We start from the raw sequence: 72,089 nt of genomic DNA, 5'->3' as shown, positions 1-72,089 counted from the left end.
CAATATACATATACAGGGCCTGTCAGTTATATCGATATACATTCACAGGGCCTGTCATTGTTATCAATATACATATACAGGGTCTGTCAGTTATATTGATATACATACATAGGGCCTGTCAGTTATATCAATATACATACACAGGGCCTAGCAGTGATATAAATATATACATAGGGCCTGTCAGTTATATCAATATACATACACGGGGCCTAGCAGTGATATAAATATATACACAGGGCCTTTCAGTTATATCGATATACATACACAGGGCCTGTCAGTTATATTGATATACATACATAGGGCCTGTCAGTGATATCAATATACATGCACGGAGCCTAGCAGTGATATAAATATATACACAGGGCCTGTCAGTGATATCCATATACATACACAGGGCCTGTCAGTGATATCAATATACATATACAGGGCCTAACAGTGATACAATACAATTATAAGTGAACAGGGGCTCAAATAGAAAAATAACATTTTAATGGTGCAGTCATGGTATATATACTCAAGTATATTACAAGGTACGTATAGTAAAACATGTTTAGTACAAACACGCTTAGTGCGATTTGATGGATATTGCGAACTGATTCCGATTCCCCAGCTATTCTACCTCTTACTTCTATTTAATTCTATAATTATATCGCGAATTTCACATAGTGAAATATTGTCTATAATGAACCAATTTTAACTCTTAGTACGAACCCATCTTCCAAACGTCGGAAAGTCATGCACTGGTGATCACGACCGTGTCACCGAGAGGCAACCAAGGGCACATTTCAGGGTATATATGTGTATGGCTATTGAATTGGTGAGTTGTGTTTTCATTGAATACTGAATAAAGTGAGTTATTTGATCGATGTTGATGTTGAGTTGTTAATCCATTCTTAGATGTCTCAGAGTGTACACAGTACATGTATGTTTCCAATGGCTTTATCATCAAGCGACCGAGAGCTAGTGAAACCGAGGCTGCCAGGGTCAAGGTCACCGTGACTGATTTCATCAGTAATATTACGGAGATGACTGTTGCAGATGTTGTAAAAGACGTTCTGAATGTTTCAGGCAGTGAAGATGAGGAAACAGAGACAGAGGAGGAACCTTCCATAATCAGTGGTGTTACGGCGAGTGATTTACACGAGATAAGCTGTTTTCTGGAGTCTCAAAATGTACACATTTGCCTCACGCGAATAATTTTGTCAGAAATACAAGTTATAACTGACTTAAATGAACACCAGTCCACTGTGATTATTGTGAATTGTGCAAACATGTGAAGCGGAAATAAAATATTTGCATCGCTTTTAATTTGTATTTGTTTATGTTTTATTTTAATATTTTCATACAACGAAGTTTTTTAGAAAAAACCAACACATTTCGTAATACATGTAATACGAACTATCAATATAATGAACTGATTCAGTTGGTTTCCTGGGATTCGTTGTAACTGTGTTTTACTGTATACACATTCCGTATTTTTGTCATTTTACCATTTGGATCACCCAATTTTACTAAACTGTAAAGTTGTGTGATACAATTGCACATCACATTTGTCTCAATGTCTGTACATTTATGCGCTCCACAATGTTTTTGATGTGTTGTGCATCAATCCAACAAATGTATGGGGTAAACATGACATCTGAAGAATGTCTAAGCTTTCACCAATACCGAAGTGTATGGGGTAAACATGACATCTGAAGAATGTCTAAGCTTTCACCAATACCGAAGTGCTGAAATACCACAAACTTACCTTCAAATGAGACTCTCTGTTTTTGAGAACCTTTAATCTGGCCTGGTTCAGGAGGTTGGAATTCTGACTATAAAATAGTGAAATAATTATATAATTTGTTAGGTAGGGAAAATCTGTAATAAGATGCTAGTTTTTTCAGCAACTAACAAAATGTTTCTAATTACACAACACAAGCATTTTCTGATTCTAATAGTATTATTGCAGACACCAAAACTGATATTCCATGGGCCAGACACGTACAAAACTCTAACAGATTCAGTATTTACAGGCACCAAAACCAATACCCATTGGTCAGACCCATATATCTCTGGTCCAAACTAAAACTGCTTTTTATTGATGAAAACTTAAAAATCATTAAGAATCAATTGATTTTGTGCATAAATCCAAGTTTATCATCATATATATATATAAATATATCTATAGTCTTACATTTTTTTCTGGAGTTCTACCTGTTTCTCCTTCTTCTCGTAGTATTCCATGATCTTGACTCGCTGTTGCTGGACCAGACGGCCCTTCTCTATATTGAATTCTTCCTCAGCCTTTAATAAAGAAACGTAGCAGTGTGCCTTGTACTAAGAATTTTCTTTAAAATCCATATACATTAACAGGTTTGTACCTTTTGTCACAGAAAAATAATAAATTAATATTTGAGAAAGTTATTCTAGGAGAAACTGAAATTAGATCTTGGAACTTCCTATAAAGATTATGTTAGAATGATATTTTATGTTTATAACCATTTGTTATTAATTAAAATACATTGCTTTTGAAACTGAGGCAGCATTACATGTGTCCAGTATAATATTCTATATCTAATATCATTATGTTTCAACATTTAATTGGAACATGATCATGATAACACTATATTTTTTAGCATAAAAAAGTTTTAAATTACAAAAGCAAAAAATTCTCTATATTAGTTTTCATGCATTTCATGTATTATGTACAAGTACTTTGAGTTAACTAAATCACACATATTTTTATCATTTTACCTTTGCATCTATTTCTTCTGCCTTTTCATTAGCCTCCTGCTCAATGAAGGCCATCATATGCTTAATCTGAAATGAAACAATTATCATGAATTCTTTAAAATTGTTTACTAGGGTGTTTTTTTTCCTGCTTGGCCATATATAAATGCCATTGTCAAACAGTCTTAGTTCAAAGACTGATTTTGGGGAGTCAAAAACATACTCTCGAGGGTCTACTAGCTAGGGTCGGTCTTCCTGTTAGATATTGGTGAGGTGTCAGGGAGTCCCACAGAAAGCAGGAATACATATACATTGTAATGTGTACAAGACAAATATCACGGACCAATAATAACAATTGGCCTAACTGATACTAGCCTGATGAAATAGTCTTTTTTATTGCATGCAGGCCAACAGTGAAATGGTTAAGCAGTCCTATGAGATGAGCAGTACAGTGTTAAGTCTGGCAAAAATTTTAAAAAATTAAATTTATTACCTGTTTTTGAAATCTGTCTGCTGGTTACTTTACTATAGGTTACTAGTTTTAACATGTACACTGCTTCCAAGATCTCTTTTTATATGATCTGGTTGTCAATGGTTACTTAGGCAATATTTTTAAAGTTACTTTGTTTCTATGACTTTCCTCTGGATTTTATATACTGTATAATACATGTATTGTGGTCTTATATGTTTTTGGTACTAATTGTGACCATCAGGGGGCAGTATTCAATATCAAAACCATATTTTTGTTGGCTTTGAGCATTTGTAAGACCGAGACTGAATTTTTTTGACTGTGGGGGCGCCCTTAAGGTTATTTAATATTTATTAATTATTAATACCCAAGGTTGTGGAAACTGTAAAATATTCGGTTCTAAAAATGTTCCAAATGAAGATACCTATTCAAGATCATTTATTTAATTTAGCTATCAGTGGAATATTCTTATGAAATTGCATTTAGACAATGTGGCAAAAACTTCTGTCCAGTGATTAATTTTGCTAAAGAAAAAGTAGCAAAACTTTTTCATATAGACTTGCTTTTAATATAACACCATTTAGACACTCAGTCAAAGTTTGTTTTTCTTTGAAAAAAGGTATATACACAATGTATATATATGGACGCCCTGATTAGAGCAGGCACCCTAAGGTCATATACAATATGTTTTGGACATTGAGAATGTTAAAATAAAATTGTAACTACAAAATATGACAATATGATAATATAAAATTTGGTAATTTTTATGAGGATGTATATAGTATCCCAAGGATCTTGAATGTTGTTGGATTTTAACTTGGGTTGTTTATAAGATACACATGCCTGTGGTATATTTGATTGATCTGTTTCTGTTGACTTAGTGTCCTCATTCATCATGGTGAATATTGTGACACTGGCCATGGTATAAAAGTGTGCAGAAATGAACAGGAAGATTAATTATTAATCAAATGAATATCTACACAATGTGTTTAAATGAAGAAATATAGACACGAAATAAATATAAAAAGGTGATAATTGCACTAATATAAAATCAGTGAAAATCAATATGGAGTTTCTGTATATTTTAGTCCTTCAACAGCTGTTCAATTTCTATGGAACTATTTACTTATATACTTGCTTGGAACATAACCATAGCTCTGGGCATATCTGTATATCACATCAAATACCAATCACTCCAAGGACATATGTCGCTCTCATGCTGCATGTATTAGATCATGAACTCGGAGAATAAACCGTAATTTCTTCTAGTAATATTAATTGAACAGGAAAAATAAACATCTTTATTTTCCAACAAGACAACTGGAAATGTACCATATTTATGTAAATAGTTAGAATAAGGTATGGGTCAAACTGACCGTGTAATGGTCAGTATATCTATAGGCCTAGTGTAGCTAGAGCAGCAGTGCTGTCAATGTCACGAGATAACCGATGACAAATTCCTGTGTTGCTAAAGACGTATTAACCACATTTATGCCATTTCAAAACCACTTCAGAACAACAGCATGTTAAAATTACCTGTTTCTGGACATCTGCATCGCTGAGTGCCATTTTGAAGGCTAGAATTAAGTAAACTAGATAAAATTAGTCGCAGCTGATTTCGTCCGGCTCTTTTCCCGATATCACTTCCGACCTGCAACGTGACGGACACAAATTGATGACGTAGTACACATAGGAAGTGCTCGTCCGGTGAGCTGCATTGAAGCAATCGGAACCCCTCGTCATTTTCTCCGAAACTAGACTCGGACCAAAGTAGTAACCATTTTGGACTACTTTCGATCACATGACACAAAAAATGGCGGCGCCCATGTTTCATTAAACGGCGAGATTCAGCGATCATCATAAATCGACATGATGTGAAAACGGTAGTTAATGGGATGTCAAAAGTTTTCCTCATCACGATTGTAGTATGTCGTTATATTTCTCATATTTCGATCATTAGGAAGTCGCTGATTTACCTCCAAGTAAATATTTGTCTAACAGTCTCAAATGGTAATGTTTTGTTTTGTCAGCGAGTGTTCGAGTGTCAAGTAGGGTATTTCTGTTACTCAATACATATTAGTTCTCTAATTTTCTTAAATGATTTCGACAGATCTCACCCTGGATTCTTTTATCTTTTAAGATATATATCTATATATTTGTCATGACAGGTCTGATATAATATATATGTACATCAATATACAATACAATGTATACATTTGTATATGCCAAGATATCTATAAACATCATCATTCCTGCCATCTCATTATGACAGCCACATTTTTATCAATTGCAAGATTTGCAGAACATCATGATTACCTTCAAATATGATATTTTTGTAGATACCTATATGTAAAAACACTGAAATTTAAGACTCATAATTTGGAGGAATTAGCATACCTGAATGTTATGATTATGATATTTCAAGTACAATTGTATTTCTTATTGATATACATCCAAATTATCACTAGCATAAAAAGACTTCTACAATATCTTAATTACATGTATGCAGGAATGTTTATGTTATAAATGCATATAAATTATAATATGAAATCTAGACAAAAGTAAAATACAGAAAACTTGTAAACACGGCCGAGATAAGTTTTCATGAAAGATGTGTTCTCCTTTCTCTAACTTGAAAATCATAAAAATAGAAGTGACAGCAGATATAGGTCTAGTCTGATTCATATTACACCAAACCCAGAATATCTGTACTGTTCCTCCAAAGCTGGATTATAGTCTGATTTATATTATACCAGACCCAGAATATCTGTACTGTTCTCCCACAGCTGGATTATAGTCTGATTTATATTACACCAGACCCAGAATATCTGTACTGTTCTCCCACAGCTGGATTATGCACTCATACATTATATACAGGGTATAATGATCATACCTGCACTTTGATAAAATCTATTTTTTTTCAATATTAACAAATCTTTGCAAATATTATATATATATATGTATATACTATTATATTATTTTCATCAGCATTATACAGAACACAACCATGTGTCATCCACAAAGGCAATTGAACCAGGATGTTTTCTTTAGGAAAGTGGTTAACATGGATTTTTTTTTTTTCCAAAAAGCAAATAAAATTCCTATTAGAACATTATTTCAAATAATACAAAACCCGTTAAAGAATGGTGAAATAAAATATGTTTATGTTTATGAGGTATAAAAATACATAGTTAACCCTGAAGCATATCAATTTGGTATGATTCTATTAATATATTATGATAGAGGATAAAGTTTACTAATGGTAAAATCATTATCCGGTTCTCCAACTTTTCTTCTATCATGCATGTCTCCACATATATGTCTCCAGAAATGTGTTTTTTCTTATCTTGTTGTGTTTCTTTTGTTTAAAGTTCACGGATTTGATTTTTCTATATGATTACATCCATATACACTGTACATACCTGAAAAAATATTGATGTGATGGAAAATTGCCTCCTAGGCCGGTGAAGGAAAGCTTGGAATAGCCCTTTATGAAAACCGGAACATTGACAAGTCAACTTTTGTTGCTTCATGCTACAGCTAAAACAAAATGTGTACCAGTGTAAAAAAAACACCAGCTAAAAGTGACTTGACATTTTAACAGTGACATTGACTGTTGACACAGTGATAATTATCTCTGGTCAGCTGAACCAAGACTGAATTTTGTTAAAAAAATAAACTTAAATAATTCATTAAAACCTGGAGTAGAAGGTCATTAACTGTTGTTGACAGATATCATATGTAATTAAATCACTGATGATATCACAGTTTAATCACCTTTTTATTTCACTCCACAATCCAAGCGAAATATATTCTGAAGAAGTTGAATTCTAGTCTTATTTACTTTTTAATTAAAATTAAATTGAATTAGAAGATTGTTCCAAACTACACTTACTGTACTTAAAGATTTCTGTTAATTATTCACCTATAAATAGGATTGATAATGAAATTATCATTATTATTGAGCAGTATCTATACCAAATGAGGTGTTTTCACAACTCAATACCTATAAACTCTTTAATCAACACAAAAAAGGACATTTATTATAAAGTTCAACAATCTATTGCTTCTGGTAGGAGTGACTGTTAAGGAAAAGTTTGAAGTACAATGGAGTAAATGGTAAAAAAAGTTACAGTAGTTAATTCATAAGTTGGGTATTTGGTTTGAATTGCCAAGTATGAATAAACTATTACTATTACAACTATTATTGATATCATTTTTACACTTCACAAGAAGCACCCTTTGTACTTACTCCCAGCCCTTGACAAAGCCAAACATACTAGTATTTTTTTTGTCTTTTTTTCCACTATCTTTCCTAACTTCTTCTCTCTTTCACACTTTCCTGTCCATCTTGACAATAAAGTGAAATATTTATCATAATTAATAAATTAGGAATACCATTTTGATATAAAATAGGCAATTCATTAATTCTTTGGTATTATTGACACTTAATTAATAACTGTATTAATTTAAACATTGATGGCTTTTGCCAGTAGTACTTTTCAGAAAGAATATACCATTACATGATAAAACACCACTGAAATTATACACAAGTGCATGGGTTTGGGAAAATTTCTGTAATATTATTTTTAAAACATCCACTTCACTTAAAGGTATTTTTTTTATAAAGTTACATATGTATATAGGTTTCAGAATCAAGGTTGCTACCTGTGAATTAATGTAAAATTTAAAATCATATATAAAATGCATTTCAAATACGGTATTTGATGACTCAATGATGTAATGTCTAATGTTTAAGATTTTATTTTATTCTTATGATAATCATACTCATGACACTTATTTTTTTGACTCAAGCATCTACCCGAATTAAATCAGTCTAGCTATTATTAATGTGTATTCTGGGTGAGTTAACTAACATTTATGACATTTGGCAGACAATAGGACTTTTTTGGGATAATTTTGTTGATATAAGCACAGGTACTTGGGGTAAGAAATTACATTTGTATATATATACTATATAGCCTCGTATTACTATATAAAATACTTGGGGTAAGAAATTACATTTGTATATATATACTATATAGCCTCGTATTACTATATAAAATACTTGGGGTAAGAAATTACATTTGTATATATATACTATATAGCCTCGTATTACTATATAAATAGAGCTCTATTTTATATAGTAATACGAGGCTATATAGTATATATATACAAATGTAATTTCTTACCCCAAGTACCTGTGGATATAAGGAATGCATCGCTGTCGATAAAAAAATAATGGATCTAATAAAAACAATAACCTGGCTGTAGATGTTACATGTACCGGTACACACACAGTAGTTCTGTAATCTTTACAAATACGGTTGGATCATAAATATAACACAAAACTAAAATGAAAAACATGTCAATAACATATAACGCTTACTCTTCACATATACAGTGGAATACTTAAAAACCGCATGGAATAGACTGGGTGCAGCCATGTTGTTTACCCTATCGACAGCTATAGTTCGCGGTAATTTGGTCATCGTCCGGCGAATCACCTGGACCCATCATTTTCATGTGTATTCATACACTTATCTCCGAGCCTACGTTCGCAGACGGAGGCGAGGTGTTCCGATTGGCATTGAAGATGAAACAGCGAGTGTAAACAAAAAGTAGGCAGTTATCTTTTCAGACCGTTGTTTGTCACTGACCACTATGGTCAGCACTTAGAAAAAATTAATTTTGATATTATTGTATTTGCTTGATGCCTATTGAAACAATAAGGACTTATATGTACAGTATATAATATAGGCCCGACTCCTGACTATAACCTATCTACTATATATATACTATGGTTACGAGTAGACATGTAGAGTTACGATGCACCGTTACAGTAGCTATATAGCTTACTCTCAATTTATACTTGCTTGCAGGTCTTACAATGTTATGCATTCATTTCATTTGGCGTTTTATTTCGCGCTGCAATTTCATAGCATTTAGTATGAAATTATACGTATTATGATTAAGGGGAGGTAATCATTTTCTTTCAATACTGTGTCATCTTTGAGGCTTAATTAGACTTATTCTGAGTTGTCACCTTAAAGTCTTATAGAATTAAAATAGTACTAGTATTGGACAAAACCCTCCTGAACCTCGCTACACAACTCTGAACATCCTCTCACATAAAACATAAAAAAGGCATATAAGTCTTGAATATGATAATATTCTCGAGTAATAATATCGTATATGTATACTATAGAGCAACCGTAACACAACCAGAAAATGAGCTTTAAATGATATGAACTGTAAAAAAAATATGAGTTCCATGTAGAGGAACATGATGTGTTCCTGTACTGGAAATAAACTACATGTATACTACTACTAATATGGAAGCCCAGTTTTGGACAAAAAATTAAGGTACAGAAAAAAATAGAGATGGAGCAGCGCAATTAAGGCTGCCCGGTATGTTAACAACAGATATCACAACACCTCAAGCATTGGTAACATGTTAGACCACTTCAAATGGTACAGCCTTGCCGATCGCAGAAAAGATGCATGACTGTATAAAATTATGCCATATAGCTTAGTTGCCATCATGATCACCCCTATATATAAACATCTGGTTCCCACCCTAAGATAATCATTGACATTGTCATCAAAATTCTTTCCTAAAGAATCATTCTTTCCCCGGAATTTCACTGATTGGAACTCATTACCACCTGTAATTTCATCAGCCGACACAATATCCTCCTTCAAAACTGCAGTCTCATCTATCAACTATTAATTCTGCTCTCTCCATTTCTTGCCACAACCATTCCATGCATGGCATAACCTTGGTCATTATTTGGTTGGAGTAGGAAAAAATAAACACTTTGATTTGCTACCACAGTATCTTAGCAAAAGTAGACTAAATAAAATGTTTAAATACAGGACATGATAGGTTGAATCAGAAAAAGTAATCAATCACAATATGGTGGGATTATTGACATTTTATCATATTTCTATTTCACTCTTTTAGGGCGAGTGGCTTTTTCAGGACAACCTTGAATTTGATTTGATGTTTATGGTCTTTTAATTATGTGTCTGTTGTCTTCAGAATCTCCTGTCTGAAAAATGATGTCCCAGTTAGACCATGGGCCTGCTTCCTCTGGTCGCCCTTTCGAGACACCAGACAGTTCTGTAGGGACGCCAGATAGTTTCAACTATGAGACCAAATTCATAGTCCTTAACTTCATGAGCCGGAATCCTCATAAAACTATAATTAGTCCTAGGAGTGTTAGCAGTCGTGCTCATCATACAAGTACTTCAGATTCAGATCATCATGGCAGGAAGAGTGCATCAAAATCCATGCCACCATCTCCACCAAAAAGACACAAGCCAAAGCTAACTGACTTTAGACAGGCATATCAGAGGGTATCGGAAGACAACATTCACTACAAATATATGAGACACAGATTCAACACAGCTAGTAATGGAAGTAATTACCAGATGAGACAGAGAGTTTCAGAGGACAACATCAATCATAAGTATAATAAATTGCACGACTCATTAGAGGAAGATGCTAGTCTGGAATTTTCTTCCTCATCAAATAAACATGCAAAGCAACATCAACAGGTCTCAGTCTCTGCAAATAATGTGAATCATGATGACAAGTCCGTTCAAGACAGTCCTAGCATAAATACAAGTTTTACTCATGGGCTTGCTAATGGTTTAGATAGGGAGACACCACTAAACCGAAGCGTGATGTCTCCGACACAATACAGGCAATACACAATGTCAAAGATGGGAAGTGAGGTTAGTGGGGAGTACAGTGACAATAGTGATGCCGATGACGAGCGCGAGGATACCTCAGGTGGGTCGAGTCTGTGGGGGAGCACAGGAGGACTGAGTGGCCTACGAGGCAGTGTTGATCTGCACCAAGTTGTATCAAGACTACCCACAGTGCAGAGTGAATCCGATATGGAAAATGAAACGGTCATTGACGCTAGCACAATATCTTATACTCAGGATGGTGTCAGCAATGTATTTGAAACAGAGATGTTGTCAAATGATAACTCTAAGCTAGATATTGGATCTAGGTCCATCTGTAATCTTAGTGATATTGACCTGGATGTAGACTATGGCGATTTAGACAACACATATGAAGATGATCCAGCAGTTTCCACCAGTATTTCTTTAGAGGCCAGCAGTAGCAACACCAGTGGGATAAAATCATTGGATCGCTCTAAACTAAGGCTGGACATACAGGGATCACAATCCTGGCCCAACTCGAAGGCTGCACGCTATCAGGCTGTCGCAGCGTCCCTCAGGTCTGAGATTGAGGATGAAATGACATCACTGGAATCAGAAGTTGAAGAAGGTAACTTCAGGGTATTATTCGTATATACACATATGTTGTAATGATTCCTATCATGTACCACTAATGAAAAACATATTTTCTTGGTAATATCTGTGGGATAAATATTTATGTAATTTATGAAGTGGTTGTATTGCAACTGTTCATGTGATTTGTTACATTGCTGACTTGAATATTTTTTACTGTAATCAGAAGTACACAGTATATACATGTGAGATAAAAGCTTAGAAATACAGATAACTAACATGGATACATGTACATATGTCAAATTAGGCTTTAAAGATAATCATTTTATGTAATATTTGCTTCAGTTTGTCTCTTCATGCCATTTACATTGCAGTGGACCATCATAAATTGGACTATTATATAATTTGGCTGACTTGTATAGAGTTTCAGATCAGAGAGAGTGCCTTTATATTATTAATGAATATATATGATAAAAATGAAATAGCTGGTACAATATATCATAGTTGTTGAATTAGTACCATTATTTTTATGATGATACAGCGGGTAATCAACAGTTTTGATTTAGAACATTCACTTGAAAAAGTATCTGATAACTTGCTTTCATCTTATAGTAATCTAGTCATCTGTCATCTTTTTCCATTCAGTAATTATCCACTAGTTGAGAGGCTGCAAGGCCATTACCAGACACTAAACCCGTTAATAATAATTCAGTCAAGTGAGGTAGATAAAGGTCATTTACAGGTGTTTACCTGACCATGTCTCTCTCGATATATTGACAATGCATTGTCAATAGAAAATTTTCCTGTTTTAATATAAACTGTTAGGATTGTATGGGTTCACAAAGTCACCACTTCATAATAGTCCACAATAGAACCAATGCGTAGTACATTAACTGGTGTAAAGAAGCAATAGGACCTTGACAAATGGCCAGATTACAGAGTAGATAAAGTCCAGATTAGACAGAGTCCACTGTAGTTTTCAGATCATTCGTCAACTTCTTCTCAGTAATCAAAAGAATCAAGATAGATGGCTGTGGTTTCTAAGATGAAGCCAGGCAAAGTTTGTGAAATTAAATAACCTTGACCCATATTCAAGGTCACAGGGGTAAAATTTATTTAACACTTAATTATCAACAGCTTCTTAATAATTGAAGTTCCTATAATCAAGATAATTAACTGATAGGCTCCTGCTGGGATGAACCCTGACAAAGTGTGGTAAAAAGAAATGATCTTTACCAATATTCAAGGTCACAGGGTCAAATTTTTTGAAACACTTAACAACTTCTTCTCAATAACCAAAAGACAAAGAATCAAGATAATTGGCTAGCCGTTTCCTGGGATGAAGCTCTACAAAGTTTGGGAAAAATTTGATTTTGACTCATATTCAAGGTTACAAGGGTCAGATTTGTTGAATCACTAGCACAAATTCTGAGTAAAAATCCTTTACCTGGTAATTGAAATATTTACATGGTATATATGAAGCCAACCAAATTTTGATTCTTCTGTTATAATGAAAGGCCTTGAATTATGACGTTCCTTGGGTAAAGTTGAGCATAGCTAGTGAAAAGAAATAACATTGACCCATTCTCAATGTTACAGGAGTAAAAGCACTAAAACACTAGTAACAAACTTCTTTGATTTACTGAAAGGCTTTGAATATCTAAAGTAGTGAATAACATGCGGGCAATGTGCGCCAATTTGGCCTCTTGTTTCGTAATGTCACGTTTACTTATATTATTTTTTAGCTATCAAGCGCCACATAATTCCATCAAGCCATTCACCTTTTCTGACCCCCATGACACCTCAGACCCAGGCGGCAAAGGTCCTGGCACGGATCGGAGATGAAGTGATGGACCAGTATGAAGAGCAGTTGGATAAATCTGTGGCAGTTTTGATGCAATACAGTCAAAATCCTCACCTATGACACCTTTTGTGATGTTGCTAAAGGCGTTCTTGACCGTGATCTTCCAGAAATGAAGCAGGTGATTTTAAACTCGTCCACAGCAAGTATGCTATCAACAGGAGCTTTTTATCCAAAAATTACCCCATATTTTATGATTGAAAGTTTGAACTTTTTCCTTTAAATAAAAAAGAGCAAAAGCAATGATTAAAGACTAATGAGTGCAAGAGTTTCATATTTGAGAATGTACCATTTATATCTGAATTGAAACTTATAGTTTATTGTGCCCTCATGTACTAGGTAGCGCTGCTGATGGTGTATGGCCAGAAAGCAGCATGGCGACTAGTAGAGAGTGGACACCAGGGGATTGGAAACTTGGTGGATTATACCTCCCGACTGGTAGCTGACCGTGCGGCAGAGTTTATCATTAAGCAGGGGGGATGGGTAAGGCCGAGTGTGTGAGAGCATGTTTAAGGCTAAAGCATACGAATTATACAGTAACCATCTGTGTTCCTTTATGTTGCAGAGAGAGGTACCTCTATTTTATCATCATATCATACACACTGAAATAAGTAAATTATCAGTGTTCTAGAAATATAATTCCCAAATTTCTCCTTATATGGACATGAGAGAGCTTAGAATGTCAATATATATGTATGTCAAAAATTATTAACAAGTTTCATAATATCTTCATACTTAGTAAAAAATATTTTGATATTAGTTGAGCACACACTGTAACTTAAACTGAAATATGTGCTGAAATATTAACATATTATGTTGTATTTCAGGGAGCAGCAGTGAGTACCGTCTGATTCCAGTCTGTCATCAGACTCACTAGACGATGTGTCGCCACTTCCTACATTTCAGGATACACCTGTAGAATCACCTTTTGCCAATTGTATTGATCACATGAACTCTGTACCCTGTGATATCTCAGACCTACAGGACATGTCAGTAAATAACAACTCTTACACAGAGAATCAGCGGCTAACAACAGCAGAACTACCACAGATACCAGCATCAATTGTTGATGATCCTAGTTCTTCTAGTGATGAGGAGGACGATCAACATCCCATTGCACCGTGGTACCACTGGTTTGTCACACCAGAGCATGTAGCATTGTTGTCCTGTACAGTAGCTGCTATAGGTCTGGGCCTACTGATATCTAATGCTAGGTAGACTACATCTTCTATGACTTTTCCTATTTATTGTTTGCAAAGCATCATATTTTCATCATTAAGCTAAGTAAGCTATTAGTGATGTTTACAGGGACTTGGGGTTGGGAATCATCAAGCTAAGTAAGCTATTAGTGATATTTACAGAGACTTGGGGTGGGAATCATTAAGCTAAGTAAGCTATTAGTGATGTTTACAGAGACTTGGGGTTGGTAATCATCAAGCTAAGTAAATTATTAGTGATGTTTACAGAGACTTGGGGTTGGTAATCATCAAGCTAAGTAAATTATTAGTGATGTTTACAGGGACTTGGGGTTGGTAATCATCAAGCTAAGTAAATTATTAGTGATGTTTACAGAGACTTGGGGTTGGGAATCATCAAGCTAAGTAAGCTATTATTGATGTTTACAGAGACTTGGAGTTGGGAATCATCAAGCTAAGTAAGCTATTAGTGATGTTTACAGGGACTTGGGGTGGGAATCATCAAGCTAAGTAAGTATTAGTGATGTTTACAGGGGGGGTTGGTAATCATCAAGCTAAGTAAGTATTAGTGATGTTTACAGGGGGGGTTGGTAATCATCAAGCTAAGTAAGCTATTAGTGATGTTTACAGGGACTTGGGGTTGGTAATTGGGAGTCCCTGTTGTGAGGTTATGTTGTATTGAAATAATTCTATCGGTAACTTGAATCTGTTACAATTGTTGTAAGATACCGGTATTTAAGAAGAAATGTTTGTTTCAACATATTTAAAAATGTATTGTTTGAGGAAACAGCAATAAGCAATAGGATAGTCAAATATTGGATTCTTGTGAAAACCTGTTTAACAGACATCAATCAGAGCAGTAATCATGTACACCATTTGTCTTCAATTGTATTTACAATGTTTTGGTGAAATGACATTTAAGTTGCAATTGTTTGTTATATTGATTGTCAACCTGACACCATTGTATTGTTGCTGTGATATCATTCAATTGTTGTAAATAAGATGGCACCTACTTGAATATTCAGCTTACATGATTATCTGTAAGGCCATACAACCTTACTCTTAAGACTTATTCTCCTGCATCGTATTTATATTACTCTTATGGTGTTTTAATAGTGCTATACTTATGTTATGGTTGGACCAAGTCTATATATACTTGATAGTGCTATACTTGTAATGTTATGGTTGGACCAAGTCTATACTTGATAGTGCTATACTTGTAATGTTATGGTCAGACCAAGTCTTGTAATGTTATGGTCAGACTAAGTCTATACTTGATAGTGCTATACTTGTAATGTTATGGTTGGACCAAGTCTTGTAATGTTATGGTCAGAACAAGTCTATACTTGAAAGTGCTATACTTGTAATGTTATGGTCAGATCAAGTTTTGTAATGTGATGGTCAAACCAAGTTTACAGAGAGACACTGACTAGTCAGTGAGACAATACCTAGCAATAGCTGGAGTCATGTAGGTGATAATCCACCAGGACCAGGTCTGTATAGATAATGTAAATGTTGTGTGTCTCACTATTAACAGTAGGGGTGCTATTGGAATAATCTTATTACCCCGTTGGCTAAAGTCGTTACTATATGTAATTAGATAGATTGCTTTCATGCTACCATTACATTAGATTTGGAACAACCTTAGTTATATAACTCACCATCGGCCAAGGTTTCAGTAACAACCTGAGTTATATAACCTTCCATCCGCCAAGGTTTCGGGAACAACCTTAGTTATATAACCTCCCATCGGTCAAGGTTTCAGGAACAACCTTAGTTATATAACCTCCCGTCGGCCAAGGTTTCAGTAACAACCTTAGTTATATAACCACCCATTGGCCAAGGTTTTGCGAACAACCTTAGTTATATAACCTTCCATCCGTCAAGGTTTCAGGAACAACCTTAGTTATATAACCTCCCATCCGTCAAGGTTTCAGGAACAACCTTAGTTATATAACCTCCCATTCGTCAAGGTTTCAGGAACAACCTTAGTTATATAACCTCCCATCGGCCAAGGTTTCAGGAACAACCTTAGTTATATAACCTTCCATCGGCCAAGGTTTCAGTAACAACCTTAGTTATATAACCTTCCATCGGCCAAGGTTTCAGGAACAACCTTAGTTATATAACTCCCATCGGCCAAGGTTTCAGGAACAACCTTAGTTATATAACCTCCCATCGGCCAAAGTTTCAGGAACAACCTTAGTTATATAACCTCCCATCGGTCAAGGTTTCAGGAACAACCTTAGTTATATACCGTAACTTCCAATCAGAGTTTTCTAACAAACATTACCTACACAGGTATTTTATTGAAAAGCCTGTAATTCAGGTAAAAATTGAGCCTGTGTTTGAAAGTTGCTTTTGTATGTTTGTACATTTGTAATTGATTCAGTCTTGCATAAATCCTCTCATGATCAGTGGTTTAGTTTAAGAGTGGATTGTCTTAAAGCCAGCATAATACAATCTTAATGTTGATGTCTTGGCAATATTTTTTTATTCAAATTTACGTTTTGTCAAATGATAACTCATGATTTATCTTAATACTGGGATGAAGTGTTTATATTCCATCAGTAGTATTTTTAGCCCACCATCATCAGATGGTGGGCTGTTCAAATCGCCCTGCGTCCGTGGTCCGTCGTCCGTCCGTCCCTCCGTCCGTCCGTCCGTCCGTCCCTCCGTCCGTAAACAATTTTTGTTATCGCTATTTCTCAGAAAGTACTGAAGGGATCTTTCTCAAATTTCATATGTAGGTTCCCCTTGGTGCCTAGTTATGCATATTGCGTTTTGAGACCAATCGGAAAACAAAATGGCCGACAGGCAGCCATCTTGGATTTTGACAATTGAAGTTTGTTATCGCTATTTCTGAGAAAGTACTGAAGGGATCTTTCTCAAATTTCATATGAAGGTTCCCCTTGGTGCCTAGTTATGCATATTGCGTTTTGAGACCAATCGGATAACAACATGGCCGACAGGCAGCCATCTTGGATTTTGACAATTGAAGTTTGTTATCGCTATTTCTGAGAAAGTACTGAAGGGATCTTTCTCAAATTTCATATGAAGGTTCCCCTTGGTGCTTAGTTATGCATATTGCGTTTTGAGACCAATCGGATAACAACATGGCCGACAGGCAGCCATCTTGGATTTTGACAATTGAAGTTTGTTATCGCTATTTCTGAGAAAGTACTGAAGGGATCTTTCTCAAATTTCATATGAAGGTTCCCCTTGGTGCCTAGTTATGTATATTGCGTTTTGAGACCAATCGGAAAACAACATGGCCGACAGGCAGCCATCTTGGATTTTGACAATTGAAGTTTGTTATCGCTATTTCTGAGAAAGTACTGAAGGGATCTTTCTCAAATTTCATATGAAGGTTCCCCTTGGTGCTTAGTTATGCATATTGCGTTTTGAGACCAACCGGATAACAACATGGCCGACAGGCAGCCATCTTGGATTTTGACAATTGAAGTTTGTTATCGCTATTTCTGAGAAAGGACTGAATGGATCTTTCTCAAATTTCATATGAAGGTTCCCCTTGGTGCCTAGTTATGCATGTTGCGTTTTGAGACCAATCGGATAACAACATGGCCGACAGGCAGCCATCTTGGATTTTGACAATTGAAGTTTGTTATCGCTATTTCTGAGAAAGTACTGAATGGATCTTTCTCAAATTTCATATGAAGGTTCCCCTTGGTGCCTAGTTATGCATATTGCGTTTTGAGACCAATCCGAAAACAACATGGCCGACAGGCAGCCATCTTGGATTTTGACAATTGAAGTTTGTTATCGCTATTTCTGAGAATGTACTGAATGGATCTTTCTCAAATTGCATATGTAAGTTTCCCTTGGTGCCTAGTTATGCATGTTGTGTTTTGAGACCAACATGAAAACAACATGGCCGACAGGCAGCCATCTTGGATTTTGACAATTTAAGTTTGTTATCACTATTTCTCTGAAAGTACTGAATGGATCTTTCTGAAATTTCATATGTAGGTTCCCCTTGGTGCCTAGTTATGCATATTGCGTTTTGAGACCAATCAGAAAACAACATGGCCGACAGGCAGCCATCTTGGATTTTGACAATTGAAGTTTGTTATCGCTATTTCTGAGAAAGTACTGAATGGATCTTTCTCAAATTTCATATGGAGGTTCCCCTTGGTGCCTCGTTATGCTAATTGCATTTTGAGATCAATTGGAAAACAATATGGTCGACAGGCAGCCATCTTTGATTTTGACAATTGAAGTTTCTTATCTCTATTCTCAAAGTACTGAATGGATCTTTCTCAAATTTCATAAGTAGGTTCCCCTTGGTCCCTTATATTGCATTTTTGGACCAGTCTGTCCTGAAAACAACCTGGCAAACAAGCAGCCATTATCGTTAAATCTCAAATTTCTTATATAGCTAGGATTCCCTTGTTTGAAAAGTACTGGAGGGATGTCTCAATTTGCACTGATTAGTAAAATGAAGGGAAAAGTAGAGAAAAGATCAATCTGACATGGAACCTATGAAGATCATTCAATGGTGGGCGCCAAGATCCCTCTGGGATCTCTTGTGTCTAGTCCTTTGAGTTCCCATGTTTTGGTCACCTTCCTCTCAGGTTCTGTACTTTTCTCCTGTTATGTACTTAATCTTAGTATTATGAACAAAACTCAATAAGTATCCTTACGTGTGTATATCTTGAAAGTCACACATTCCATAGACATGTAAATGTATATCGTTTTATTTCACCCATATTTGTGCTTGTGAATGTCCTATCACAGCGTCTGTCATTAGTTCAGTGTCCGTCCATAGTTAGTTCAGTTGAAATGCTCGTTCAAGTTCAATGGTAAATAGTCACAGCAGTCAAATAATACAGCTCTCGACAAAATACACTAACATTTGTCAAATTCGTAATTACAACAACCTTGAGCCACGTTGACATTTGGCTTGTTAGGGTAAAGGGTTATCAAGTTTCATCAGTAACTAATTAGGGTCTGATCCCTTCATACAAAGAATGAAGACACATACAATCATACGACTGTTAGGTGTCAAGTTTCAAATGCAGTTTATCCCTAAATGTGGGTCTAGGCATTTTATTGAGTTAATAGCCCTTCATATTTTCAAGCTACATACAATTAGTAAGTGGCCCTCAATATTTTTGAAACTGACCAAGATGGCTAATTTTTATTTAAAGATCTGGCTAATTTTTATTTTAATTGTTATTTGTATTGATGTCCATGAACCTCCAGGTGACCAGTTAAATCAAAATGTTATGTTGAATAATGATTTTGTTACTCTGTAACGAGATGCTATATTTCATATTTTCATTTGTATCTTTGTTTTTGTAAAAAAGTTTATGAAGTATTTATTTTATATATTTGTTTTTGTATTATATTTATTGAGCAAAACCAAAATATTTCAACTTTGAATTTACATACTGTGTAGTGATCCTGCTGTAACTGTTACTTCTAATTACATGTATATTTAGTCAGTCATTTGTATGTAACCACTTCACCCTACCCCTATATCTACCGTCTAACAACAATCAAACAAGTCTGTGTTATATAGATGAATCAGTACCCTTGTATATCATAGAGCTATGTTTCCCTTGTATAAATCTAAACTGTCTGGTTTATAAAGATTATAAAGGTTGTTTATTGTAGAAAACGTGCTTCCCTTGTAGCAACGATAAAGATTAATTAGTATGCAATAGAAGTACACTTCCCTTGTAGCATCCAAACTGTGTCAAAATGAAGCACAACAATAGTCCTGTAGGCAACAATCATTTCGGCTGTATCGTGTCCAGTAGTTTATGGTAACACAGATCAGATGTGTTAGACTAGAACACTTAGTTTGTCTGTATAGGGTCCAGTAGTTTATGGTAACACAGATCAGATGTGTTAGACTAGAACACTTAGTTTGTCTGTATCGGTCCAACAGTTTATGGTAACACAGATCAGATGTGTTAGACTAGAACACTTAGTTTGTCTGTATCGGGTCCAGTAGTTTATGGTAACACAGATCAGATGTGTTAGACTAGAACACTTAGTTTGTCTGTATCGGTCCAGTAGTTTATGGTAACACAGATCAGATGTGTTAGACTAGAACACTTAGTTTGTCTGTATCGGTCCAGTAGTTTATGGTAACACAGATCAGATGTGTTAGACTAGAACACTTAGTTTGTCTGTATCGGGTCCAGTAGTTTATGGTAACACAGATCAGATGTGTTAGACTAGAACACTTAGTTTGTCTGTATCGGGTCCAGTAGTTTATGGTAACACAGATCAGATGTGTTAGACTAGAACACTTAGTTTGTCTGTATCGGGTCCAACAGTTTATGGTAACACAGATCAGATGTGTTAGACTAGAACACTTAGTTTGTCTGTATCGGGTCCAGTAGTTTATGGTAACACAGATCAGATGTGTTAGACTAGAACACTTAGTTTGTCTGTATCGGTCCAGTAGTTTATGGTAACACAGATCAGATGTGTTAGACTAGAACACTTAGTTTGTCTGTATCGGGTCCAGTAGTTTATGGTAACACAGATCAGATGTGTTAGACTAGAACACTTAGTTTGTCTGTATCGGTCCAGTAGTTTATGGTAACACAGATCAGATGTGTTAGACTAGAACACTTAGTTTGTCTGTATCGGGTCCAGTAGTTTATGGTAACACAGATCAGATGTGTTAGACTAGAACACTTAGTTTGTCTGTATCGGGTCCAGTAGTTTATGGTAACACAGATCAGATGTGTTAGACTAGAACACTTAGTTTGTCTGTATCGGGTCCAGTAGTTTATGGTAACACAGATCAGATGTGTTAGACTAGAACACTTAGTTTGTCTGTATCGGGTCCAGTAGTTTATGGTAACACAGATCAGATGTGTTAGACTAGAACACTTAGTTTGTCTGTATCGGGTCCAGTAGTTTATGGTAACACAGATCAGATGTGTTAGACTAGAACACTTAGTTTGTCTGTATCGGGTCCAGTAGTTTATGGTAACACAGATCAGATGTGTTAGACTAGAACACTTAGTTTGTCTGTATCGGGTCCAGTAGTTTATGGTAACACAGATCAGATGTGTTAGACTAGAACACTTAGTTTGTCTGTATCGGTCCAGTAGTTTATGGTAACACAGATCAGATGTGTTAGACTAGAACACTTAGTTTGTCTGTATCGGTCCAGTAGTTTATGGTAACACAGATCAGATGTGTTAGACTAGAACACTTAGTTTGTCTGTATCGGGTCCAGTAGTTTATGGTAACACAGATCAGATGTGTTAGACTAGAACACTTAGTTTGTCTGTATCGGGTCCAGTAGTTTATGGTAACACAGATCAGATGTGTTAGACTAGAACACTTAGTTTGTCTGTATTGGGTCCAGTAGTTTATGGTAACACAGATCAGATGTGTTAGACTAGAACACTTAGTTTGTCTGTATCGGGTCCAGTAGTTTATGGTAACACAGATCAGATGTGTTAGACTAGAACACTTAGTTTGTCTGTATCGGTCCAGTAGTTTATGGTAACACAGATCAGATGTGTTAGACTAGAACACTTAGTTTGTCTGTATCGGTCCAGTAGTTTATGGTAACACAGATCAGATGTGTTAGACTAGAACACTTAGTTTGTCTGTATCGGGTCCAGTAGTTTATGGTAACACAGATCAGATGTGTTAGACTAGAACACTTAGTTTGTCTGTACCGGGTCCAGTAGTTTATGGTAACACAGATCAGATGTGTTAGACTAGAACACTTAGTTTGTCTGTATCGGGTCCAGTAGTTTATGGTAACACAGATCAGATGTGTTAGACTAGAACACTTTGTTTGTCTGTATCAGGTCCAGTAGTTTATGGTAACACAGATCAGATGTGTTAGACTAGAACACTTAGTTTGTCTGTATCGGTCCAACAGTTTATGGTAACACAGATCAGATGTGTTAGACTAGCTAGAACACTTAGTTTGTCTGTATCGGGTCCAACAGTTTATGGTAACACAGATCAGATGTGTTAGACTAGAACACTTAGTTTGTCTGTATCGGGTCCAGTAGTTTATGGTAACACAGATCAGATGTGTTAGACTAGGATAAGTTTATATTATCTTACGAACAGTGTGAATCAAGTTAAGGATACACACTGTTTGTTACGTCCTTTTTTTTGGTATTCTGTAATAATTCTAGATTTCCCTAGTGATATTTGATTGTTGTGTGCCTTTTCAGAGTTTACTCTAAATTACCATTTATACTGAATATTTCAGATATTTATCTGGAAACTCTCCTGAAAAAGTAGAGGATGACTTATTAATTCTAAAAAATGCTTAGATACTGTTATTGAACGAAGATGTTTGTTTACTGATAAAACTTTGCAGCTTCGCTCACTGATGTCTGTGTAAAGTTATCAACTTGTTTACTGCATATCAATGTTACATTCCAATGTTAAGTTTGCTTTTATTGTTCTAGTAAAGAAATCTTCCACTGTTGTAATGGAAAATTGAGTCATGAGTTCTCTTTATTTACGGAGGTAGATAACAGACTGAGGACACCTATAGGGAAACGTGTTTTAAGTCTGGGGTAGATAACAGACTGGGGACACCTATAGGGAAACGTGTTTTAAGTCTGGGGTAGATAAGACTGAGGACACCTATAGAGAAACGTGTTTTAAGTCCGGGGTAGATAACAGACTGGGGACACCTATAGGGAAACGTGTTTTAAGTCTGGGGTAGATAACAGACTGGGGACACCTATAGGGAAACGTGTTTTAAGTCTGGGGTAGATAACAGACTGGGGACACCTATAGGGAAACGTGTTTTAAGTCTGGGGTAGATAACAGACTGGGGACACCTATAGGGAAACGTGTTTTAAGTCTGGGGTAGATAACAGACTGGGGACACCTATAGGGAAACGTGTTTTAAGTCTGGGGTAGATAACAGACTGGGGACACCTATAGGGAAACGTGTTTTAAGTCTGGGGTAGATAACAGACTGGGGACACCTATAGGGAAACGTGTTTTAAGTCCGGGGTAGATAACAGACTGGGGACACCTATAGGGAAACGTGTTTTAAGTCCGGGGTAGATAACAGACTGGGGACACCTATAGGGAAACGTGTTTTAAGTCCGGGGTAGATAACAGACTGGGGACACCTATAGGGAAACGTGTTTTAAGTCTGGGGTAGATAAGACTGAGGACACCTATAGGGAAACGTGTTTTAAGTCTGGGGTAGATAACCCGACTGGGGACACCTATAGGGAAACGTGTTTTTTAAATCTGGGGTAGATAACAGACTGGGGACATCTATAGGGAAACGTGTTTTAAGTCTGGGGTAGATAACACAGTCAGATGTGTTAGACTAAAAACCTTTTTCGTAGGTCCAGTAGTTATGGTAACACAGATCAGATGTGTTAGACTAGAACATTTAGTTGTCGCGTCCAGTATTTTATGGAACACAGATCAGTTTGGGGTTGACTAGAACACTTGTTTGTCGTATCGTCCGTATTTATGGTACACGATCAATGTGTTGACTAGAACACTAGTTTATCTGTAGGCCAGTATTTATGGTACCAGATCGATTGTTAACTAAATTAGTTTGCTGTTTTGGGTCAGTAGTTATGGTAACACAGTCGATGTGTTAGAGACTAGAACACTAGTTTGTCGTACGGTCCATAGTTATGAAAAGATCAATTGTAGGCTAGAACACTTGTTTGTCTGATCGGTCCAACGTTTATGGTAACACAGATCAGATGTGTTAGACTAGAACACTTAGTTTGTCTGTATTGGTCCAGTAGTTTATGGTAACACAGATCAGATGTGTTAGAGACTAGAACACTTAGTTTGTCTGTATCGGTCCAGTAGTTTATAGTAACACAGATCAGATGTGTTAGAGACTAGAACACTTAGTTTGTCTGTATCGGTCCAACAGTTTATGGTAACACAGATCAGATGTGTTAGACTAGAACACTTAGTTTGTCTGTATCGGTCCAGTAGTTTATGGTAACACAGATCAGATGTGTTAGACTAGAACACTTAGTTTGTCTGGATTCGGTTCCAGTAGTTTATGGTAACACAGATCAGATGTGTTAGACTAGAACACTTAGTTTGTCTGTATCGGGTCCAGTAGTTTATGGTAACACAGATCAGATGTGTTCGACTAGAACAATTAGTTTGTCTGTATCGGGTCCAGTAGTTTATGGTAACACAGATCAGATGTGTTAGACTAGAACACTTAGTTTGTCTGTATCGGGTCCAGTAGTTTATGGTAACACAGATCAGATGTGTTAGACTAGAACACTTAGTTTGTCTGTATCGGGTCCAACAGTTTATGGTAACACAGATCAGATGTGTTAGACTAGAACACTTAGTTTGTCTGTATCGGTCCAACAGTTTATGGTAACACAGATCAGATGTGTTAGACTAGAACACTTAGTTTGTCTGTATCGGTCCAGTAGTTTATGGTAACACAGATCAGATGTGTTAGACTAGAATACTTAGTTTGTCTGTATCGGGTCCAGTAGTTTATGGTAACACAGATCAGATGTGTTAGACTAGGATAAGTTTATATTATCTTACGAACAGTATGAATCAAGTTAAGGATACACACTGTTTGTTACATCCCTTTTTTGGTATTCTGTAATAATTCTAGATTTCCCTAGTGATATTTGATTGTTGTGTGCCTTTTCAGAGTTTACTCTAAATTACCATTTATACTGAATATTTCAGATATTTATCTGGAAACTCTCCTGAAAAAGTAGAGGATGACTTATTAATTCTAAAAAATGCTTAGATACTGTTGTTGAACGAAGATGTTTGTTTACTGATAAAACTATGCAGCTTCGGTCACTGATGTCTGTGTAAAGTTATCAACTTGTTTACTGCATATCAATGTTACATTCCAATGTTAAGTTTGCTTTTATTGTTCTAGTAAAGAAATCTTCCACTGTTGTAATGGAAAATTGAGTCATGAGTTCTCTTTACTTACGGCAGTCAGTTTGAGGTAGATAACAGACTGGGGACACCTATAGGGAAACATGTTTCAAGTCTGGGGTAGATAACAGACTGGGGACACCTATAGGGAAACGTGTTTTAAGTCTGGGGTAGATAACAGACTGGGGACACCTATAGGGAAACGTGTTTTAAGTCTGGGGTAGATAACAGACTGGGGACACCTATAGGGAAACGTGTTTTAAGTCTGGGGTAGATAACAGACTGGGGACACCTATAGGGAAACGTGTTTTAAGTCTGGGGTAGATAACAGACTGGGGACACCTATAGGGAAACGTGTTTTAAGTCCGGGGTAGATAACAGACTGGGGACACCTATAGGGAAACGTGTTTTAAGTCTGGGGTAGATAACAGACTGGGGACACCTATAGGGAAACGTGTTTTAAGTCTGGGGTAGATAACAGACTGGGGACACCTATAGGGAAACGTGTTTTAAGTCCGGGGTAGATAACAGACTGGGGACACCTATAGGGAAACGTGTTTTAAGTCGGGGTAGATAACAGACTGGGGACACCTATAGGGAAACGTGTTTTAAGTCCGGGGTAGATAACAGACTGGGGACACCTATAGGGAAACGTGTTTTAAGTCCGGGGTAGATAACAGACTGGGGACACCTATAGGGAAACGTGTTTTAAGTCTGGGGTAGATAACAGACTGGGGACACCTATAGGGAAACGTGTTTTAAGTCTGGGGTAGATAACAGACTGGGGACACCTATAGGGAAACGTGTTTTAAGTCTGGGGTAGATAACAGACTGGGGACACCTATAGGGAAACGTGTTTTAAGTCTGGGGTAGATAACAGACTGGGGACACCTATAGGGAAACGTGTTTTAAGTCTGGGGTAGATAACAGACTGGGGACACCTATAGGGAAACGTGTTTTAAGTCTGGGGTAGATAACAGACTGGGGACACCTATAGGGAAACGTGTTTTAAGTCTGGGGTAGATAACAGACTGGGGACACCTATAGGGAATGATAGTTACACTTTAAAACACTTTACATGCAGGCTCATAATGAGATGATCTGTTTAGTAATTTTGAAGGTCATAAGGTTAATTGAAGAGCAGCCAATATATTGGATTGAGAGGAGGGGAGATATTGCATTGAGAAGAGGGGAGATATTGGATTGAGAGGAGGGAAGATATTGGATTGAGAGGAGGGGAGATATTGGATTGAGAGGAGGGGAGATATTGTATTGAGAGGAGGGGAGATATTGGATTGAGAGGAGGGGAGATATTGTATTGAGAGGAGGGGAGATATTGGATTGAGATGAGAACAATATTAGATTGAGAGGAGGGGAGATACTGAATTGAGAAGAGGGAAGATATTGGATTGAGAGGAGGGAGATACTGAATTCAGAAGAGGGAAGATATTGGATTGAGAAGAGGGGAGATATTGGATTGAGAGGAGGGAGATACTGAATTGAGAAGAGGGAAGATATTGGATTGAGAGGAGGGGAGATATTGAATTGAGAGGAGGGGAGATATTTGATTGAGAGGAGGGAAGATATTGGATTGAGATGAGAACAATATTAGATTGAGAGGAAGGAGATATTGATTTGAGAGGAGGGGAGATACTGAATTGAGAGGAGGGAAGATATTGGATTGACAGGAGGGAGATACTGAATTCAGAAGAGGGAAGATATTGGATTGAGAGGAGGGGAGATATTGATTTGAGAAGAGGGGAGATATTGGATTGAGAGGAGGGAGATACTGAATTGAGAAGAGGGAAGATATTGGATTGAGAGGAGGGGAGATATTGAATCGAGATGAGGGAGATATTGGATTGAGATGAGAACAATATTAGATTGAGAGGAGGGAGATATTGGATTGAGAGGAGGGAAGATATTGGATTGAGAGGAGGGAAGATATTGGATTGAGAGGAGGGGAGATATTGGATTGAGATGAGAACAATATTAGATTGAGAGGAAGGAGATATTGATTTGAGAGGAGGGCAGATACTGAATTGAGAAGAGGGAAGATATTGGATTGAGAGGAGGGAAAATATTGGATTGAAAGGAGGGGAGATATTGGATTGAGATGAGAACAATATTAGATTGAGAGGAGGGGAGATATTGATTGAGAAGAGGGGAGATATTGGATTGAGAGGAGGGAGATACTGAATTGAGAAGAGGGAAGATATTGGATTGAGAGGAGGGGAGATATTGAATCGAGAGGAGGGCAGATATTGGATTGAGAGGAGGGAAGATATTGGATTGAGAAGAGGGAAGATATTGGATTGAGAGGAGGGAGATACTGAATTCAGAAGAGGGAAGATATTGGATTGAGAGGAGGGGAGATATTGAATTGAGAGGAGGGGAGATATTTGATTGAGAGGAGGGAAGATATTGGATTGAGATGAGAACAATATTAGATTGAGAGGAAGGAGATATTGATTTGAGGAGGGGAGATACTGAATTGAGAGGAGGGAAGATATTGGATTGACAGGAGGGAGATACTGAATTCAGAAGAGGGAAGATATTGGATTGAGAGGAGGGGAGATATTGATTTGAGAAGAGGGGAGATATTGGATTGAGAGGAGGGAGATACTGAATTGAGAAGAGGGAAGATATTGGATTGAGAGGAGGGGAGATATTGAATTGAGAGGAGGGGAGATATTGGATTGAGAGGAGGGAATATATTGGATTGAGAAGAGGGAAGATATTGGATTGAGAGGAGGGGAGATATTGAATCGAGATGAGGGAGATATTGGATTGAGATGAGAACAATATTAGATTGAGAGGAGGGAGATATTGGATTGAGAGGAGGGAAGATATTGGATTGAGAGGAGGGGAGATATTGGATTGAGATGAGAACAATATTAGATTGAGAGGAAGGAGATATTGATTTGAGAGGAGGGCAGATACTGAATTGAGAAGAGGGAAGATATTGGATTGAGAGGAGGGAAAATATTGGATTGAGAGGAGGGGAGATATTGGATTGAGATGAGAACAATATTAGATTGAGAGGAGGGGAGATATTGATTTGAGAAGAGGGGAGATATTGGATTGAGAGGAGGGAGATACTGAATTGAGAAGAGGGAAGATATTGGATTGAGAGGAGGGGAGATATTGAATTGAGAGGAGGGCAGATATTGGATTGAGAGGAGGGAAGATATTGGATTGAGAAGAGGGAAGATATTGGATTGAGAGGAGGGAGATATTGAATCGAGATGAGGGAGATATTGGATTGAGATGAGAACAATATTAGATTGAGAGGAGGGAGATACTGAATTGTGAGGAGGGAAGATATTGGATTGAGAGGAGGGGAGATATTGAATCGAGATGAGGGAGATATTGGATTGAGATGAGAACAATATTAGATTGAGAGGAGGGAAATACTGAATTGAGAAGAGGGAAGATATTGGATTGAGAGGAGGGGAGATATTGAATCGAGATGAGGGAGATATTGGATTGAGATGAGAACAATATTTGATTGAGAGGAGGGAGATACTGAATTGTGAGGAGGGAGATATTGGATTGAGAGGAGGGGAGATATTGAATGGAGAGGAGGGGAGATATTGGATTGAGAGGAGGGGAGATATTGAATGGAGAGGAGGGGAGATATTGGATTGAGAGGAGGGAAGATATTGCATTGAGAGTAGGGGAGATATTGAAGTATTGAAGTAAGCTGGAGATATATTGAAGCGAGATGGAGAGACATTCAAATGAGATCTAGTGGTGACATGGAGGAGATTTTATCTAGGATTGGCAATGTATGAAATTAATAAACTACAAAGAGATTCAACAACGTACAAATTTAATTATTCAATGAAAAAATCTGACAACAATTTATCACCAGTCATAAATAAACACAGAAAAACAGGAAGGCATTTTGTGAAGACATTATATACAAGTGATGTCATAAGTTAGAAACTATTTACAGCACACAAAACACCAAAAACATTGTAATAATATCTTCTTAATCCTAACACAATACAACCAGTCTGTCTGGTTCTACAATGATCAACTCAGCTCTTTTGCTATTATGCTGATGTGGTCTTTGGTCGGGGTGTTAGTGCCCCAGTATGATGTTAACATCAGACTCTCCAAAATGGAACAAAAGTGGAACACTTTGGTTGGTTAACATCACTCTCTCCAAAATGGAAATCTATTCCCTTTGATAATGGAACATTTTATATTGCTATTGCAGTACATACAAATAACTTATGTAAATCAAAACAAACAGCAACTGGTCAATTCCATATTGCACATTAACTCGATCACAAAATGTGAAAATAATTTCAGGTAAATAAAGCTGTTGCTTTAATTACCAGGGCCCAGTTGTTCAAAATGTGATTAGCTTAATCACTTAATTAGTGAAAATCTCATTTCTCCTTTACCTCAAATCATATGTGTGTATATTTTTCAAAATCAGCAGGTATGAAGAGACTGGTAGGTGTTATAGTTTCAGAAAATTTTGTCAAATAAATTACACCAGAAATTATTTTATCAGGATTTTAATATTGTTGTTACATTTGTAAACTGTGATTAACCTTATCACCTTTTGAACAACTGGGCCCAGGAATTACCTAAGATACTTTTCACACATTCAAACAACACTGATGATGGATTGACAAATCAGTGAATATTGGTAGTTTTCCTTGAAATGTGTTCCATTTTAATTAGGTACCCTATATTACAATGTGATTTCTTAGTTTATGGATACCAACCAGATTAACTTACAGTCTTCATACTAACCACAGAACCATGATATCTATATTCCTCCACGTCCCCTGGACCAGCTGACAACACTCCGTAAGTTAAACAGGATTTATTGCATTAGATAAAAACCTGAGATAAGTACCAGGTAAGGTTCATGTTTGACAATAATTAAAGCTTGTTTTTTTATAAATGTCAGTCTCAAGTATGACATTCAGAAATCTTGTTTTGGGCTATGTATTGCTTCCACAACTTCTATATAAGGAATTTTCGGATAAATCATTGCTTTCTGTGGAATACTTGAGAGGTAACCACCAAATATATATAAATATTCATCAAATTTGGCATGTTAAGTAATCAAAAGTTACTTTTGATGATGCGATATAAATCGACAAAATTTTGGGCGAGCAGAGTACTAATCTGTATTCATCTTTACATCTCTGTACTTTTCTCATCTCTTACATTCTGAATCTGTTACACTTCTACCCCTATGTACCTTTCTCCTCTACATCCCTGTACCTTTCTACCTCTAATTCTGTTAACTCTCTTCTTACTCTCTGACCTCTCCTACTAATCTGTACCTTCTCCTCCCTATACCTCTACAGCACATATTCTTGTCATTACACTCTGTACTTTACCTCACATTCTGTATCTCTCCTCTACCCTCTGTACCTTTCCTCTAATCCTACTTCCTTAATCTGTCTCTTCCTTACCCTCTCTTTTTTATACATGTACTTCTCCTCTACATCTCTGTACCTCTCTCCTCTACCCCTCTGTACCTTTCTCCTCTACATCTTCTGTACATTCTCCTCTAACTCTACTTCTCCTTACTTGTAACCTCTCTCCTCTATCTCTTACTCTCTGCTACTCTCTACTCCTTCTTACTCTCTGTACCTCTCTCCTCTACATCTCTGTACCTCTCTCTGTATCTCTCTCCTCTACCTCTCTGTATTTCTCTCCTCTACCTCTCTGTACCTCTCTCCTCTACATTTCTGTACCTCTCTCCTCTACCTCTTTGTACCTCTCTCCTCTACATCTCTGTATCTCTCTCCTCTATATCTCTGTATCTCTCTCCTCTACCTCTGTATCTCTCTCCTCTACCTCTCTGTATCTCTCATCTACCTCTCTGTACCTCTCTCCTCTACATCTCTGTACCTCTTCCTTTTACCTCTCAACTACATCTCTGTATCTCTCTCCTCTACATCTCTGTATTACACTTTCTCCTCTATCTCTCTACATCTCTCCTCTACCTCTCTGTATTACACTCTCTCCTCAACATCTCTGTATCTCTCTCCTCTACCTCTCTGTATCTCTCATCTACCTGTCTGTATCTCTCTCCTCTACCTCTCTGTATCTCTCTCCTCTACATCTCTGTATCTCTCTCCTCTACATCTCTGTATCTCTCTCCTCTACCTCTCTGTATCTCTCTCCTCTACATCTCTGTATTACACTTTCTCCTCTATCTCTCTACATCTCTCCTCTACCTCTCTGTATTACACTCTCTCCTCAATATCTCTGTATCTCTCTCCTCTACATCTCTGTATCTCTCTCCTCTATCTCTTTGTATTTCTCTCCTCTACCTCTCTGTATCTCTCTCCTCTATCTTTCTGTATCTCTCTCCTCTTCATCTCTGTATCTTTCTCCTCTACATCTCTGTATCTTTCTCCTTTACATCTCTGTATCTCTCTCCTCTACATCTCTGTACCTCTCTCCTTTACCTCTCTGTATCTCTCTTCCCTCTACCTCTCTGTATCTCTCATCTACCTCTCTGTATCTCTCTCCTCTACCTCTCTGTATCTCTCTCCTCTACATCTCTGTATCTCTCTCCTCTACATCTCTGTACCTCTCTCCTCTACATCTCTGTACCTCTCTCCTCTACATCTCTGTATCTCTCTCCCCTACATATCTGTATCTCTCTCCTCTACATCTCTGTATCTCTCATGTACCTCTCTGTATCTCTCTCCTCTACCTCTCTGTATCTCTCTCCTCTACCTCTTTGTATCTCTCTCCTCTACATCTCTGTATCTCTCTCCTCTACATCTCTGTGTCTACATTTCATGTTCCATGTCTCTCCTCTACCTCTTTGTACTCTTCATAATTTCTTCACAAAATTTAACATACATCTTTTACCTACTTTACACTCGTTCTTAAGCTATGTTTATCCTCTACCTGAACAAAACTATTCATTGGAATGCATTGTATTATTGTTAAAATTTACTAGAATGTCACAAGAATTTCATCAAATGAACAGATAGTAGCTAATTAGTCTCCTGAGATCCAAACATGAAACACACAAACAGGTTATAACCACAAACCACTATACAAAACGGGTACTCTGTAAATCTGGATAATTTCACTCAAAAAAAGGTTTATTGGCAGTCACAGAAAATTACAAATACACCATTGTATGGCCGTGTCTCCACAAACCATTACAGATGTATCTCGTCATCACAAATACACCATTGTATGGCCGTGTCTCCACAAACCATTACAGATGTATCTCGTCATCACAAATACACCATTGTATGGCCGTGTCTCCACAAACCATTACAGATGTATCTCGTCATCACAAATCAACCATCGTATGGCCGAGTCTCCACAAACCATTACAGATGTATCTCGTCATCACAAATACACCATTGTATGGCTGTGTCTCCACAAACCATTACAGATGTATCTCGTCATCACAAATCAACCATTGTATGGCCGTGTCTCCGAAAACCATTACAGATGTATCTCGTCATCACAAATACACCATTGTATGGCCGTGTCTCCACAAACCATTACAGATGTATCTCGTCATCACAAATCAACCATTGTATGGCCGTGTCTCCACAAACCATTACAGATGTATCTCGTCATCACAAATACACTATTGTATGGCCGTGTCTCCGCAAACCATTACAGATGTATCTCGTCATCACAAATACCCCATTGTATGGCCGTGTCTCCACAAACCATTACAGATGTATCTCGTCATCACAAATCAACCATTGTATGGCCGTGTCTCCACAAACCATCACAGATGTATCGCGTCATCACAAATACACCATTGTATGGCTATCTCCAAAAAGCCCACTACAGATGTATCTCTCCCAACTGCTATGAACAGTTATATAAAAAAGTCTGTTGATTTACATGTACTACATGTATATCATTATAACAATTTAAAAAAATTGTTAACAATGTAAAATAATAGTATTATGGCGGTGCTGGATAAACAGGGATATAATTAATATATTAGAAAAAAAGTACAGATTTATTTGGGTTTGAGCCAACACCTTACTTTTTGTACTTCAAGCAGTAACCCAAGTCTATATGGCAATGTACCCAGATTTACAGAGAATGTCATTGTAAGATGATTCATTGCACAAATGTTATGGATAATCTGTCAAGAGTTATCTGCCCTTCTTAAAATAATATCACCCGTTGTTAAAATCAATCTCCCTGTTGCACATGCATAAAAATGTACATAGAATATCAATTTTGAATAAGTTTAAAAGACATGTTCAGTTAAAAAAGAATGTTTTATTTGGCACATAAAACAATATCAAACAATTTTTGTTAAAAAAACACACAAACAAAATAATATGGAAAAAATGTTGCACACAACCATGGAATGTGAGTGATCTGCCATTATTATACCCACTGATATGTAATAGAGTTATCTCCCTTGCTTATAAAGTCCTGAATCTACCCTTTTTAAAGTGTGCAATAAATTAATTTGGAAGAACATAACTATTCTTAAAGTCTCTGATGAAAATTCCTATGCACATTAAATATTTGCTGAAAAATACACAGTGTTAAGTGTAAAATACATCAAATTTACTGACAACTACACACTGAACTACGGTTAAAATAATTGATAAATCTTGCTATTTCACACACTAATAAAGACTTATAAAACATTGGAATTAAAAAATCAATTTCATAAAATCATGCTTAAAATTCAATGAAAATTACGATTTTGGTACATTAATTTCCTCATTTACAGAGACCTGCATGCATACTATTTAGCCGTATATGTAATTGCAGATCTTTATTGAATCATAAAATCTTAAAACTAATGATTGCTGATCATTGTGTCAAGTCTACTCCCTCAAACCAAACCTCTCTTGTTAACAGAGAACTCAAACCAATCTGGTTAAAATTTTAGGTAATTCTATCAGTACAGACAAGGTACAATTTGTAAAGCCTTGGTACACTACAGTCAGAACCAAAGATGTCTCAAGGAGTTGTCTCCCTTTGTTCATGAGACAAAGTAATATTTATGTTAAATACTGTACTCATGATAAAAAAGTGTACAAGATTAAAATTCTCTTAAAAATATGGTAATTTACACATTATGTTTTTTAAAAATTCGCCATTTTCGATTAAAATTGTCAATTAACATTATATAATCTAATAACATAATATTTCATAGATAACACTACCAGTAATCTACAAGTAGGACTTTGTATTTTATAGCATGAATCCTTCTATAGAACTCACATATTTGTCCTTTGTTAAGTTTATTAAAATCTAATTCATATGAAAAAAAAATTGCTAGTATGACACAAAATTGGTTGTCAGTTTTCTGTAAATAATCCTGATGACCTTGACATTGTTACATGAAATATAAAACCACCAGAAATATATTTTCATTTGTGTAAATTTTGATAAAAAGATGTCAGCTTGATGACACAGACACAAGGACAGCCAGCAGGGCAGGGCAGCAGAACATTTACCATAACCCTGCCTGATAAAATATAGAGTGGGGCACACATGTATTATTGTGTACTTATAAAATCTAAACACTTGCTGTAACAATAGACCCATTGGCTCTGTATCTCTCACCTGGATATTTCTTTTATTTGGACAAAGTCTGAAGTTATATTACAAATACTTTTCCCATTTTGGGACATGCCTTTTCCTAACGAGATAACTAAATTTAGTTCAATGATATGTTTAAAATGTTAAACTGGCTACCTTTTTCTAAATGTGTTTTGTATAACCAGTCATGCAGTTTTGATGTACAAGGTTTACTTTACAAGGCTTGACCTGCTGTTTATATATACAAAAATCGGTTCCCCTTCACCCAAGAATGCTTCAGACAAAATCGTTTATACAAAATTGGTTCCCCTTCACACAAGAATGCTTCAGACAAAATCCTTTATACAAAATTGGTTCCCCTTTGCCCAAGGATGCTCCTGATCAAGTTTGGAAAAAAAGGTATTCATGACTAGGAGCAATTTTTAGAAACAGTTGACAGACGGACGCCACACAGGCCATGGCATAAACTCACTGGCCCTTTGGGTTTTTAGTCTAATTAGATTGGTTCTGGCAGAACAATACCAAGTGCCCTGCTGTTAAGTAGCCACATCCAATCCTGTCCTTCCTGAACTATAACTTAACACAGGTTATAATTAATGGGACTAGTTACATACTTACAGGTACATACAGTACTGAAATTTCTATGATTTTCGGAGATCAAACAAACAAATCATTTGAGAATAAAACAATGCTGTAACTTCTATCACAGAAGACCCGTTTCTCTCAGCCGTTTATGTAGTACTTGGAGTATGACAGGTGCTAGGAAGAGCAGGACCATAGCTATCTGTCTTTTGGTCTTATAGACTAGTTCCTCCCCTACACAGGTGTGTACAGTGTTTCCATCCCCAACAGGAGTGGGGAGGTCTGGCGAAAGTTTCGATCACATTGATTAATCTCCAAGGCTTAAATTCATTCATTGACTTCCACACATTGACAGAAACATTTTTTGGTAAGTACTTTTCGGTCTTTGATATTGTACAATTTAACTGCCTTCAATATGTGACCGCCTTGTTGCCCTGAGGCTGCCTGGGTATCAAACATCTGCCCTCAATATGTGACCGCCTTGTTGCCTGGAGGCTGTTTCTTATCTAGGCTGCCTGGGTATCAAACATCTGCCCTCAATATGTGACCGCCTTGTTGCCCGGAGGCTGTTTCTTATCTAGGCTGCCTGGGTATCAAACATCTGCCCTCAATATGTGACCGCCTTGTTGCCCGGAGGCTGTTTCTTATCTAGGCTGCCTGGGTATCAAATGTCTGCCCTCAATATGTGACCGCCTTGTTGCCCGGAGGCTATCTCTTATCTAGGCTGCCTGGGTATCAAACATCTGCCCTACTGATACCTACACCTGTATACATCTGTTAATCCAAAGTCTGTTGCCTCTGGTGAGGACTTAAGATGCCATGGAAACGTACTGGAATGTAATGTGAAGGGCCCTGGTTGGCCAATATCATGGTTGGCTGGTGTTAAGAGCTTGTGGAGCCTGTTTTCTGGGTATTACTCTGAGACTTCACCAAAAGATTCATCAACAACAGGACCTGGTCCATCTTTTTGTCAAGGTGATTCACCTGTATAAAATGGAAAGTTAACTTAGTACTAAATAAAACATCAACTTTACACAATAATGATAGTACATTTATAAGAGGACAAATCCAGTTGGAGTATCCCTGTGCACATTGGCAGTGGCCCTAATTTACTTTTAACTATACTATGCTCATCATTAGAAGCTGACATACACTGAGGAAACATCTGGTAACCTCCATAACTATGGTAAACCAACTTTGTGACCTAGCTTTACTCAGACTCACCCGCCTTTCTATTAAGTCAACTCTATTGCACCCTCATTGTGACTTTGACCTTTACTCAGACTCACCCGCCTTTCTATTAAGTCTACTCTAGTACACCCTCATTGTGACTTTGACCTTTACTCAGACTCGCCTGGCTTTCTATTAAGTCAACTCTATTGCACCCTCATTGTGACTTTGACCTTTACTCAGACTCACCCGGCTTTCTATTGAGTCAACTCTAGTATACACCCTCATTGTGACTTTGACCTTTACTCAGACTCGCCCGGCTTTCTATTGAGTCAACTCTAGTATACACCCTCATTGTGACTTTGACCTTTACTCAGACTCGCCCGGCTTTCTATTGAGTCAACTCTAGTATACACCCTCATTGTGACTTTGCTCAGACTCATTTGGCTTTCTATTGAGTCAACTCTAGTATACACCCTCATTGTGACTTTGCTCAGACTCATTTGGCTTTCTATTGAGTCTACTCTAGTTCACCCTCATTGTGACTTTACTCAGACTCATTTGGCTTTCTATTGAGTCTACTCTAGTTCACCCTCATTGTGACTTTGCTCAGACTCATTTGGCTTTCTATTGAGTCTACTCTAGAATATACCCTCATTGTGACTTTGACCTTTACTCAGACTCGCCCGGCTTTCTATTGAGTCAACTCTAGTTCACCCTCATTGTGACTTTGACCTTTACTCAGACTCGCCCGGCTTTCTATTGAGTCTACTCTAGTATACACCCTCATTGTGACTTTGACCTTTACTCAGACTCGCCCGGCTTTCTATTGAGTCTACTCTAGTACACCCTCATTGTGAGTTTGACCTTTACTCAGACTCGCCCGGCTTTCCATTGAGTCTATACTCTAGTATACACCCTCATTGTGACTTTGACCTTTACTCAGACTCGCCCGGCTTTCCATTGAGTCTATACTCTAGTATACACCCTCATTGTGACTTTGACCTTTACTCAGACTCGCCCGGCTTTCTATTGAGTCAACTCTAGTATACACCCTCATTGTGACTTTGACCTTTACTCAGACTCGCCCGGCTTTCCATTGAGTCTACTCTAGTATACACCCTCATTGTGACTTTACCATTTTTATATGGATGCTATCCTATAGTGTACAATCCTTCTATATACCCACCTGGTTTTCTATAGATGCCACCCTAGAACACACTGTAGCCTTTTCTTTGTTTTCCTTAGACCCAGTGTAGAGGGGTTTACCTAAAGTCTGGTCCAGTCTGAAAGATGATTAACAACGATATGGTAAAAAATAATATCATAAGCTACATCAGAATGTATCAGGTCAACAGTTCAATATATTTATTTAAGAAGATGACTGATTCTTTAATAGGCTAATTATATGAACTGTGTGAGCAGATCAGGATTGGTATACCTCCTTTGAAGCTCCTTTATACGGACCATCATGTTGAGGTGTCCCTGAGAATACTGTTCTATCACATCACGTACATCATATGGCTTTCTTGCTTGCTGAAGGGAAATGTATACTTTATTAATCACCACAAAACACAATGAAAGATTTGAAGGAGTAAACCAACCTGATAATTATAAATATTGAAAATATGTATTATACACACACTTATGTACTTTGACCTCCCCATGTAACAAAAAGTACCAATGCTAACAATTTCTGTCATCATTTCCACATTGTATATATTACACCTTAAATGTAGAAAAATGAAAATTAAAGTTGAATAATGATACCAATAACAATTAAGTTTGATACTGTGACCTAACAGGAAAAAACAATACAATTGTACAACAAAAGGTCATCATGACTATTTGGGTCGACATATTGTCACGTCATAACAGTAATGGGCAACATATTGTCACAGAATAACAGTAATGGCCGGCATATTGTCACAGTATCACAGTAATGGCCGACATATTGTCACATCATAACAGTAATGGCCGACATATTGTAACATCATAACAGTAATGGCCGACATATTGTCACAACATAACAGTAATGGCCGACATATTGTCACATCATAACAGTAATGGCCGGCATATTGTCACATCATAACAGTAATGGCCGACATATTGTCACATCATAACAGTAATGGCCGACATATTGTCACATCATAACAGTAATGGCCGACATATTGTCACAACATAACAGTAATGGCCGACATATTGTCACATCATAACAGTAATGGCCGACATATTGTCACATCATAACAGTAATGGCCGACATATTGTCACGTCATAACAGTAATGGGCAACATATTGTCACAGTATAACAGTAATGGCCGGCATATTGTCACAGTATCACAGTAATGGCCGACATATTGTCACATCATAACAGTAATGGCCGACATATTGTCACATCATAACAGTAATGGCTGACATATTGTCACATCATAACAGTAATGGCCGACATATTGTCACATCATAACAGTAATGGCCGACATATTGCCACATCATAACAGTAATGGCCGACATATTGTCACATCATAACAGTAATGGCCGACATATTGTCACGTCATAACAGTAATGGCCGACATATTGCACATCATAACAGTAATGGCCGACATATTGTCACATCATAACAGTATAATGGCTGACATATTGTCACAACATAACAGTAATGGCCGACATATTGTCACATCATAACAGTAATGGCTGACATATTGTCACATCATAACAGTTATGGCCGACATATTGTCACATCATAACAGTAATGGCCGACATATTGTCACATCATAACAGTAATGGCCGACATATTGTCACATCATAACAGTAATGGGCAACATATTGTCATATCATAACAGTATAATGGCCGACATATTGTCACATCATAACAGTAATGGCCGACATATTGTCACATCATAACAGTAATGGGCAACATATTGTCACATCATAAAAGTATAATGGCTGACATATTGTCACAACATAACAGTAATGGCCGACATATTGTCACATCATAACAGTAATGGCTGACATATTGTCACATCATAACAGTTATGGCCGACATATTGTCACATCATAACAGTAATGGGCAACATATTGTCACATCATAACAGTATAATGGCCGACATATTGTCACATCATAACAGTAATGGCAGACATATTGTCACATCATAACAGTAATGGGCAACATATTGTCACATCATAACAGTATAATGGCTGACATATTGTCACAACATAACAGTAATGGCCGACATATTGTCACATCATAACAGTAATGGCTGACATATTGTCACATCATAACAGTTATGGCCGACATATTGTCACATCATAACAGTAATGGCCGACATATTGTCACATCATAACAGTAATGGCCGACATATTGTCAGTATAACAGTAATGGCTGACATATTGTCACATCATAGCAACAATAGCTGACATATTGTCATGTCATTATAGTAATGGCCGACATATTGTCACATTATAACAGTAATGGCCGACATATTGTCACATCATAACAGTAATGGCTGACATATTGTCACAGTATAACAGTAATGGCTGACATATTGTCACATCATAACAACAATAGCTGACATTGTCATGTCATTATAGTAATGGCCGACATATTGCCACAAACATAACAGTAATGGCCGACATATTGTCACATCATAACAGTAATGGCCGACATATTGCCACATCATAACAGTAATGGCCGACATATTGTCACATTATAACAGTAATGGCCGACATATTGTCACATCATAACAGTAATGGCCGACATATTGTCATAGTATAACAGTAATGGCTGACATATTGTCACAGTATAACAGTAATGGCTGACATATTGTCACATCATAACAGTAATGGCTGACATATTGTCACAGTATAACAGTAATGGCCGACATATTGTCACAGTATAACAGTAATGGCTGACGTATTGTCCCAGTATAACAGTAATGGCTGACATATTGTCACATCATAACAGTCATGGCTGACATATTGTCACAGTATAACAGTAATGGCCGACATATAGTCCCAGTATAACAGTAATGGCTGACATATTGTCCCAGTATAACAGTAATGGCCCACATATTGTCACACCATAACAGTAATGGCCGACATATTGTCACATCATAACAGTGATTGCCGACATATTGTCACAGTATAACAGTAATGGCCGACATATTGTCATGTCATAACAGTAATGGCCGACATATTGTCACATCATAACAGTAATGGCCGACATATTGTCACAGTATAACAGTAATGGCTGACATATTGTCACAGTATAACAGTAATGGCCGACATATTGTCACAGTATAACAGTAATGGCTGACGTATTGTCCCAGTATAACAGTAATGGCTGACATATTGTCACATCATTACAGTCATGGCTGACATATTGTCACAGTATAACAGTAATGGCCGACATATTGTCACAACATAACAGTAATGGCCGACATATTGTCACATCATAACAGTAATGGGCAACATATTGTCACATCATAACAGTATAATGGCCGACATATTGTCACATCATAACAGTAATGGCCGACATATTGTCACATCATAACAGTAATGGGCAACATATTGTCACATCATAACAGTATAATGGCTGACATATTGTCACAACATAACAGTAATGGCCGACATATTGTCACATCATAACAGTAATGGCTGACATATTGTCACATCATAACAGTTATGGCCGACATATTGTCACATCATAACAGTAATGGCCGACATATTGTCACAGTATAACAGTAATGGCTGACATATTGTCACATCATAACAACAATAGCTGACATATTGTCATGTCATTATAGTAATGGCCGACATATTGCCACAACATAACAGTAATGGCTGACATATTGTCACATCATAACAGTTATGGCCGACATATTGTCACATCATAACAGTAATGGCCGACATATTGTCACATCATAACAGTAATGGCCGACATATTGTCACATAATAACAGTAATGGCCGACATATTGTCACATCATAACAGTAATGGCCGACATATTGTCACAGTATAACAGTAATGGCTGACATATTGTCACATCATAACAACAATAGCTGACATATTGTCATGTCATTATAGTAATGGCCGACATATTGCCACAACATAACAGTAATGGCTGACATATTGTCACATCATAACAGTAATGGCGACATATTGTCACAACATAACAGTAATAGCCGACATATTGTCACAACATAACAGTAATGGCCGACATATTGTCACATCATAACAGTAATGACCGACATATTGTCACATCATAACAGTAATGGCCGACATATTGTCACATCATAACAGTTATGGCCGACATATTGTCACAGTATAACAGTAATGGCTGACATATTGTCACATCATAACAGTAATGGCTGACATATTGTCACAGTATAACAGTAATGGCCGACATATTGTCACATCATAACAACAATAGCTGACATATTGTCATGTCATTATAGTAATGGCCGACATATTGCCACAACATAACAGTAATGGCCGACATATTGTCACATCATAACAGTAATGGCCGACATATTGTCACATCATAACAGTAATGGCCGACATATTGTCACATCATAACAGTAATGGCCGACATATTGTCAGTATAACAGTAATGGCTGACATATTGTCACATCATAACAACAATAGCTGACATATTGTCATGTCATTATAGTAATGACCGACATATTGTCACATTATAACAGTAATGGCTGACATATTGTCACATCATAACAACAATAGCTGACATATTGTCATGTCATTATAGTAATGGCCGACATATTGCCACAAACATAACAGTAATGGCCGACATATTGTCACATCATAACAGTAATGGCCGACATATTGTCACATCATAACAGTAATGGCCGACATATTGTCACATCATAACAGTAATGGCCGACATATTGTCATATTATAACAGTAATGGCAGACATATTGTCACATCATAACAGTAATGGCCGACATATTGTCATAGTATAACAGTAATGGCTGACATATTGTCACAGTATAACAGTAATGGCTGACATATTGTCAAATCATAACAGTAATGGCTAACATATTGTCACAGTATAACAGTAATGGCCGACATATTGTCACATCATAACAACAATAGCTGACATATTGTCATGTCATTATAGTAATGGCCGACATATTGCCACAACATAACAGTAATGGCCGACATATTGTCACATCATAACAGTAATGGCCGACATATTGTCACATCATAACAGTAATGGCCGACATATTGTCACATCATAACAGTAATGGCCGACATATTGTCAGTATAACAGTAATGGCTGACATATTGTCACATCATAACAACAATAGCTGACATATTGTCATGTCATTATAGTAATGACCGACATATTGTCACATTATAACAGTAATGGCCGACATATTGTCACATCATAACAGTAATGGCTGACATATTGTCACAGTATAACAGTAATGGCTGACATATTGTCACATCATAACAACAATAGCTGACATATTGTCATGTCATTATAGTAATGGCCGACATATTGCCACAAACATAACAGTAATGGCCGACATATTGTCACATCATAACAGTAATGGCCGACATATTGTCACATCATAACAGTAATGGCCGACATATTGTCACATTATAACAGTAATGGCCAACATATTGTCACATCATAACAGTAATGGCCGACATATTGTCATAGTATAACAGTAATGGCTGACATATTGTCACAGTATAACAGTAATGGCTGACATATTGTCACATCATAACAACAATAGCTGACATATTGTCATGTCATTATAGTAATGGCCGACATTTTGCCACAACATAACAGTAATGGCTGACATATTGTCACATCATAACAGTAATGGCGACATATTGTCACAACATAACAGTAATAGCCGACATATTGTCACAACATAACAGTAATGGCCGACATATTGTCACAGTATAACAGTAATGGCCGACATATTGTCACATCATAACAGTAATGGCCGACATATTGTCACAGTATAACAGTAATGGCCGACATATTGTCACAGTATAACAGTAATGGCCAATATATTGTCACAGTATAACAGTAATGGCCGACATATTGTCCCAGTATAACAGTAATGGCCGCCACATTTATAATAACTGAAGTATATTCACGAGAGGCTAATATATGCTCCTATCAGTGATCATACTTTTTGAAGAACTGTTGTTAACATAGTGCTGTGTATCAAGGTTGAGTTCAGTATTGTATATTAACTACTGGTACTTTATTTTTCAAAATGAAATTTCTCAGAAAATCTCACCTGAAATTTTCTTCTGGCAACAAAAAATTTAATCTTTCGTATTACTCGAATCATAGTTTTATGAGCTTCTGTGAGTCTGGAAAAAAAAAGGAAATTGTGTTAGATATGTTAAACTATTATAATATACACATAGTAAAACCAATTACAATGTGTGTATCTAATTATGTGGTTGTGTGTACCAGTATATTAGATCCTTTGAATTCTGCTGTATGCCCAGTGTTATGATCGACATATGATAATGTCAAATATCCGACATTGTTTCAGGGATACGCTACATCAAGGATATATTGACAGACACACACACTGAACAATAGGGAACATATGATATTACTCTGGAAAAACATTTTACACCAATCAATTATTCAATCAATTTTCTCCTAAAGAAATTTTACACTTAAACAATGATAATATATTGATAAGGTTATGTCTCGACATTGGAGTTCTCAATATCGTGTTTATCGGTGACACCAGCCCTACTATAGAATGCCCACAGAGAGAAAATATAACATTTATAATAATTCCTGGTGATATTTGTCTCCTGTATGACATCTCTCCATTACATTGATCCACTCCCTCCTTAATAATGCATGTCTGCCCTAGCTCTGCGTACCCGGCACCGTCATCAATCCTAGCGGTGTCAGGTGAAGCACAGCTAGAGCCTCCTCCATCTTTATAGATGTGTGGTAAGTCCCTTAGGTAACAAGACGGCCTCCCGATGTTCAGGGACCATACACAATATAGTGTTCAATAAATAAGCAGTCAATTGTTGTATAAGGGTAGAGTGTCCTGTTTATGGTGTGAGGATACAGGTCCATGTAGTTCTGACATTATAACCCAGATCTACGAATGGTCAGCCGGAGTAGATCAACTTAGGTACATTCTTTATAAGAACATTGTCAAATCTATCTTTTGCTTTGACGTGGTGGAATGATATATGGTATTGACATGTGGTAATGACATGTGGTACTGAAATGAGGTATTGACATGTGGTATTAACTTGTGGTATTGACATGTGGTATAAACTTGTGGTATTGACATGTGGTATTAACTTGTGGTATTGACATGTGGTATTAACTTGTGGTATTGACATGTGGTACTGAAATGAGGTATTGACATGTGGTATTAACTTGTGGTATTGACATGTGGTATTGACATGTGGTATTGACATATGGTATTGACATATGGTATTGACATATGGTATTGACATGTGGTATTGACATGGTGTATTGACATTTGATATTGACATGTAGTATTGACATGATTTATTAATATGTGGTATTGACATGTGGTATTGACATGAGGCATTGCCATGAGGCATTGACATATGGTGTTGACATGGTGTTGACATATGGTATTGACATGATGCATTGACATATGGTGTTGACATAGTGTTGACATGCGGTATTGATATGTTGTATTGACAATTTGTAATGACATGTTTTTTTGACATATTGCATTTACACAACATCATATCTCCTTTTCCAAATAATGCACCTGACTGAATGTCAAAATTCATCAAATTGTTCAGGAGTAGTAGCGATTTAAATGAATAGCTTCTCTGAAGTTTGATAAAAAATTTGCTTAAAGTGAAGTATTTAGAGCACTGACAAAAGGTGAACATACATATGTACATACAAACAGAAGGCTATATATCCCATCTCCGACTTCGTCTTGAGGGATAATAACATACAAACAGAAGGCTATATATCCCATCTTCAACTTCGTCTTGAGGGATAATAACATACAAACAGAAGGCTATATATCCCATCTTCGACTTCGTCTTGAGGGATAATAATATAGGAGGCCCAACATGGGGCCTGCATATTTCAGTTATTTTGGCAAAGCACTCAAGTAAAATTAGAAATACTTTTACTATTTCGGATACTCCGTCTTAGTATCACCCAATTAAAATTACAAATACTTTTACTATTTTGGATACTCCGTCTTAGTATCACCTAATTAAAATTACAAATACTTTTACTATTTCGGATACTCTGTCTTAGTATCACCTAATTAAAATTACAAATACTTTTCCTATTTTGGATACTCCGTCTTAGTATCACCCAATTAAAATTACAAATACTTTTCCTATTTCGGATACTCCGTCTTAGTATCACCCAATTGAGTTAACATTCTCCTTTAACTAACAAACTAAATAGCAACTCAAATTGGAGGGAGGGAGGGAGAGAGGGGGAGAGAGAGAGAGAGATGCACTGTTGATGCAAAATTGATTCCCCTTCCCCCGTGAATGCTTCAGACCAAAGTTGGAGACAATTTTTTTCATTGATATGGAATAAGAACAAATTTTAAGAATTTCCTATCTGTCACATATTGGGCCCAAACGCTCAGGCTCCTTTGGGGCTTCACACCAAATTTGGATCATATCCTTACATTCCTAGAGAAGAAGAAGTATATTAAATGATTGTGATATTTCCTTTTTGGGCACCTCCACTCCAACACCGGGGGGTCAGATTCACCATTCAAAAATACAATACAACCATACAAAATTCTTCCCCTTCCCCTGAGGGTGCTCCTGACCAAATTTGGTCAAAATTCATTCAGTCCTTTATGACTAGAAGTGATTTAAAGGAAAAGTTGACAGATGACGGACACCATACCTTGTACTAAGGACTGGTGAGCTAAAAATCCATAGCGAAATGGCAATAACAATTTTCAACTGTCAAAATCCAAGATGGATGTCTGTTGGCCATTTTTCGCTATACTCACTCAGTAATGATTGATCACACACATTTAAGGTTCTGGGGCATTAGTTGAAATTTTATTCTTAAAAGTACATCCTGACAAATATTGATATTAAACTGGTAAAATCCACAAGGCAGCCTATCAACCCTTTTGTTTTTCAGACCAGTATCAAAATTTTACACTCACAACAAAAGACACATGTGAAACTACACATGAAATTTGAGGAAGATCTATGCTGTACTTACTGAGAAACAAGAGGCCCATGGGCCTTAACGGTCACCTGAATTTTGGTATATGTTGGCAAATTTGATTCCTGTGACCTTGAATTTGAGGTCAAAGAGCTCACCAAAGCATGCTACAGACCAAATATCAGGTTTCTTAGTATGTTGTTCTTGCAGAAAAACGTTTAAAAGATTGTAGCATACATGTATTAGAGCCTTTTGGCCATTACTGAAGGTCAAGGTCATGTTCATTCATTTGAACAATTGATATAGCCCTTTACCCCAGAATACTATAGACCCAATAGTGTTTAAAGATTCTAGCATATTTGACCTCGGTGAACTTGAATGAAGGTCAAGGTCATTCATTTCAACTATCTTGATAGCTTTTCACCCCAGCCTGCTAAAGCATATTTGACCTCGGTGACCTTCATTGAAAGTCAAGGTCATTCATTTGACCAATGTTGATAGCTTTTCATCCAAACATACTATATGCCCAAAATCAGGTCTCTGAGCCTTTTGGTCTGGTTGTCTCTTTAATATTTGTTTGCATAATTGACCATGTTACTTTCAATAAAGTTCAAGGTCATTCATTTAAAATATCTTAATAGCTCTTCAAACTGGCATGCTAATGGTCAAATATCAGGTCTTAAGGCCTCTTGCTTAGTGAAAAGCTTTAACATGTTTGACCCAAGTGACCTTGAATTAAGGTCAATGTCATTCATTTAAAAATTCTTGATAGCCTGTCCCCCCAGCATGCTATAGGCCTAATATCAGGTCTCTAGGCCCCTTAGTTAATGAGAAGTACTTGTTTACAGGTTTTAGCCTATTTGACTCCTGTGACTTTGAATGAAGATCAAGGCCATTCATTTGAACAATCTTTATAGCCCTTCTCCCCAGCATGCTATAGGCCCAATATAAGGTCTCTGGGCCTCTTGGTTAATGAAAAGAATTCATTTAAAATTTTAGCGTAATTGACCGATGTGAACTGGAATGAAGGTCAAGGTCATTCATTTCAACTCTCTTGATAGCTCTTTATCCAAACATGCTATATGACGATAAAACAGGAAACAAACAAAAAACATTACATACATTACAGTCACATGAAGACACACAGAGAGACAAAAGTTAAGAACAGACACACAGACAAAAACACTCACTGTTCTGGCTTTGATATCACTTCATTTTCATCTCCCTCATCGGCGAAGAATTCTAAAACATCCTGAGATGGCAGCCCGATGGAGCCTATAGGGGATTTATTGGGAGTACCTGTAAGTACAAAAGTGTATATAGATTTATTGGGAGTACCTGTAAGTACCAAGGAGTATAGATTTATTGGGAGTACCTGTAAGTACAAAGGAGTATATAGATTTATTGGGAGTACCTGTAAGTACAAAGGTGTATATAGATTTATTGGGAGTACCTGTAAGTACCAAGGAGTATAGGTTTATTGGAAGTACCTGTAAGTACAAAGGTGTATATAGATTTATTGGGAGTACCTGTAAGTACCAAGTTATATAGATTTATTGGAAGTACCTGTAAGTACAAAGGAGTATATAGATTTATTGGAAGTACCTGTAAGTACAAAGGTGTATATAGATTTATTGAGAGTACCTGTAAGTACCAAGGAGTATAGATTTATTGGGAGTACCTGTAAGTACAAATGAGTATATAGATTTATTGGGAGTACCTGTAAGTACAAATGTGTATATAGATTTATTGGGAGTACCTGTAAGAACAAAGGCATATATAAATTTATTGGAAGTACCTGTAAGTACAAAGGCGTATATAGATTTATTGGAAGTACCTGTAAGTACCAAGGAGTATATAGATTTATTGGGAGTACCTGTAAGTACCAAGGAGTATATAGATTTATTGGGAGTACCTGTAAGTACCAAGGAGTATAGATTTATTGGGAGTACCTGTAAGTACCAAGGAGTATAGATTTATTGGAAGTACCTGTAAGTACCAAGGAGTATACAGATTTATTGGGAGTACCTGTAAGTACAAAGGTGTATACAGATTTATTGGGAGTACCTGTAAGTACAAAGGCGTATACAGATTTATTGGGAGTACCTGTAAGTACCAAGGTGTATACAGATATATTGGGAGTACCTGTAAGTACAAAGGAGTATATAGATTTATTGGGAGTACCTGTAAGTACAAAGGCGTATATATATAGATTGATTGGGAGTACCTGTAAGTACCAAGGAGTATAGATTTACTTCTAAGGTACTAAAATCTGGTCTCATGCAAGTATATGACATGTGTATGGAAAACTAAAGTATGTTACAGAAGATATAGATATATAAGTTATAATGTAAGTGACCGTGATTTTTAAGTACCTTAGGATTAAACTTTTGCAACTTTGTCGTCCTGATGAAGCTCAAAGTTTTGGATGAAACTATTTAACAGTAATAAAAGAAAATCGACTTATCTCAACCTTGATGCAATTGACTATTCTGCCTAGATTGTCCCTATTCCTGGATTGCCCTGTCTACCAGATGGTATCCAAACATATCAGGAACCTACCAAACCACTACTAACAGAATGGCTCTATATGCAAATGAGTATACAGAAATACTGAGATTTACTGTGATTACCTGTAAGTAAAAGTATACAGCATACCTGGTTTATTGGGCTCCAGGTACCCTGATATAGAACTGACACTTTCATGTCTGTCGAATACTCTATTGCCTGTAGACCGTGAGCAGCGGCGTTTCTTCAGAAAGCTCGTGCGACGGGCCATGCGAGCAAAAGGAGATGCTGAGGAATTATTGGCATAGTATGCCTTATAGTGCTTGTCAAGGTGCATTGTCCAGGTGGCATTCGAGTTAAAACCAGGCTCTGCAGCATAACACCTCCACAAGCTCTGAAACACATACATTCTACTATAAAACAAGGAAGAGCAAATATGGAGTCCAAACCAACAGAAAGAGTATACTAATGTGTCCATGATTCTAGCTGTAAAGGAAGATAAGATCACGGCAAATGTAAGATCTATATTATGGCAACAGAGACGTTTACCTGTATTAGGGCAGCAGTGACGTACCTGTATTAGGGCAGCAGTGATGTACCTATATTAGGGCAGCAGTGACGTACCTGTATTACAACAGCAGTGACTACCTGTTTTATGACAGCAGTGACGTACCAGTATTATGACAGCAGTGACGTACCTGTATTATGACAGCAGTGACGTACCTTATTATGACAGCAATGACATACCTGTATTATAACAGCAGTGACGTACCTGTATTAGGGCAGCAGTGACGTACCAGTATTATGACAGCAGTGACTACCTGTATTATGACAGCACTGACATACCTGTATTCGGACAGCAGTGACATACCTGTATTATAACAGCAGTGGCGTACCTGTATTAGGGCAGCAGTGACGTACCTGTATTATGACAGCAGTGACGTACCTGTATTATGACAGCAGTGACGTACCTGTATTCGGACAGCAGTGACGTACCTGTATTATGACAACAGTGATGTACCTGTATTCGGACAGCAGTGATGTACCTGTATTATGACAGCAGTGACGTACCTGTATTATGACAGCAGTGATGTACCTGTATTATGACAGCAGTGACGTACCTGTATTATGACAGCAGTGACGTACCTGTATTATGACAACAGTGACGTACCTGTATTATGACAACAGTGACGTACCTGTATTATGACAGCAGTGACGTACCTGTATTATGACAACAGTGACGTACCTGTATTAGTGCAGCAGCTGTAGGAATTTGTCTGTTAAAGTGTTTCTGTCTCTGTTTCTGTTGAACTTTCAAAGCAAACCCTGATCCCAAAATACCCTAAAACAAAGCAGTATAGTGTGTATAAGTAATACTTGTGTATACTATATATGGACATGTCTAGGAGCTACTATCTACTGTAAAACATTGGTAGAATGTTAATGTTAAGACACATTCTTTATCAAATGCAAAATTTAGTTTCAAAACAAAATAGGTGTGAACTCACTCAATTGTAAAATATTCAGTTTTAAGTTATATACTTACAGCTGGGAGAGCAAAGAATGAGATGGCAAAGACAGAGAAGCATGAAGCCACAATTCTCCCCATCCAGGTCATAGGTACAGTGTCACCATACCCAATGGTTGTCACAGTAATCTAAAATATAATATGTATTACAAGGTATTATTAACAGTATGATGTTCTAATGTTGTAAACAACCAATAAATGTTCCAGGGACAGACCCCCACTAACTATTACACTGTAATAAATTATAATGGTGGCCCCCTACTGGCCCCCACTATCTATTACACTGTAACAAATTATAATGGTGGTCCCCTACAGGCCCCCACTAGCTATTACACTGTAACAAATTATAATGGTGGTCCCCTACAGACCCCCACTAACTATTACACTGTAATAAATTATAATGGTGGTCCCCTGCAGACCCCCACTAACTATTACACTGTAATAAATTATAATGGTGGTCGCCTACTGGCCCCACTAACTATTACACTGTAATTAATTATAATGGTGGTCCCCTACAGACCCCCACTAGTTATTACACTGTAACAAATTATAATGGTGGTCCCCTACAGGCCCCACTATCTATTACACTGTAATAAATTATAATGTTGGTCCCCTACAAACCCCCACTAACTATTACACTGTAATAAATTATAATGGTGGTCCCCTACTGGCCCCCACTAGTTATTACACTGTAATAAATTATAATGGTGGTCCCCTACAGACCCCCACTAACTATTACACTGTAACAAATTATAATGGTGGTCCCCTACTGGCCCCCACTATCTATTACACTGTAACAAATTATAATGGTGGTCCCCTACAGACCCCCACTAGTTATTACACTGTAATAAATTATAATGGTGGTCCCCTACAGACCCCCACTAACTATTACACTGTAACAAATTATAATGGTGGTCCCCTACAGACCCCCACTAACTATTACACTGTAATAAATTATAATGGTGGTCCCCTACTGGCCCCCACTAACTATTACACTGTAACAAATTATAATGGTGGTCCCCTACAGGCCCCCACTAACTATTACACTGTAATAAATTATAATGGTGGTCCCCTACAGGCCTCCACTAACTATTACACTGTAACAAATTATAATGGTGGTCCCCTACAGACCCCCACTAACTATTACACTGTAACAAATTATAATGGTGGTCCCCTACAGGCCTCCACTAGTTATTACACTGTAATAAATTATAATGGTGGTCCCCTACAGGTCCCCACTAACTATTACACTGTAATGAATTATAATGGTGGTCCCCTACAGGCCTCCACTAACTATTACACTGTAATAAATTATAATGGTGGTCCCCTACAGGCCTCCACTAACTATTACACTGTAATAAATTATAATGGTGGTCCCCTACAGACCCCCACTAACTATTACACTGTAACAAATTATAATGGTGGTCCCCTACAGGTCCCCACTAACTATTACACTGTAATAAATTATAATGGTGGTCCCCTACAGACCCCCACTAACTATTACACTGTAACAAATTATAATGGTGGTCCCCTACAGGCCTCCACTAACTATTACACTGTAATAAATTATAATGGTGGTCCCCTACAGGCCTCCACTAACTATTACACTGTAATAAATTATAATGGTGGTCCCCTTCTGGCCCCCACTAACTATTACACTGTAATAAATTATAATGGTGGTCCCCTACAGGCCCCCACTAACTATTACACTGTAACAAATTATAATGGTGGTCCCCTACAGACCCCCACTAGCTATTACACTGTAACAAATTATAATGGTGGTCCCCTACAGACCCCCACTAGCTATTACACTGTAACAAATTATAATGGTGGTCCCCTACAGACCCCCACTAACTATTACACTGTAATAAATTATAATGGTGGTCCCCTACAGACCCCCACTAACTATTACACTGTAATAAATTATAATGGTGGTCCCCTACAGACCCCCACTATCTAATACACTGTAACAAATTATAATGGTGCTCCCCTACAGGCCCCCACTATCTAATACACTGTAATAAATTATAATGGTGGTCCCCTACAGGCCCCCACTAACTATTACACTATAACAAATTATAATGGTGGTCCCCTACAGGCCCCCACTAACTATTACACTGTAACAAATTATAATGGTGGTCCCCTACAGACCCCCACTAGCTATTACACTGTAACAAATTATAATGGTGGTCCCCTACAGACCCCCACTATCTAATACACTGTAACAAATTATAATGGTGGTCCCCTACAGACCCCCACTATCTAATACACTGTAATAAATTATAATGGTGGTCCCCTACAGGCCCCCACTAACTATTACACTGTAATAAATTATAATGGTGGTCCCCTACAGACCCCACTAACTATTACACTGTAATAAATTATAATGGTGGTCCCCTACTGGCCCCCACTATCTATTACACTGTAACAAATTATAATGGTGGTCCCCTACAGGCCCCCACTATCTAATACACTGTAATAAATTATAATGGTGGTCCCCTACAGACCCCCACTAACTATTACACTGTAACAAATTATAATGGTGGTCCCCTACAGACCCCACTAACTATTACACTGTAATAAATTATAATGATGGTCCCCTACTGGCCCCCACTATCTATTACACTGTAATAAATTATAATGGTGGTCCCCTACAGACCCCACTAGTTATTACACTGTAATGATTTACAATGATGATCCCCTACCAGCCACAAAATATACTGACCACTCCCCTCACACCCAATATTATACTGATATACTGACCACTCCCCTAACACCCAATATTATACTGATATACTGACCACTCCCCTCACACCCAATATTATACTGATATACTGACCACTCCCCTAACACCCAACATTATACTGATATACTGACCACTCCCCTCACACCCAATATCATACTGATATACTGACCACTCCCCTCACACCCAATATTATACTGATATACTGACCACTCCCCTAACACCCAACATTATACTGATATACTGACCACTCCCCTCACACCCAATATCATACTGATATACTGACCACTCCCCCTCACACCCAATATTATACTGATATACTGACCACTCCCCTCACATCCAATATTATACTGATATACTGACCACTCCCCTCACACCCAATATTATACTGATATACTGACCACTCCCCTCACACCCAATATTATACTGATATACTGACCACTCCCCTCACACCCAATATTATACTGATATACTGACCACTCCCCTCACACCCAACATTATACTGATATACTGACCACTCCCCTCACACCCAATATTACACTGATATACTGACCACTCCCCTCACACCCAATATTATACTGATATACTGACCACTCCCCTCACATCCAATATTATACTGATATACTGACCACTCCCCTCACACCCAATATTATACTGATATACTGACCACTCCCCTCACACCCCAATATTATACTGATATACTGACCACTCCCCTCACACCCAATATTATACTGATATACTGACCACTCCCCTAACACCCAATAATATACTGATATACTGACCACTCCCCTCACACCCAATATTATACTGATATACTGACCACTCCCCTCACACCCAATATTATACTGATATACTGACCACTCCCCTCACACCCAATATTATACTGATATACTGACCACTCCCCTCACACCCAATATTATACTGATATACTGACCACTCCCCTCACATCCAATATTATACTGATATACTGACCACTCCCCACCAGAGGGCGTCTGCATAGCTTGTGAAGTGAGTAACACCATCCTCTGATACGAAGTCTTTTTCGGCGAGGTAGACGAAGTAGGATGAGAATATGAGACCTAAAAACCCTATGTACAATGTTGTTATCAGTTCCTGAAAAATAATAAAGACAGCATTATTTGGAAAGAATAGGAAGATAATCAAATACATGTGTAGGAATTCTTGGTTCATGAAACCAGAACATATACAAATCTGGAACATCTACCAATCAGATATAATATTCAACCAGAATATCTACCAATCAGATATAATATTCAACCAGAATATCAACCAATCAGATATAATATTCAACCAGAATATCTACCAATCAGATATAATATTCAACCAGAATATCTACCAATCAGATATAATATTCAACCAGAATATCAACCAATCAGATATAATATTCAACCAGAATATCAACCAATCAGATATAATATTCAACCAGAATATCTACCAATCAGATATAATATTCAACCAGAATATCTACCAATCAGATATAATATTCAACCAGAATATCTACCAATCAGATATAATATTCAACCAGAATATCAACCAATCAGATATAATATTCAACCAGAACGGCCTGTTTGTTCAAAATTGTTGGCTTAAAGATAGTTTTGAACAACCAGGCCCAGATATGATGTCTAAGTAATCAAATAGTTCTATTAATGATTAAGTTATTAGCCTACTCTCAAAATATGGTGTGCTAATTATTTTACAGGATGTCATTAATTCATTTTTATTAATAAAGTGTATCAGAGACCATATATAAGATCTCAGGGTCTCACAGTTATTTGAAAAGGTGTCTTTTTACTATTTTTGCCAATTTAACTTTCTCAAGCTTAAATTTAGGGTCAAGGTCATTCATTTCAATAAACTTCCTAGTCTAAACGCTAAAAGCAAAATATCAGGAATAAATAAGAAACGATTAGGTATAAGGAACAATTGGGTATTGTTTATAATTAACACTTTCAGAATAAGAAACAATTGGGTATAAGGAACAATTTGGTATTGTTTATAATTAACACTTTCATGTCATTTCAGGAAGAATAAGGAAAACTTGCAGAGCTAAATATATGTACCAGTAGGTTTACCATAAAGTATATATCAATATTTAAAGTAAATAAAATTAAACCGTAACAGCTAGAGCATCACAATTAGATATTGTCTTCAGAACCCCAATCTCATTTAGTCGTCTTAAATTGCTTTAGGATACGGAGATGTTGAGTGGGGGATGTTCGGAGATGTTGAGTGGGGGACCTTCATTACAATGTTTGGTTGCTGTAAGTGGGAGATTTTCATTACAGTGTGTGTCTGTGTGACAGACCAAGGTGCCACACGTGGTTAGAATCTTATATATACTAGTCGTGTATTGTAGTTTAGATAGCTAATCAATGTTATTAGTGTGTCTGTATCTGTATTGACTGCTGTTTTATGTCCAGTAGTACAGCACCACTTACAAAGTCTACACATTTTCCCTGTAGCTGATGTCTTCCGTACAAACTTCTTAAAATCAGCATTATCAACCATTTGAGTTTTGAAAATCAAAAAGACTCATACAAACTGTACATTAAAAAGACTCATACAAACTGTACATTAAAAAGACTCATACAAACTGTACATTAAAAAGACTCATACAAACTGTACATTAAAAAGCCTCATACAAACTGTACATTAACAAGAGATCCCAGAGGGATCTTGGCACCCACCATTGAATGATCTTCATAGGTTCCATGTCAGATTGATCTTTTCTCTACTTTTCCCTTCATTTTACTAATCTGTGCAAATTGAGACATCCCTACAGTACTTTTCAAACAAGGGAATCCTAGCTATATAAGAAATTTGAGATTTAACGATAATGGCTGTTTGTTTACTAGGTTGTTTTCAGGACAGACTGGTCCAAAAATGCAATACAAGGGACCAAGGGGAACTTACTTATGAAATTTGAGAAAGATCCATTCAGTACTTTGAGAAATAGAGATAACAAACTTCAATTGTCAAAATCCAAGATGGCGGTCTGTCGGCCATATTGTTTTCCAATTGATCTCAAAATACAATAAGCATAATGAGGCACCAAGGGGAACCTCCATATGAAATTTGAGAAAGATCCTTTCAGTACTTTCTCAGAAATAGCGATATCAAACTTCAATTGTCAAAATCCAAGATGGCTGCCTATCGGCCATGTTATTTTCAGATTGGTCTCAAAATGCAATATGCATAACTAAGCACCAAGGGAAACCTACATATGAAATTTGAGAAAGATCCCTTAAATACTTTCTCAGAAATAGTGATAACAAACTTCAATTGTCAAAATCCAAGATGGCTGCCTGTCGGCCATGTTGTTTTCAGATTGGTCTCAAAACGCAATATGCATAACTAAGCACCAAGGGAAACTTACATATGAAATTTCAGAAAGATCCATTAAGTACTTTCTCAGAAATAGTGATAACAAACTTCAATTGTGAAAATCCAAGATGGCTGCCTGTCGGCCATGTTGTTTTTTGATTGGTCTCAAAACGCAATATGCATAACTAGGCACCAAGGGAAACTTACATATGAAATTTGAGAAAGATCCCTTAAATACTTTCTCAGAAATAGTGATAACAAACTTCAATTGTGAAAATCCAAGATGGCTGCCTGTCGGCCATGTTGTTTTTTGATTGGTCTCAAAACGCAATATGCATAACTAAGCACCAAGGGAAACCTACATATGAAATTTCAGAAAGATCCATTCAGTACTTTCTCAGAAATAGTGATAACAAACTTCAATTGTCAAAATCCAAGATGGCTGCCTGTCGGCCATGTTGTTTTCCGATTGGTCTCAAATCGCAATATGCATAACTAGGCACCAAGGGGAACCTACATATGAAATTTGAGAAAGATCCCTTCAGTACTTTCTCAGAAATAGCGATAACAAACTTCAAATGTCAAAATCCAAGATGGCTCCCTGTCGGCCATGTTTTTTACAGATTGGTCTCAAAACGCAATATGCATAACGAGGCACCAAGGGGAACCTACATATGAAATTGAGAAAGATCCCTTCAGTACTTTCTGAGAAATAGCGATAACAAGAATTGTTTACGGACGGAGGAACGGAGGGACGGAGGGACGGACGGAGGGACGGAGGGATGGACGGATCACGGACCATGGACCACGGACGCAGGGCGATTTGAACAGCCCACCATCTGATGATGGTGGGCTAAAAAGGCTCGTACAAACTGTACATTAAAAAGCCTCATACAAACTGTACATTAAAAAGGCTCGTACAAACTGTACATTAAATAGACTCGTACAAACTGTACATTAAATAGACTCGTACAAACTGTACATTAAAAAGACTCATACAAACTGTACATTAAAAAGATTCATACAAACTGTACATCAAAAAGACTCGTACAAACTGTACATTAAAAAGACTCGTACAAACTGTACATTAAAAAGACTCGTACAAACTGTACATTAAATAGACTCGTACAAACTGTACATTAAAGAGACTCGTACAAACCAGTATAGTAAAAAGACTCATACAAAGTGTATCCTTCTCTTATATTTCATTTTAGCTTGAACGGAAATCCCAATGACATAAAATGTTTTTAATTGATTTTAAGGTATATGTTAAGACTTGTGGGATAATCTCTGGTAAAGAGTGGATGGATACCAGTTTGTAGATATACAATCTACCGTATCTATTCTCTGTACAACAAATGTTAAATACTAGAAGAAGGTTACTGTCAGATAAACCACAAGAGTTTTATACACTTACATCTTGTAGAAATTTATGATCTGGGAAATGGGAAAACTGTTCAATTTTAAATTAATTTTACAGTAAATGTCAAATCTAGTAATATCAATATCAACATGAACCCATCGGCAAGTTCATTAAAATTTCACACAATCCTTGAGCTGAAATGCCATAAGATATTTCATGGACAATCCATTGAATTAGATTGTAGTTTTAGTATATAATTATGGAGATATTAGACAGCACTCCCTTCTATCAATACTCACCTGTCTATGTAGACAGTACATATATGTACTCCCTTCTATCAATACTCACCTGTCTATGTAGACAGTACTCCCTTCTATCGATACTCACCTGTCTATGTAGACAGCACTCCCTTCTATCAATACTCACCTGTCTATGTAGACAGTACTCCCTTCTATCGATACTCACCTGTCTATGTAGACAGTACTCCCTTCTATCCATACTCACCTGTCTATGTAGACAACACTCCCTTCTAAACATACTCACCTGTCTATGTAGACAGTACTCCCTTCTATCAATACTCACCTGTCTATGTAGACAGTACTCCCTTCTATCAATACTCACCTGTCTATGTAGACAGTACTCCCTTCTATCAATACTCACCTGTCTATGAAGACAACACTCCCTTCTATCAATTCTCATCTGTCTATGAAGACAGTACTCCCTTCTATCAATACTCACCTGTCTATGTAGACAGTACTCCCTTCTATCAATACTCACCTGTCTATGTAGACAACACTCCCTTCTATCAATTCTCATCTGTCTATGAAGACAGTACTCCCTTCTATCAATACTCACCTGTCTATGTAGACAGTACTCCCTTCTATCAATACTCACCTGTCTATGTAGACAGTACTCCCTTCTATCAATACTCACCTGTCTATGAAGACAACACTCCCTTCTATCAATTCTCATCTGTCTATGAAGACAGTACTCCCTTCTATCAATACTCACCTGTCTATGTAGACAGTACTCCCTTCTATCAATACTCACCTGTCTATGTAGACAACACTCCCTTCTATCAATTCTCACCTGTCTATGAAGACAGTACTCCCTTCTATCAATACTCACCTGTCTATGTAGACAGTACTCCCTTCTATCAATACTCACCTGTCTATGTAGACAACACTCCCTTCTATCAATACTCACCTGTCTATGAAGACAGTACTTCCTTCTATTGATACTCACCTGTCTATGTAGACAGTACTCCCTTCTATCAATACTCACCTGTCTATGTAGACAGTACTCCCTTCTATCGATACTCACCTGTCTATGTAGACAGCACTCCTTTCTATTGATACTCACCTGTCTATGTAGATCGCACTCCCTTCTATCAATACTCACCTGTCTATATAGACAGTACTCCCTTCTATCAATACTCACCTGTCTATGTAGACAGTACTCCCTTCTATCAATACTCACCTGTCTATGTAGACAACACTCCCTTCTATCAATTCTCACCTGTCTATGAAGACAGTACTCCCTTCTATCAATACTCACCTGTCTATGTAGACAGTACTCCCTTCTATCAATACTTACCTGTCTATGTAGACAACACTCCCTTCTATTGATACTCACCTGTCTATGTAGACAGTACTCCCTTCTATCAATACTCACCTGTCTATGTAGACAACACTCCCTTCTATCAATACTCACCTGTCTATGTAGACAGTACTCCCTTCTATCAATACTCACCTGTCTATGTAGACAGTACTCCCTTCTATCGATACTCACCTGTCTATGTAGACAACACTCCCTTCTATCAATTCTCACCTGTATATATAGACAGTACTCCCTTCTATTGATACTCACCTGTCTATGTAGACAGCACTCCCTTCTATCAATACTCACCTGTCTATGTAGACAACACTCCCTTCTATCAATTCTCACCTGTCTATGAAGACAGTACTCCCTTCTATCAATACTCACCTGTCTATGTAGACAGTACTCCCTTCTATCAATACTCACCTGTCTATGTAGACAACACTCCCTTCTATCAATAATCACCTGTCTATGAAGACAGTACTTCCTTCTATTGATACTCACCTGTCTATGTAGACAGTACTCCCTTCTATCAATACTCACCTGTCTATGTAGACAGTACTCCCTTCTATCGATACTCACCTGTCTATGTAGACAGCACTCCTTTCTATTGATACTCACCTGTCTATGTAGATCGCACTCCCTTCTATCAATACTCACCTGTCTATATAGACAGTACTCCCTTCTATCAATACTCACCTGTCTATGTAGACAGTACTCCCTTCTATCAATACTCACCTGTCTATGTAGACAACACTCCCTTCTATCAATTCTCACCTGTCTATGAAGACAGTACTCCCTTCTATCAATACTCACCTGTCTATGTAGACAGTACTCCCTTCTATCAATACTTACCTGTCTATGTAGACAACACTCCCTTCTATTGATACTCACCTGTCTATGTAGACAGTACTCCCTTCTATCAATACTCACCTGTCTATGTAGACAACACTCCCTTCTATCAATACTCACCTGTCTATGTAGACAGTACTCCCTTCTATCAATACTCACCTGTCTATGTAGACAGTACTCCCTTCTATCGATACTCACCTGTCTATGTAGACAACACTCCCTTCTATCAATTATCACCTGTATATATAGACAGTACTCCCTTCTATTGATACTCACCTGTCTATGTAGACAGCACTCCCTTCTATCAATACTCACCTGTCTATGTAGACAGTACTCCCTTCTATCAATACTCACCTGTCTATGTAGACAGCACTCCCTTCTATCAATACTCACCTGTCTATGTAGACAGTACTCCCTTCTATCAATACTCACCTGTCTATGTAGACAGTACTCCCTTCTATCAATACTCACCTGTCTATGTAGACAGTACTCCCTTCTATCAATACTCACCTGTCTATGTAGACAGTACTCCCTTCTATCAATACTCACCTGTCTATGTAGACAACACTCCCTTCTATAAATACTCACCTGTCTATGTAGACAGTACTCCCTTCTATCAATACTCACCTGTCTATGTAGACAGTACTCCCTTCTATCAATACTCACCTGTCTATGTAGACAGTACTCCCTTCTATCAATACTCACCTGTCTATGAAGACAACACTCCCTTCTATCAATTCTCATCTGTCTATGTAGACAACACTCCCTTCTATAAATACTCACCTGTCTATGTAGACAGTACTCCCTTCTATCCATACTCACCTGTCTATGTAGACAGTACTCCCTTCTATCAATACTCACCTGTCTATGTAGACAGTACTCCCATCTATCAATACTCACCTGTCTATGTAGACAGTACTCCCTTCTTTCCACACTCACCTGTTTATGTAGACAGTACGCCCTTCTATCAACACTCACCTGTCTATGTAGACAGTACTCCCTTCTATCAATACTCACCTGTCTATGTAGACAGTACTCCCTTCTATTGATACTCACCTGTCTATGTAGACAGTACTCCCTTCTATCAATACTCACCTGTCTTTGTAGATCGCACTCCCTTCTATTGATACTCACCTGTCTATGTATATATACTACAGATCCTAAGAGACGCCATGTGCCTCCTTGTCGATCTACATGGAGCATTCGTAAAATTTGTAAAAATCTCACACCCCTAGAAAACAAAGGACAGCAGTGTTTTAATTTAAGATTGGTGTACCAATAAGCATGTTTCATGATTGTTTCAAAGACAGGAAGTTAATATGTCATCCCTCTGAAATGAGTTTATTCGTAATAGTGAAAACAATGTTAGATATGATATGAATCTCATAACTGATGTGGCCCCAACTATGTTTACCTGATGGCTGTGGTGACCCTAACTGAGCATAAGTAATAGCTGAGGTGGCCATAATTAACCATACATGTACCTGGAGGCTATGATGGACCTGATTATGTATACAACAGTGCTGGGGTGACCCCGACTATGTATAACTGATAGTTATAACGGCCCTGAAAACGTACATCTGGCATTTGATAAAGTGGTCATGACTATATGTATAGATGATAGCTCAGGTGGCCCTTACTATGTATACTTGATTGCTGGGTGGCCCTGACTATGCATGTCTTATAGCTGAGGTGGTCCTGACTATGTATAGATAATCAGTGAACATGATGTGGCCCTGACTATGTATACCTGATTGCTGAAGTGGCAAACACTTGACCCTCAGAGCCTGCTGACAGTACCACGACTGATGCTGAGACCACAAGAAAATCTGAAATATTAAAACAAATGAATAAAAATATTTGATTAATTAAACCAATCTTTAATACTACTGTCTCTTTCTGGTGACATACAATGTATATAGAACCATAATTGTGTTTTAGAAGTTTTCATTTTTGGGGAGGTTTGGCAACCATCAATTAAATTCTCATATGGTATGAAAATGAATTCAAGATACTTTTATTACATAACTAAAACAAGAGGTCCATGGGCCTTAACAGTCGTCTGACTTAAACAGACTCTAGTACTATTGTAGTATATATATATATACTCAGTAACACTATAGTGGTAGACAACAACTGGGATTGTGCAATACTGTATGTTGGTCATGGTACCATCTTGGATTACTGAGCAACCCGAAAATAACACTTAGACATGACCAACTCATAATCATTTCAGGCAAGTTAGAGCAGCATCCCACCAGTGGAACTTGAGAAGAAGTTTGAAATATAGGTGTTCTTCAGGAAAACCATAATAATTAAGGCAATCATGTTAAAATGGCCACCATGTCAGAGATTCAAAGAGGCCGAAAATAACAACACTTTCTTAGCTTCCCTTTACTAATATCCTCATTGATTTCCAACTTCATAGCACCAATGAAACTATAGAAGAAATTTAGAATGTGCTTTTCAAGATGACTGCCATGGTGGCCATCTTGGATATTGGACCATCGCAGAATCATTTCAGGCAAGTTAGAGTTCAGTCCCACTGTTGGAACTTGAGAAGTAGTTTGAAATTCGAAAAGCATGCCTACAGTGCACAGCAGACAATGATGGAGGAAGCACAACAACTATAGGTCATCTTCGAGTCAGATGACTTAAAAACTTATATTCTGAAGAAAAACTTTGGAGGACAAAATCAAACATTGGCAGCCATTTTGTTGCACCATTTACAATTCAAAATGTAACATTATTATCAATCCCATGACATCAAAATGGATTTCTGCCGGGTACAGCCAATATAATTATGTCCATGTTATATTACACTAGTGACACATACCTCCAGTATCATTAATGACCTGTGACACACACCTCCAGTATCATTAATGACCTGTGACACACACCTCCGGTATCATTAATGACCTGTGACACACACCTCCAGTATCATTAATGACCTGTGACACATACCTCCAGTATCATTAATGACCAGTAACACATACCTCCAGTATCATTAATGACCTGTGACACATACCTCCAGTATCATTAATGACCTGTGACACACACCTCCAGTATTATTAATGACCAGTGACACGTACCTCCAGTATAATTAATGACCTGTGACACATACCTCCAGTATCATTAATGACCTGTGACACACACCTCCAGTATTATTAATGACCAGTGACACGTACCTCCAGTATAATTAATGACCTGTGATACACACCTCCAGTATCATTAATGACCTTTGACACACACCTCCAGTATCATTAATGACCTGTGACAAACACCTCCAGTATCATTAATGACCTGTGACACGTACCTCCAGTATCATTAATGACCAGTGACACACACCTCCAGTATCATTAATGACCTGTGACACACACCTCAGGTATCATTAATGACCTGTGACACACACCTCCAGTATCATTAATGACCTGTGACACATACCTCCAGTATCATTAATGACCTGTGACACATACCTCCAGTATCATTAATGACCAGTGACACAAACCTCCAGTATCATTAATGACCAGTGACACAAACCTCCAGTATCATTAATGACCTGTGACACACACCTCCAGTATCATTAATGACCTGTGACACATACCTCCAGTATCATTAATGACCTCTGACACATACCTCTAGTATCATTAATGACCAGTGACACATACCTCCAGTATCATTAATGACCAGTGACACACACCTCCAGTATCATTAATGACCTGTGACACACACCTCCAGTATCATTAATGACCTGTGACACGTACCTCCAGTATCATTAATGACCTGTGACACACACCTCCAGTATCATTAATGACCTGTGACACACACCTCCAGTATTATTAATGACCTGTGACACGTACCTCCAGTATCATTAATGACCTGTGATACACACCTCCAGTATCATTAATGACCTGTGACACACACCTCCAGTATCATTAATGACCTGTGACACACACCTCCAGTATCATTAATGACCTGTGACACACACCTCCAGTATTATTAATGACCTGTGACACGTACCTCCAGTATCATTAATGACCTGTGACACACACCTCCAGTATCATTAATGACCTGTGACACACACCTCCAGTATCATTAATGACCTGTGACACACACCTCCAGTATCATTAATGACCTGTGACACACACCTCCAGTATCATTAATGACCTGTGACACACACCTCCATTAAGCCTATACATTGAGAACATGCTTATATCCTATTGGTCCCCATCATTGATACCTGTGCTGACCTTTCTCAACAACAGGTTACAGCAATATAGGTGCTATATCTCCAATCAAATTTCTATATCATGAATATTTTTTATTAATTTTGTGGCGATATTGAAGCACCTGCCAGATATAACTCATTAGTATACATATTATTTTGTACTATTCAATAAAATGCCTTAAATATTAATACATGAATATTTTGCAGGCTTATTATTTGATAAAGTCAGATTTTAATCACTGGCTGGTATTATATTGCTTTTAACAGCTAATAAATTTAGAATTTGTAATTAAAACATTCCATGATATGAGAGTTCTGATCGAGAGATTGTGTGATAACACACTTTGTAACAGCTGGTGTAATCAGTGATGAGGGCTCAAGTACTTTCGTACTTTCGTACTTTTGTATCAGATGACATAATTACCAATCATTGGCATTGAGGCTGATATATATATGAGCTAACCAGCTTCTCAATACTTAACAAGCTGTGAGTATCTGACATGTTATAAACAAATTAAACATTCAATGATTATTCCAAACTGAGACTTTACATCAAACGGAAAGTACTGTTATACAGGTTAATTTCTGGGGCTGATGAAAGCTAAACGTCATTTTAACCAGGTAGTTTATGCAGCGGAAAACAAAGATTATGTCCAGGAGGTCTTGAAAATATCACATAATTAAATCCTTCTTGGTATTTTATCAGTTTCATACAATAAAACTGAACCAGTTGACATCAGAAACACTCTCCATTGTCCTTGGTAATATCCTACTGGTTTTTGGGATCTCTCTAGTCTTTGGTAATATCCTACTGGTTTGGATCTCCATAGTCTTTGGTAATATCCTACTGGTTTTTGGGATCTCCCTAGTCCTTGGTAATATCCTACTGGTTTTTGGGATCTCCCTAGTCCTTGGTAATATCCTACAGGTTTTTGGTATCTCTCTAGTCTTTGGTAATATCCTACTGGTTTTTGGTATCTCCCTAGTCCTTGGTAATATCCTACTGGTTTTTGGTATCTCCCTAGTCCTTGGTAATATCCTACAGGTTTTTGGTATCTCTCTAGTCCTTGGTAATATCCTACTGGTTTTTGGGATCTCCATAGTCCTTGGTAATATCCTACAGGTTTTTGGGATCTACATAGTCCTTGGTAATATCCTACTGGTTTTTGGTATCTCCATAGTCCTTGGTAATATCCTACTGGTTTTTGGTATCTCTCTAGTCCTTGGTAATATCCTACAGGTTTTTGGTATCTTCACAGTCCTTGGTAATATCCTACAGGTTTTTGGTATCTCTCTAGTCTTTGGTAATATCCTACTGGTTTTTGGTATCTCTCTAGTCTTTGGTAATATCCTACTGGTTTTTGGTATCTCCCTAGTCCTTGGTAATATCCTACTGGTTTTTGGTATCTCCATAGTCCTTGGTAATATCCTACTGGTTTTTGGTATCTCCCTAGTCCTTGGTAATATCCTACTGGTTTTTGGTATCTCCCTAGACCTTGGTAATATCCTACTGGTTTTTGGTATCTCCCTAGTCCTTGGTAATATCCTACTGGTTTTTGGTATGTCCCTAGTCTTTGGTAATATCCTACTGGTTTGGATCTCCATAGTCTTTGGTAATATCCTACTGGTTTTTGGTATCTCCCTAGTCCTTGGTAATATCCTACTGGTTTTTGGTATGTCCCTAGTCCTTGGTAATATCCTACTGGTTTGGATCTCCATAGACCTTGGTAATATCCTACTGGTTTCTGGTATCTCCCTAGTCCTTGGTAATATCCTACTGGTTTTTGGTATCTCCCTAGTCCTTGGTAATATCCTACTGGTTTTTGGGATCTCCATAGTCCTTGGTAATATCCTACAGGTTTTTGGGATCTACATAGTCCTTGGTAATATCCTACTGGTTTTTGTTATCTCCATAGTCCTTGGTAATATCCTACTGGTTTTTGGTATCTCTCTAGTCCTTGGTAATATCCTACAGGTTTTTGGTATCTTCACAGTCCTTGGTAATATCCTACAGGTTTTTGGTATCTCTCTAGTCCTTGGTAATATCCTACAGGTTTTTGGTATCTCTCGATCTAGTCCTTGGTAATATCCTACTGGTTTTTGGTATCTCCCTAGTCCTTGGTAATATCCAACTGGTTTTTGAGATCTACAGTAAGTTAACCATTATTTGTGCACCTACTACAGATATCCTGATGTTAGGACAATACAATGTCAACAGCAGAGTCAGTATGAACCTACAGCATTCAATCTTGTTCCTCCAGACATACAAAGCACCCTCACAGATTTCACCCACATTTTTGTGCATTTTCTATTTTTTCTATTTTGTATATATATACCCACATGGTAGTGACATTAATACATGCATGTGCAGTGTATAAAACAACAAGATGCATTTATTCAGCATACCAATTGTGCATGCACATCTAGAACATTCCTATTCTTCCAATTATCTAAAACAAATGTTATGCCAGGTATTTTCTCCATGTGACTTTTTTCTAAGTATCTTCAAGTTAACATGATTCCATACACTAGAGTAGTTATATATTTACCTATAATAGAGATGGGTTTCCTTGCAAAACGTAGCCTCCCTTTCATGCCCATATATTTACTACGACATCCAGCAGACCACAGGCGTATGACATATTCCAGACCAAAAAATACCACTAAAACAATCTCCTGTAAAAAAAAGAGAAACAGCAGAGAGTTACAAAGTGGATAAAGAGCTTATATCAGTAGTTAATGGCAGTTATCACTACAAGTCCATATCTAAAGCAGATTATCTACACACAGGAACACAAGTTTGTTAACTGAACCAACAAGGAGTTGGTGAAGCTTGTGTACTGAACTGTGATTGGATACTCACCATCCAGGAGAGGGTTTTATTGGTGAAGCTTGTGTACTGAACTGTGATTGGATACTCACCATCCAGGAGAGGGTTTTATTGGTGAAGCTTGTGTACTGAACTGTGATTGGATACTCACCATCCAGGAGAGGGTTTTATTGGTGAAGCTTGTGTACTGAACTGTGATTGGATACTCACCATCCAGGAGAGGGTTTTATTGGTGAAGCTTGTGTACTGAACTTTGATTGGGTACTCACCATCCAGGAGAGGGTTTTATTGGTGAAGCTTGTGTACTGAACTGTGATTGGATACTCACCATCCAGGAGAGGGTTTTATTGGTGAAGCTTGTGTACTGAACTGTGATTGGGTACTCACCATCCAGGAGAGGGTTTTATTGGTGAAGCTTGTGTACTGAACTGTGATTGGGTACTCACCATCCAGGAGAGGGTTTTATTGGTGAAGCTTGTGTACTGAACTGTGATTGGATACTCACCATCCAGGAGAGGGTTTTATTGGTGAAGCTTGTGTACTGAACTGTGATTGGGTACTCACCATCCAGGAGAGGGTTTTATTGGTGAAGCTTGTGTACTGAACTGTGATTGGGTACTCACCATCCAGGAGAGGGTTTTATTGGTGAAGCTTGTGTACTGAACTTTGATTGGGTACTCACCATCCAGGAGAGGGTTTTATTGGTGAAGCTTGTGTACTGAACTGTGATTGGGTACTCACCATCCAGGAGAGGGTTTTATTGGTGAAGCTTGTGTACTGAACTGTGATTGGATACTCACCATCCAGGAGAGGGTTTTATTGGTGAAGCTTGTGTACTGAACTGTGATTGGGTACTCACCATCCAGGAGAGGGTTTTATTGGTGAAGCTTGTGTACTGAACTGTGATTGGGTACTCACCATCCAGGAGAGGGTTTTATTGGTGAAGCTTGTGTACTGAACTTTGATTGGGTACTCACCATCCAGGAGAGGGTTTTATTGGTGAAGCTTGTGTACTGAACTGTGATTGGGTACTCACCATCCAGGAGAGGGTTTTATTGGTGAAGCTTGTGTACTGAACTGTGATTGGGTACTCACCATCCAGGAGAGGGTTTTATTGGTGAAGCTTGTGTACTGAACTTTGATTGGATACTCACCATCCAGGAGAGGGTTTTATTGGTGAAGCTTGTGTACTGAACTTTGATTGGGTACTCACCATCCAGGAGAGGGTTTTATTGGTGAAGCTTGTGTACTGAACTTTGATTGGATACTCACCATCCAGGAGAGGGTTTTATTGGTGAAGCTTGTGTACTGAACTTTGATTGGGTACTCACCATCCAGGAGAGGGTTTTATTGGTGAAGCTTGTGTACTGAACTGTGATTGGGTACTCACCATCCAGGAGAGGATTTCATTGGTGAAGCTTGTGTACTGAACTTTGATTGGGTACTCACCATCCAGGAGAGGGTTTTATTGGTGAAGCTTGTGTACTGAACTTTGATTGGGTACTCACCATCCAGAAGAGGGTTTTATTGGTGAAGCTTGTGTACTGAACTGTGATTGGGTACTCACCATCCAGGAGAGGGTTTTATTGGTGAAGCTTGTGTACTGAACTTTGATTGGGTACTCACCATCCAGGAGAGGGTTTTATTGGTGAAGCTTGTGTACTGAACTTTGATTGGATACTCACCATCCAGGAGAGGGTTTTATTGGTGAAGCTTGTGTACTGAACTTTGATTGGGTACTCACCATCCAGGAGAGGATTTCATTGGTGAAGCTTGTGTACTGAACTTTGATTGGGTACTCACCATCCAGGAGAGGGTTTTATTGGTGAAGCTTGTGTACTGAACTTTGATTGGGTACTCACCATCCAGGAGAGGGTTTTATTGGTGAAGCTTGTGTACTGAACTTTGATTGGGTACTCACCATCCAGGAGAGGGTTTTATTGGTGAAGCTTGTGTACTGAACTGTGATTGGGTACTCACCATCAGGGAGAGGGTTTTATTGGTGAAGCTTGTGTACTGAACTGTGATTGGGTACTCACCATCCAGGAGAGGGTTTCCTTGGTGAAGCTTGTGTACTGAACTGTGATTGGGTACTCACCATCCAGGAGAGGGTTTTATTGGTGAAGCTTGTGTACTGAGCTTTGATTCGGTACTCACCATCCAGAAGAGGGTTTCGTTGGCAAAACTTGTGTACTGAGCTATTGTAGACAACACACTAAATATGAGACAGATAAGCACCATCATGAAACTGAAATGAGAAGAAAATGACACATCACAACTTCTGGACAGGAAATATAATAACATATCTCAGATTACTCAAAGGAAATATCACACATCATAGCTTACTCACAGATAACATCACACATCACAGCTAACTCACAGATAACATCACACATCTCAGCTAACTCACAGAAAACATCACACATCACAGCTTACTCACAGAAAACATCACACATCACAGCTAACTCACAGATAACATCACACATCTCAGCTAACTCACAGAAAACATCACACATCACAGCTTACTCACAGAAAACATCACACATTACAGCTTACTCACAGAAAACATCACACATCACAGCTTACTCACAGAAAACATCACACATCACAGCTTACTCACAGAAAACATCACACATCACAGCTAACTCACAGAAAACATCACACATCACAGATTACTCAAAGTAAATATCACACATCACAGCTAACTCACAGAAAACATCACACATCACAGCTTACTCACAGGTAACATCACACATCACAGCTTACTCACAGGAAACATCACACATCACAGCTTACTCACAGGAAACATCACACATCACAGCTAACTCACAGATAACATCACACATCACAGCTTATTCACAGAAAACATCACACATCATAGCTTACTCACAGGAAACATCACACATCACAGCTTATTCACAGAAAACATCACACATCATAGCTTACTCACAGGAAACATCACACATCACAGCTTACTCACAGGAAACATCACACATCACAGCTTACTCACAGGAAACATCACACATCATAGCTAACTCACAGAAAACATCACACATCACAGCTTACTCACAGGAAACATCACACATCATAGCTTACTCACAGAAAACATCACACATCATAGCTTATTCACAGGAAACATCACACATCATAGCTTATTCACAGAAAACATCACACATCACAGCTTACTCACAGGAAACATCACACATCATAGCTAACTCACAGAAAACATCACACATCATAGCTTACTCACAGAAAACATCACACATCATAGCTTACTCACAGGAAACATCACACATCACAGCTTACTCACAGAAAACATCACACATCATAGCTTATTCACAGAAAACATCACACATCATAGCTAACTCACAGAAAACATCACACATCATAGCTTACTCACAGGAAACATCACACATCACAGATTACTCAAAGGAAATATCACACATCACAGCTAACTCACAGAAAACATCACACATCACAGATTACTCAAAGGAAATATCACACATCACAGCTAACTCACAGAAAACATCACACATCACAGCTTACTCACAGGTAACATCACACATCACAGCTTACTCACAGGAAACATCACACATCACAGCTTACTCACAGGAAACATCACACATCACAGCTAACTCACAGATAACATCACACATCACAGCTTATTCACAGAAAACATCACACATCATAGCTTACTCACAGGAAACATCACACATCACAGCTTATTCACAGAAAACATCACACATCATAGCTTACTCACAGGAAACATCACACATCACAGCTTACTCACAGGAAACATCACACATCACAGCTTACTCACAGGAAACATCACACATCATAGCTAACACACAGAAAACATCACACATCATAGCTTACTCACAGAAAACATCACACATCATAGCTTACTCACAGGAAACATCACACATCACAGCTTACTCACAGAAAACATCACACATCATAGCTTACTCACAGAAAACATCACACATCATAGCTTATTCACAGAAAACATCACACATCACAGCTTACTCACAGAAAACATCACACATCATAGCTAACTTACAGGAAACATCACAGCTTACTCACAGGAAACATCACAGCTTACTCACAGGAAATATCACACATCATAGCTAACTCACAGAAAACATCACACATCATAGCTTACTCACAGAAAACATCACACATCATAGCTTACTCACAGGAAACATCACACATCACAGCT

At 37.5% G+C, this 72,089-nt stretch overlaps 3 protein-coding genes and 1 long non-coding RNA gene across 4 annotated transcripts in view; 1 reads left to right on the top strand and 3 right to left on the bottom strand.

Moving 5' to 3' along the window:
- Window positions 1-4,860, bottom strand: part of LOC117328229 (V-type proton ATPase subunit E-like) — a 9,879-nt gene extending 5,019 nt beyond the window's left edge. Inside the window, exons 1-4 of the mRNA XM_033885681.1 lie at window positions 4,721-4,860; window positions 2,740-2,805; window positions 2,180-2,289; window positions 1,751-1,817 (exon numbers count right to left, since the gene is read on the bottom strand). Coding sequence (XP_033741572.1) covers window positions 1,751-1,817; window positions 2,180-2,289; window positions 2,740-2,805; window positions 4,721-4,753 — 276 coding nt within the window. The 5' untranslated portion in view covers window positions 4,754-4,860. The remainder of the gene's footprint in view (window positions 1-1,750; window positions 1,818-2,179; window positions 2,290-2,739; window positions 2,806-4,720) is intronic.
- Window positions 4,861-6,606: 1,746 nt separating this feature from the next.
- On the bottom strand, window positions 6,607-8,729 carry LOC117326674. The gene is made up of 2 exons (XR_004532492.1): window positions 8,574-8,729; window positions 6,607-6,724 (listed from the first exon to the last, which is right to left on the bottom strand). It is a non-coding gene; the product is annotated as an uncharacterized LOC117326674 (long non-coding RNA).
- Window positions 8,730-8,762: 33 nt separating this feature from the next.
- On the top strand, window positions 8,763-17,087 carry LOC117328228. Its single transcript, XM_033885679.1, has 5 exons — window positions 8,763-8,805; window positions 10,230-11,492; window positions 13,201-13,437; window positions 13,656-13,799; window positions 14,144-17,087. Exons 2-3 carry the CDS (start codon window positions 10,247-10,249, stop codon window positions 13,377-13,379), a joined length of 1,425 nt encoding a protein of 474 aa, XP_033741570.1. The 5' UTR covers window positions 8,763-8,805; window positions 10,230-10,246; the 3' UTR covers window positions 13,380-13,437; window positions 13,656-13,799; window positions 14,144-17,087.
- A 16,560-nt stretch (window positions 17,088-33,647) lies between these two features.
- Window positions 33,648-70,120, bottom strand: LOC117328227 (potassium voltage-gated channel subfamily KQT member 1-like). Its single transcript, XM_033885678.1, has 13 exons — window positions 70,028-70,120; window positions 67,590-67,716; window positions 62,563-62,641; window positions 61,947-62,043; window positions 54,623-54,763; window positions 50,926-51,036; window positions 50,626-50,721; window positions 49,530-49,773; window positions 48,062-48,170; window positions 43,981-44,056; window positions 38,145-38,239; window positions 37,893-37,989; window positions 33,648-36,517 (listed from the first exon to the last, which is right to left on the bottom strand). Exons 1-13 carry the CDS (start codon window positions 70,112-70,114, stop codon window positions 36,416-36,418), a joined length of 1,461 nt encoding a protein of 486 aa, XP_033741569.1. The 5' UTR covers window positions 70,115-70,120; the 3' UTR covers window positions 33,648-36,415.
- Between the last annotated feature and the right edge of the window lie 1,969 nt (window positions 70,121-72,089).

The sequence above is a fragment of the Pecten maximus genome, chromosome 5 (genome assembly GCF_902652985.1).
Source record: "Pecten maximus chromosome 5, xPecMax1.1, whole genome shotgun sequence".
In the NCBI taxonomy this organism is placed as follows: Eukaryota; Metazoa; Mollusca; class Bivalvia; order Pectinida; family Pectinidae; genus Pecten; species Pecten maximus.
Note: the sequence above shows the minus strand (reverse complement) of the source record. Positions and strands in the feature narration are given on the sequence as shown.

Bases quoted from the DNA above. Each gene is read 5' to 3' on its own strand.
- LOC117328227 (XM_033885678.1), bottom strand. From the start codon at position 70,114: ATGATGGTGCTTATCTGTCTCATATTTAGTGTGTTGTCTACAATAGCT. The intron at 44,057-48,061 runs GTGAGTGTTTTT...TTTTTTTTCCAG, and splicing joins GTGATATCAAAGCCAGAACA to ACTCACAGAAGCTCATAAAA. The intron at 36,518-37,892 runs GTGGGTATATAG...CATTTTATACAG, and splicing joins TGGCATCTATAGAAAACCAG to GTGAATCACCTTGACAAAAA.
- LOC117328228 (XM_033885679.1), top strand. From the start codon at position 10,247: ATGATGTCCCAGTTAGACCATGGGCCTGCTTCCTCTGGTCGCCCTTTC. The intron at 11,493-13,200 runs GTAACTTCAGGG...ATTATTTTTTAG, and splicing joins GGAATCAGAAGTTGAAGAAG to CTATCAAGCGCCACATAATT.